Raw genomic sequence first — 72089 nt, forward strand, 5'->3', positions numbered from 1 at the left:
GTATATAGATAATGTAAATGAACTTACATATTTCATTCACTTTTTATCTGGATGGGTACATACAGGGTCACTACCATAATCAGTACCTTTATGAGGGCTGTGTCGAAACCAGAAAGACATTGACAAGCTAATGAATTTGAAGAAGAGGATATCAAAATTCAACATAAAAATGATTATATGAGAAAAGAAAACGTTTCTGTGGGACATTTACCATCACACCTATTTGTAGCCAAATAGACGCGTGTACAAAGTGTAGTATAAATTTGTAATGGTATTAAAAATTGTACGCCCACCGTGGGACTCGAACTCAAGACCCTCAGATTAAAAGTCTGATGCTCTACCGACTGAGCTAGGCGGGCTACTTGTTAATGCATGGTCGAATGTTGGCTCGGGTAGTTATGCGCAACATGGTTAATCGTTATCTCATCAATTTCACATAGCTAGCGTCTAGGATTGATTGGATCTTAGATGTTAGCCCCTTATGGAAACAATAATCCAGTTTATATGGCAATCAACCATTCACGGAGGAATTTAAATTTTGCTGCATAAGGAAATGCACAAATGTGTCATTAGCCGAGCAAGTTGCTAAAGTTAAGACTAGTCATTGTTTCTTTGTGTTAACAGTTATGATTTTACAGTCCGGACAACACAAACACTATCCTTCTGCTCTTCTCTTAAATCTTCGCATTCTTTCCTTAATTTCTCTCAGTTAATTACACATGTGAAAATCACCTATCTTGAAATTTTTTGTTTCCAGAGAAAGCAATGCTTACACACTACATAATCAATTAAATAGTACCTGTAAGTTGATAAACTTGCTTCCAATTAATTGTTCTCTATACATATTTGTGATTTTCTTCTATGGATCGGTACAGGAGAAAATACATAAATACGGAAGGTGTTGTGTTAGATGTGGTGGTTTTATTTCTACGACATGGGAGATTTGTGTGTGTGTGTGTTTGTGTGTGTGTGTGTTTGTGTGTGCATGTGATTTGTATTTTTAAGGTAGCTTTTAAGAATTTTTCAGTCATATCGCTACAATGTCTGCAGTGTGGCAGTTTATAGTGATGGCTAGCACTGGGGCATCATGCCGCAGACATGTGGCATGATGTCCCACCCAGTCACTTTATCCTGAGATCCGGCCGACCAGTCCTAACACTAACCTCTTAATGCTGAGCCCCAAGCAAGGCAGCTGTTAGTACCATATTTGTAAGTCTTTGGTATGACTTGGCCGGGGATCGATCCCACGAACTCCCGCATCCGAGGCGTACGCTGTAATTACTAGGCCACCGTAGCTTTTAGGGATATTTGTTCATTGTCACGTAGTGAGTAGTAGCTAATGAGTTTTCACTCCTTATTGTCTGTATTTAAGTACGTGGAGTTGGACTATTTGGTCAGTCATATTTTGTATGTTCTTCTTGTAACATTATTCTTCAGGTATATTTATTGTTGTGTTTAGATATTATTTGGAAGCAAACATTTGTTTGAATTATTCATTGGAGCCACAAAATGCTATGTGGGTTAAAATATTATTTTTGGCCTATTGTGAATTATTTCTAAGGAATTCTTGAAAATGCCATTGTGATATATCAGAACTGTTGGTAGACCAATGCATTTGAGGATGTAGATTTTATTCGGAACATTCTATTCCTTTGGACTTGAAGATAACATTTTGGGATGATTTTGGATGCAATTCATAATGCTGTAAGTCCCTCTTATATTTTCATTTTACAATTTTGTTAACTGAATTATTTGTTCAGTATTAGAAACCGTTTTGGTTTTGCTTATGTTTGTTTTTTAGTGTATGACCATAGATTCGTAATACTATTGGGTAATTATGACTCATTCATTTCTCAGTTAACGAACTAATATGCAGCATTACTGGAAATGCAAATATGATGGCAGCAGTGGGGGACGCATTTACTGAATTTTGTTTTCATAACAAAAAACTCTTGATTCCAAAGACTTGTGCAATTAAATGATATTAACGTGAAATGTAAAGAAAAGCATTTTCGTTTGAACCGAGCTCTGGGCATCTATCTGCACCATAAGTGCTAAACGTCATGTGATACAAACATGGCCGCGCCCTTTAAATATGTAATGGAAAGGGCTACGCAGCAAAATCCGAGACTGACAAACTGACAGAATTTGGATGAGTAGTGCCCCAATCTCAGTCGCTAGAGCATCCGACATTTAATCTAAGGGTCATGGGTGAAAGTCCGAGGGTAGGTGGTTATGATTTAGCTTCCACTGATTTTCAATTGTTGTCAAAATGAATATAGATATACCTGCAAGTATTTCTCTCCTTTCCTAAAATGTCCCTAAATGAGAGCGTATCCACATGTCCATGCGAACGGGATAGAGTACCCAATTTAATCAACTCTAAGATATGTTGATCATTCTGTCAGCATTTCTTCTTGATTCCAGTAAATCTAACGCATCCACTATATCATATGCAAATTGAATGCATTCATATTATGATACGAATATTATTAAAAATACGGACAGAAGCACAAAAGTCAACGCCAGTCTAAAAGCTCCACCTAACAGACAATATGTTTAAAGTAATGAGACACTACCACTGCAAGCTACTATCAGTTGTTTCGTGTTCTAAAGAGTTTACTCAAACGTTGTAACGGAGACAAAACGAAGAATGCACCGTGAAGACGTATAAAGACTTCTCGGTTCAATCAACAATAACTGCATGAGATATGCATGCAGGATGTGTTCACGGTTTTAATGGAGGTACGATCACCGCCTCTCGGACACCTGAATTCGGTGGTCACAACATCGCGGTATAGAATGCGATGATTGTATTGGTGAAAATACTAAGTCTTAAAATTAAAATACTAAGTCTTAAAATTGCCGTCCAGTTTCGGATGCTCAATCTAAATGAATGAAAATATGGATCTTTTTAAAATGATTTATCAATTGCGAGTTTTGATAATAGTTCTCGATTTAAGTAAGCTAAAGAATGCAATGCATCGTTTGAGAATTAAATGCATTAATCTTACGATTCAAACAATAACATAATATATAATTCGCAATGTAACACAAATCTCAAAGGAATTTTAAAATCTGCGACTAAAAGTTAATATGTCTTAAATTGAAGAGAAGAAAAGAGACTAGCACTGCAAGGTACTGTCAGTTCTTTCCTGTTCTGATGAGTTAGATGAAACTTTGCAACGTGGATAAAATAAAAACTGCACCGTACATATGTGAAAGAAACCTATCTTAGATCAAGTCATGAAGGTTACAATAATGAGTTCACAGTTTTGTGGGAAGTATGATTACGGGCTATCGGACATTCGAAAGCAGTGGCCAAAAGGATCGCGCAATCCGGTGAGGTGATATCAATGGTTAAAACAAAAAAAGAAGAACAAAAAAAAAAAAAAAATGATCAAAAAAAAAAAAAGCAAAGAAAGAAATATGTTAGTCCTAAAAATGAATTTTTGCTGACTTACAATTTTAGTTGCAAAATCAAAATGAAGAAATAATTGGGATGAATTAGTTGTCATTATTTTGGAAATTGCCACAATTGATAATAATAATAATAACAATAATAATAATAATAATAATAATGATAATAATAATTATGTGGACTTAGTACAGCGCCTGAGACGTTAAAGCGCTAAGAGCTCGAAAATATTAGATAACAAACAAAAATATACACCAGTACAAGGATAGGATAGAAAAATCCCAACACTATTGAATTACAAAACAAAAGGCTTCAATAGAAGTATATAGATAATGTAAATGAACTTACATATTTCATTCACTTTTTATCTGGATGGGTACATACAGGGTCACTACCATAATCAGTACCTTTATGAGGGCTGTGTCGAAACCAGAAAGACATTGACAAGCTAATGAATTTGAAGAAGAGGATATCAAAATTCAACATAAAAATGTTTATATGAGAAAAGAAAACGTTTCTGTGGGACATTTACCATCACACCTATTTGTAGCCAAATAGACGCGTGTACAAAGTGTAGTATAAATTTGTAATGGTATTAAAAATTGTACGCCCACCGTGGGACTCGAACTCAAGACCCTCAGATTAAAAGTCTGATGCTCTACCGACTGAGCTAGGCGGGCTACTTGTTAATGCATGGTCGAATGTTGGCTCGGGTAGTTATGCGCAACATGGTTAATCGTTATCTCATCAATTTCACATAGCTAGCGTCTAGGATTGATTGGATCTTAGATGTTAGCCCCTTATGGAAACAATAATCCAGTTTATATGGCAATCAACCATTCACGGAGGAATTTAAATTTTGCTGCATAAGGAAATGCACAAATGTGTCATTAGCCGAGCAAGTTGCTAAAGTTAAGACTAGTCATTGTTTCTTTGTGTTAACAGTTATGATTTTACAGTCCGGACAACACAAACACTATCCTTCTGCTCTTCTCTTAAATCTTCGCATTCTTTCCTTAATTTCTCTCAGTTAATTACACATGTGAAAATCACCTATCTTGAAATTTTTTGTTTCCAGAGAAAGCAATGCTTACACACTACATAATCAATTAAATAGTACCTGTAAGTTGATAAACTTGCTTCCAATTAATTGTTCTCTATACATATTTGTGATTTTCTTCTATGGATCGGTACAGGAGAAAATACATAAATACGGAAGGTGTTGTGTTAGATGTGGTGGTTTTATTTCTACGACATGGGAGATTTGTGTGTGTGTGTGTGTGTGTGTGTGTGTGTGTGTGTGTGTGTGTGTGTTTGTGTGTGCATGTGATTTGTATTTTTAAGGTAGCTTTTAAGAATTTTTCAGTCATATCACTACGATGTCTGCAGTGTGGCAGTTTATAGTGATGGCTAGCACTGGGGCATCATGCCGCAGACATGTGGCATGATGTCCCACCCAGTCACTTTATCCTGAGATCCCTCCGACCAGTCCTAACACTAACCTCTTAATGCTGAGCCCCAAGCGAGGCAGCTGTTAGTACCATATTTGTAAGTCTTTGGTATGACTCGGCCGGGGATCGATCCCACGAACTCCCGCATCCGAGGCGTACGCTGTTATTACTAGGCCACCGTAGCTTTTAGGGATATTTGTTCATTGTCACGTAGTGAGTAGTAGCTAATGAGTTTTCACTCCTTATTGTCTGTATTTAAGTACGTGGAGTTGGACTATTTGGTCAGTTATATTTTGTATGTTCTTCTTGTAACATTATTCTTCAGGTATATTTATTGTTGTGTTTAGATATTATTTGGAAGCAAACATTTGTTTGAATTATTCATTGGAGCCACAAAATGCTATGTGGGTTAAAATATTATTTTTGGCCTATTGTGAATTATTTCTAAAGAATTCTTGAAAATGCCATTGTGATATATCAGAACTGTTGGTAGACCAATGCATTTGAGGATGTAGATTTTATTCGGAACATTCTATTCCTTTGGACTTGAAGATAACATTTTGGGATGATTTTGGATGCAATTCATAATGCTGTAAGTCCCTCTTATATTTTCATTTTACAATTTTGTTAACTGAATTATTTGTTCAGTATTAGAAACCGTTTTGGTTTTGCTTATGTTTGTTTTTTAGTGTATGACCATAGATTCGTAATACTATTGGGTAATTATGACTCATTCATTTCTCAGTTAACGAACTAATATGCAGCATTACTGGAAATGCAAATATGATGGCAGCAGTGGGGGACGCATTTACTGAATTTTGTTTTCATAACAAAAAACTCTTAATTCCAAAGACTTGTGCAATTAAATGATATTAACGTGAAATGTAAAGAAAAGCATTTTCGTTTGAACCGAGCTCTGGGCATCTATCTGCACCATAAGTGCTAAACGTCATGTGATACAAACATGGCCGCGCCCTTTAAATATGTAATGGAAAGGGCTACGCAGCAAAATCCGAGACTGACAAACTGACAGAATTTGGATGAGTAGTGCCCCAATCTCAGTCGCTAGAGCATCCGACATTTAATCTAAGGGTCATGGGTGAAAGTCCGAGGGTAGGTGGTTATGATTTAGCTTCCACTGATTTTCAATTGTTGTCAAAATGAATATAGATATACCTGCAAGTATTTCTCTCCTTTCCTAAAATGTCCCTAAATGAGAGCGTATCCACATGTCCATGCGAACGGGATAGAGTACCCAATTTAATCAACTCTAAGATATGTTGATCATTCTGTCAGCATTTCTTCTTGATTCCAGTAAATCTAACGCATCCACTATATCATATGCAAATTGAATGCATTCATATTATGATACGAATATTATTAAAAATACGGACAGAAGCACAAAAGTCAACGCCAGTCTAAAAGCTCCACCTAACAGACAATATGTTTAAAGTAATGAGACACTACCACTGCAAGCTACTATCAGTTGTTTCGTGTTCTAAAGAGTTTACTCAAACGTTGTAACGGAGACAAAACGAAGAATGCACCGTGAAGACGTATAAAGACTTCTCGGTTCAATCAACAATAACTGCATGAGATATGCATGCAGGATGTGTTCACGGTTTTAATGGAGGTACGATCACCGCCTCTCGGACACCTGAATTCGGTGGTCACAATATCGCGGTATAGAATGCGATGATTGTATTGGTGAAAATACTAAGTCTTAAAATTAAAATACTAAGTCTTAAAATTGCCGTCCAGTTTCGGATGCTCAATCTAAATGAATGAAAATATGGATCTTTTTAAAATGATTTATCAATTGCGAGTTTTGATAATAGTTCTCGATTTAAGTAAGCTAAAGAATGCAATGCATCGTTTGAGAATTAAATGCATTAATCTTACGATTCAAACAATAACATAATATATAATTCGCAATGTAACACAAATCTCAAAGGAATTTTAAAATCTGCGACTAAAAGTTAATATGTCTTAAATTGAAGAGAAGAAAAGAGACTAGCACTGCAAGGTACTGTCAGTTCTTTCCTGTTCTGATGAGTTAGATGAAACTTTGCAACGTGGAGAAAATAAAAACTGCACCGTACATATGTGAAAGAAACCTATCTTAGATCAAGTCATGAAGGTTACAATAATGAGTTCAGTTTTGTGGGAAGTATGATTACGGGGTATCGGACATTCGAAAGCAGTGGCCAAAAGGATCGCGCAATCCGGTGAGGTGATATCAATGGTTAAAACAAAAAAAGAAGAACAAAACAAAAAAAAAAAAATGATCAAAAAAAAAAAAAAAAGCAAAGAAAGAAATATGTTAGTCCGAAAAATGAATTCTTGCTGACTTACAATTTTAGTTGCAAAATCAAAATGAAGAAATAATTGGGATGAATTATTTATCATTATTTTGGAAATTGCCACAATTGATAATAATAATAATAATAATAATAATAATAATAATTATGTGGACTTAGTACAGCGCCTGAGACGTTAAAGCGCTAAGAGCTCGAAAATATTAGATAACAAACAAAAATATACACCAGTACAAGGATAGGATAGAAAAATCCCAACACTATTGAATTACAAGACAAAAGGCTTCAATAGAAGTATATAGATAATGTAAATGAACTTACATATTTCATTCACTTTTTATCTGGATGGGTACATACAGGGTCACTACCATAATCAGTACCTTTATGAGGGCTGTGTCGAAACCAGAAAGACATTGACAAGCTAATGAATTTGAAGAAGAGGATATCAAAATTCAACATAAAAATGATTATATGAGAAAAGAAAACGTTTCTGTGGGACATTTACCATCACACCTATTTGTAGCCAAATAGACGCGTGTACAAAGTGTAGTATAAATTTGTAATGGTATTAAAAATTGTACGCCCACCGTGGGACTCGAACTCAAGACCCTCAGATTAAAAGTCTGATGCTCTACCGACTGAGCTAGGCGGGCTACTTGTTAATGCATGGTCGAATGTTGGCTCGGGTAGTTATGCGCAACATGGTTAATCGTTATCTCATCAATTTCACATAGCTAGCGTCTAGGATTGATTGGATCTTAGATGTTAGCCCCTTATGGAAACAATAATCCAGTTTATATGGCAATCAACCATTCACGGAGGAATTTAAATTTTGCTGCATAAGGAAATGCACAAATGTGTCATTAGCCGAGCAAGTTGCTAAAGTTAAGACTAGTCATTGTTTCTTTGTGTTAACAGTTATGATTTTACAGTCCGGACAACACAAACACTATCCTTCTGCTCTTCTCTTAAATCTTCGCATTCTTTCCTTAATTTCTCTCAGTTAATTACACATGTGAAAATCACCTATCTTGAAATTTTTTGTTTCCAGAGAAAGCAATGCTTACACACTACATAATCAATTAAATAGTACCTGTAAGTTGATAAACTTGCTTCCAATTAATTGTTCTCTATACATATTTGTGATTTTCTTCTATGGATCGGTACAGGAGAAAATACATAAATACGGAAGGTGTTGTGTTAGATGTGGTGGTTTTATTTCTACGACATGGGAGATTTGTGTGTGTGTGTGTTTGTGTGTGTGTGTGTTTGTGTGTGCATGTGATTTGTATTTTTAAGGTAGCTTTTAAGAATTTTTCAGTCATATCGCTACAATGTCTGCAGTGTGGCAGTTTATAGTGATGGCTAGCACTGGGGCATCATGCCGCAGACATGTGGCATGATGTCCCACCCAGTCACTTTATCCTGAGATCCGGCCGACCAGTCCTAACACTAACCTCTTAATGCTGAGCCCCAAGCAAGGCAGCTGTTAGTACCATATTTGTAAGTCTTTGGTATGACTTGGCCGGGGATCGATCCCACGAACTCCCGCATCCGAGGCGTACGCTGTAATTACTAGGCCACCGTAGCTTTTAGGGATATTTGTTCATTGTCACGTAGTGAGTAGTAGCTAATGAGTTTTCACTCCTTATTGTCTGTATTTAAGTACGTGGAGTTGGACTATTTGGTCAGTCATATTTTGTATGTTCTTCTTGTAACATTATTCTTCAGGTATATTTATTGTTGTGTTTAGATATTATTTGGAAGCAAACATTTGTTTGAATTATTCATTGGAGCCACAAAATGCTATGTGGATTAAAATATTATTTTTGGCCTATTGTGAATTATTTCTAAGGAATTCTTGAAAATGCCATTGTGATATATCAGAACTGTTGGTAGACCAATGCATTTGAGGATGTAGATTTTATTCGGAACATTCTATTCCTTTGGACTTGAAGATAACATTTTGGGATGATTTTGGATGCAATTCATAATGCTGTAAGTCCCTCTTATATTTTCATTTTACAATTTTGTTAACTGAATTATTTGTTCAGTATTAGAAACCGTTTTGGTTTTGCTTATGTTTGTTTTTTAGTGTATGACCATAGATTCGTAATACTATTGGGTAATTATGACTCATTCATTTCTCAGTTAACGAACTAATATGCAGCATTACTGGAAATGCAAATATGATGGCAGCAGTGGGGGACGCATTTACTGAATTTTGTTTTCATAACAAAAAACTCTTAATTCCAAAGACTTGTGCAATTAAATGATATTAACGTGAAATGTAAAGAAAAGCATTTTCGTTTGAACCGAGCTCTGGGCATCTATCTGCACCATAAGTGCTAAACGTCATGTGATACAAACATGGCCGCGCCCTTTAAATATGTAATGGAAAGGGCTACGCAGCAAAATCCGAGACTGACAAACTGACAGAATTTGGATGAGTAGTGCCCCAATCTCAGTCGCTAGAGCATCCGACATTTAATCTAAGGGTCATGGGTGAAAGTCCGAGGGTAGGTGGTTATGATTTAGCTTCCACTGATTTTCAATTGTTGTCAAAATGAATATAGATATACCTGCAAGTATTTCTCTCCTTTCCTAAAATGTCCCTAAATGAGAGCGTATCCACATGTCCATGCGAACGGGATAGAGTACCCAATTTAATCAACTCTAAGATATGTTGATCATTCTGTCAGCATTTCTTCTTGATTCCAGTAAATCTAACGCATCCACTATATCATATGCAAATTGAATGCATTCATATTATGATACGAATATTATTAAAAATACGGACAGAAGCACAAAAGTCAACGCCAGTCTAAAAGCTCCACCTAACAGACAATATGTTTAAAGTAATGAGACACTACCACTGCAAGCTACTATCAGTTGTTTCGTGTTCTAAAGAGTTTACTCAAACGTTGTAACGGAGACAAAACGAAGAATGCACCGTGAAGACGTATAAAGACTTCTCGGTTCAATCAACAATAACTGCATGAGATATGCATGCAGGATGTGTTCACGGTTTTAATGGAGGTACGATCACCGCCTCTCGGACACCTGAATTCGGTGGTCACAACATCGCGGTATAGAATGCGATGATTGTATTGGTGAAAATACTAAGTCTTAAAATTAAAATACTAAGTCTTAAAATTGCCGTCCAGTTTCGGATGCTCAATCTAAATGAATGAAAATATGGATCTTTTTAAAATGATTTATCAATTGCGAGTTTTGATAATAGTTCTCGATTTAAGTAAGCTAAAGAATGCAATGCATCGTTTGAGAATTAAATGCATTAATCTTACGATTCAAACAATAACATAATATATAATTCGCAATGTAACACAAATCTCAAAGGAATTTTAAAATCTGCGACTAAAAGTTAATATGTCTTAAATTGAAGAGAAGAAAAGAGACTAGCACTGCAAGGTACTGTCAGTTCTTTCCTGTTCTGATGAGTTAGATGAAACTTTGCAACGTGGATAAAATAAAAACTGCACCGTACATATGTGAAAGAAACCTATCTTAGATCAAGTCATGAAGGTTACAATAATGAGTTCACAGTTTTGTGGGAAGTATGATTACGGGCTATCGGACATTCGAAAGCAGTGGCCAAAAGGATCGCGCAATCCGGTGAGGTGATATCAATGGTTAAAACAAAAAAAGAAGAACAAAAAAAAAAAAAAAATGATCAAAAAAAAAAAAAGCAAAGAAAGAAATATGTTAGTCCTAAAAATGAATTTTTGCTGACTTACAATTTTAGTTGCAAAATCAAAATGAAGAAATAATTGGGATGAATTAGTTGTCATTATTTTGGAAATTGCCACAATTGATAATAATAATAATAACAATAATAATAATAATAATAATAATGATAATAATAATTATGTGGACTTAGTACAGCGCCTGAGACGTTAAAGCGCTAAGAGCTCGAAAATATTAGATAACAAACAAAAATATACACCAGTACAAGGATAGGATAGAAAAATCCCAACACTATTGAATTACAAAACAAAAGGCTTCAATAGAAGTATATAGATAATGTAAATGAACTTACATATTTCATTCACTTTTTATCTGGATGGGTACATACAGGGTCACTACCATAATCAGTACCTTTATGAGGGCTGTGTCGAAACCAGAAAGACATTGACAAGCTAATGAATTTGAAGAAGAGGATATCAAAATTCAACATAAAAATGTTTATATGAGAAAAGAAAACGTTTCTGTGGGACATTTACCATCACACCTATTTGTAGCCAAATAGACGCGTGTACAAAGTGTAGTATAAATTTGTAATGGTATTAAAAATTGTACGCCCACCGTGGGACTCGAACTCAAGACCCTCAGATTAAAAGTCTGATGCTCTACCGACTGAGCTAGGCGGGCTACTTGTTAATGCATGGTCGAATGTTGGCTCGGGTAGTTATGCGCAACATGGTTAATCGTTATCTCATCAATTTCACATAGCTAGCGTCTAGGATTGATTGGATCTTAGATGTTAGCCCCTTATGGAAACAATAATCCAGTTTATATGGCAATCAACCATTCACGGAGGAATTTAAATTTTGCTGCATAAGGAAATGCACAAATGTGTCATTAGCCGAGCAAGTTGCTAAAGTTAAGACTAGTCATTGTTTCTTTGTGTTAACAGTTATGATTTTACAGTCCGGACAACACAAACACTATCCTTCTGCTCTTCTCTTAAATCTTCGCATTCTTTCCTTAATTTCTCTCAGTTAATTACACATGTGAAAATCACCTATCTTGAAATTTTTTGTTTCCAGAGAAAGCAATGCTTACACACTACATAATCAATTAAATAGTACCTGTAAGTTGATAAACTTGCTTCCAATTAATTGTTCTCTATACATATTTGTGATTTTCTTCTATGGATCGGTACAGGAGAAAATACATAAATACGGAAGGTGTTGTGTTAGATGTGGTGGTTTTATTTCTACGACATGGGAGATTTGTGTGTGTGTGTGTGTGTGTGTGTGTGTGTGTGTGTGTGTGTGTGTGTGTTTGTGTGTGCATGTGATTTGTATTTTTAAGGTAGCTTTTAAGAATTTTTCAGTCATATCACTACGATGTCTGCAGTGTGGCAGTTTATAGTGATGGCTAGCACTGGGGCATCATGCCGCAGACATGTGGCATGATGTCCCACCCAGTCACTTTATCCTGAGATCCCTCCGACCAGTCCTAACACTAACCTCTTAATGCTGAGCCCCAAGCGAGGCAGCTGTTAGTACCATATTTGTAAGTCTTTGGTATGACTCGGCCGGGGATCGATCCCACGAACTCCCGCATCCGAGGCGTACGCTGTTATTACTAGGCCACCGGAGCTTTTAGGGATATTTGTTCATTGTCACGTAGTGAGTAGTAGCTAATGAGTTTTCACTCCTTATTGTCTGTATTTAAGTACGTGGAGTTGGACTATTTGGTCAGTCATATTTTGTATGTTCTTCTTGTAACATTATTCTTCAGGTATATTTATTGTTGTGTTTAGATATTATTTGGAAGCAAACATTTGTTTGAATTATTCATTGGAGCCACAAAATGCTATGTGGGTTAAAATATTATTTTTGGCCTATTGTGAATTATTTCTAAAGTATTCTTGAAATTGCCATTGTGATATATCAGAACTGTTGGTAGACCAATGCATTTGAGGATGTAGATTTTATTCGGAACATTCTATTCCTTTGGACTTGAAGATAACATTTTGGGATGATTTTGGATGCAATTCATAATGCTGTAAGTCCCTCTTATATTTTCATTTTACAATTTTGTTAACTGAATTATTTGTTCAGTATTAGAAACCGTTTTGGTTTTGCTTATGTTTGTTTTTTAGTGTATGACCATAGATTCGTAATACTATTGGGTAATTATGACTCATTCATTTCTCAGTTAACGAACTAATATGCAGCATTACTGGAAATGCAAATATGATGGCAGCAGTGGGGGACGCATTTACTGAATTTTGTTTTCATAACAAAAAACTCTTAATTCCAAAGACTTGTGCAATTAAATGATATTAACGTGAAATGTAAAGAAAAGCATTTTCGTTTGAACCGAGCTCTGGGCATCTATCTGCACCATAAGTGCTAAACGTCATGTGATACAAACATGGCCGCGCCCTTTAAATATGTAATGGAAAGGGCTACGCAGCAAAATCCGAGACTGACAAACTGACAGAATTTGGATGAGTAGTGCCCCAATCTCAGTCGCTAGAGCATCCGACATTTAATCTAAGGGTCATGGGTGAAAGTCCGAGGGTAGGTGGTTATGATTTAGCTTCCACTGATTTTCAATTGTTGTCAAAATGAATATAGATATACCTGCAAGTATTTCTCTCCTTTCCTAAAATGTCCCTAAATGAGAGCGTATCCACATGTCCATGCGAACGGGATAGAGTACCCAATTTAATCAACTCTAAGATATGTTGATCATTCTGTCAGCATTTCTTCTTGATTCCAGTAAATCTAACGCATCCACTATATCATATGCAAATTGAATGCATTCATATTATGATACGAATATTATTAAAAATACGGACAGAAGCACAAAAGTCAACGCCAGTCTAAAAGCTCCACCTAACAGACAATATGTTTAAAGTAATGAGACACTACCACTGCAAGCTACTATCAGTTGTTTCGTGTTCTAAAGAGTTTACTCAAACGTTGTAACGGAGACAAAACGAAGAATGCACCGTGAAGACGTATAAAGACTTCTCGGTTCAATCAACAATAACTGCATGAGATATGCATGCAGGATGTGTTCACGGTTTTAATGGAGGTACGATCACCGCCTCTCGGACACCTGAATTCGGTGGTCACAACATCGCGGTATAGAATGCGATGATTGTATTGGTGAAAATACTAAGTCTTAAAATTAAAATACTAAGTCTTAAAATTGCCGTCCAGTTTCGGATGCTCAATCTAAATGAATGAAAATATGGATCTTTTTAAAATGATTTATCAATTGCGAGTTTTGATAATAGTTCTCGATTTAAGTAAGCTAAAGAATGCAATGCATCGTTTGAGAATTAAATGCATTAATCTTACGATTCAAACAATAACATAATATATAATTCGCAATGTAGCACAAATCTCAAAAGAATTTTAAAATCTGCGACTAAAAGTTAATATGTCTTAAATTGAAGAGAAGAAAAGAGACTAGCACTGCAAGGTACTGTCAGTTCTTTCCTGTTCTGATGAGTTAGATGAAACTTTGCAACGTGGAGAAAATAAAAACTGCACCGTACATATGTGAAAGAAACCTATCTTAGATCAAGTCATGAAGGTTACAATAATGAGTTCACAGTTTTGTGGGAAGTATGATTACGGGCTATCGGACATTCGAAAGCAGTGGCCAAAAGGATCGCGGAATCCGGTGAGGTGATATCAATGGTTAAAACAAAAAAAGAAGAACAAAAAAAAAAAAAGAAAAATGACCAAAAAAAAAAAAAAAGCAAAGAAGGAAATATGTTAGTCCTAAAAATGAATTTTTGCTGACTTACAATTTTAGTTGCAAAATCAAAATGAAGACATAATTGGGATGAATTATTTATCATTATTTTGGAAATTGCCACAATTGATAATAATAATAATAATAATAATAATAATAATAATAATAATAATAATTATGTGGACTTAGTACAGCGCCTGAGACGTTAAAGCGCTAAGAGCTCGAAAATATTAGATAACAAACAAAAATATACACCAGTACAAGGATAGGGTAGAAAAATCCCAACACTATTGAATTACAAAACAAAAGGCTTCAATAGAAGTATATAGAATATGTAAATGAACTTACATATTTCATTCACTTTTTATCTGGATGGGTACATACAGGGTCACTACCATAATCAGTACCTTTATGAGGGCTGTGTCGAAACCAGAAAGACATTGACAAGCTAATGAATTTGAAGAAGAGGATATCAAAATTCAACATAAAAATGATTATATGAGAAAAGAAAACGTTTCTGTGGGACATTTACCATCACACCTATTTGTAGCCAAATAGACGCGTGTACAAAGTGTAGTATAAATTTGTAATGGTATTAAAAATTATACGCCCACCGTGGGACTCGAACTCACGACCCTCAGATTAAAAGTCTGATGCTCTACCGACTGAGCTAGGCGGGCTACTTGTTAATGCATGGTCGAATGTTGGCTCGGGTAGTTATGCGCAACATGGTTAATCGTTATCTCATCAATTTCACATAGCTAGCGTCTAAGATTGATTGGATCTTAGATGTTAGCCCCTTATGGAAACAATAATCCAGTTTATATGGCAATCAACCATTCACGGAGGAATTTAAATTTTGCTGCATAAGGAAATGCACAAATGTGTCATTAGCCGAGCAAGTTGCTAAAGTTAAGACTAGTCATTGTTTCTTTGTGTTAACAGTTATGATTTTACAGTCCGGACAACACAAACACTATCCTTCTGCTCTTCTCTTAAATCTTCGCATTCTTTCCTTAATTTCTCTCAGTTAATTACACATGTGAAAATCACCTATCTTGAAATTTTTTGTTTCCAGAGAAAGCAATGCTTACACACTACATAATCAATTAAATAGTACCTGTAAGTTGATAAACTTGCTTCCAATTAATTGTTCTCTATACATATTTGTGATTTTCTTCTATGGATCGGTACAGGAGAAAATACATAAATACGGAAGGTGTTGTGTTAGATGTGGTGGTTTTATTTCTACGACATGGGAGATTTGTGTGTGTGTGTGTGTGTGTGTGTGTGTGTTTGTGTGTGCATGTGATTTGTATTTTTAAGGTAGCTTTTAAGAATTTTTCAGTCATATCGCTACAATGTCTGCAGTGTGGCAGTTTATAGTGATGGCTAGCACTGGGGCATCATGCCGCAGACATGTGGCATGATGTCCCACCCAGTCACTTTATCCTGAGATCCGGCCGACCAGTGCTAACACTAACGTCTTAATGCTGAGCCCCAAGCAAGGCAGCTGTTAGTACCATATTTGTAAGTCTTTGGTATGACTCGGCCGGGGATCGATCCCACGAACTCCCGCATCCGAGGCGTACGCTGTAATTACTAGGCCACCGGAGCTTTTAGGGATATTTGTTCATTGTCACGTAGTGAGTAGTAGCTAATGAGTTTTCACTCCTTATTGTCTGCATTTAAGTACGTGGAGTTGGACTATTTGGTCAGTCATATTTTGTATGTTCTTCTTGTAACATTATTCTTCAGGTATATTTATTGTTGTGTTTAGATATTATTTGGAAGCAAACATTTGTTTGAATTATTCATTGGAGCCACAAAATGCTACGTGGGTTAAAATATTATTTTTGGCCTATTGTGAATTATTTTTTAAAGAATTCTTGAAAATGCCATTGTGATATATCAGAACTGTTGGTAGACCAATGCATTTGAGGTTGTAGATTTTATTCGGAACATTCTATTCCTTTGGACTTGAAGATAACATTTTGGGATGATTTTGGATGCAATTCATAATGCTGTAAGTCCCTCTTATATTTTCATTTTACAATTTTGTTAACTGAATTATTTGTTCAGTATTAGAAACCGTTTTGGTTTTGCTTATGTTTGTTTTTTAGTGTATGACCATAGATTCGTAATACTATTGGGTAATTATGACTCATTCATTTCTCAGTTAACGAACTAATATGCAGCATTACTGGAAATGCAAATATGATGGCAGCAGTGGGGGACGCATTTACTGAATTTTGTTTTCATAACAAAAAACTCTTAATTCCAAAGACTTGTGCAATTAAATGATATTAACGTGAAATGTAAAGAAAAGCATTTTCGTTTGAACCGAGCTCTGGGCATCTATCTGCACCATAAGTGCTAAACGTCATGTGATACAAACATGGCCGCGCCCTTTAAATATGTAATGGAAAGGGCTACGCAGCAAAATCCGAGACTGACAAACTGACAGAATTTGGATGAGTAGTGCCCCAATCTCAGTCGCTAGAGCATCCGACATTTAATCTAAGGGTCATGGGTGAAAGTCCGAGGGTAGGTGGTTATGATTTAGCTTCCACTGATTTTCAATTGTTGTCAAAATGAATATAGATATACCTACAAGTATTTCTCTCCTTTCCTAAAATGTCCCTAAATGAGAGCGTATCCACATGTCCATGCGAACGGGATAGAGTACCCAATTTAATCAACTCTAAGATATGTTGATCATTCTGTCAGCATTTCTTCTTGATTCCAGTAAATCTAACGCATCCACTATATCATATGCAAATTGAATGCATTCATATTATGATACGAATATTATTAAAAATACGGACAGAAGCACAAAAGTCAACGCCAGTCTAAAAGCTCCACCTAACAGACAATATGTTTAAAGTAATGAGACACTACCACTGCAAGCTACTATCAGTTGTTTCGTGTTCTAAAGAGTTTACTCAAACGTTGTAACGGAGACAAAACGAAGAATGCACCGTGAAGACGTATAAAGACTTCTCGGTTCAATCAACAATAACTGCATGAGATATGCATGCAGGATGTGTTCACGGTTTTAATGGAGGTACGATCACCGCCTCTCGGACACCTGAATTCGGTGGTCACAACATCGCGGTATAGAATGCGATGATTGTATTGGTGAAAATACTAAGTCTTAAAATTAAAATACTAAGTCTTAAAATTGCCGTCCAGTTTCGGATGCTCAATCTAAATGAATGAAAATATGGATCTTTTTAAAATGATTTATCAATTGCGAGTTTTGATAATAGTTCTCGATTTAAGTAAGCTAAAGAATGCAATGCATCGTTTGAGAATTAAATGCATTAATCTTACGATTCAAACAATAACATAATATATAATTCGCAATGTAACACAAATCTCAAAGGAATTTTAAAATCTGCGACTAAAAGTTAATATGTCTTAAATTGAAGAGAAGAAAAGAGACTAGCACTGCAAGGTACTGTCAGTTCTTTCCTGTTCTGATGAGTTAGATGAAACTTTGCAACGTGGAGAAAATAAAAACTGCACCGTACATATGTGAAAGAAACCTATCTTAGATCAAGTCATGAAGGTTACAATAATGAGTTCAGTTTTGTGGGAAGTATGATTACGGGCTATCGGACATTCGAAAGCAGTGGCCAAAAGGATCGCGCAATCCGGTGAGGTGATATCAATGGTTAAAACAAAAAAAGAAGAACAAAACAAAAAAAAAAAATGATCAAAAAAAAAAAAAGCAAAGAAAGAAATATGTTAGTCCTAAAAATGAATTTTTGCTGACTTACAATTCTGGTTGCAAAATCAAAATGAAGAAATAATTGGGATGAATTATTTATCATTATTTTGGAAATTGCCACAATTGATAATAATAATAATAATAATAATAATAATAATAATAATAATAATAATAATTATGTGGATTTAGTACAGCGCCTGAGACGTTAAAGCGCTAAGAGCTCGAAAATATTAGATAACAAACAAAAATATACACCAGTACAAGGATAGGATAGAAAAATCCCAACACTATTGAATTACAAAACAAAAGGCTTCAATAGAAGTATATAGAATATGTAAATGAACTTACATATTTCATTCACTTTTTATCTGGATGGGTACATACAGGGTCACTACCATAATCAGTACCTTTATGAGGGCTGTGTCGAAACCAGAAAGACATTGACAAGCTAATGAATTTGAAGAGGAGGATATCAAAATTCAACATAAAAATGATTATATGAGAAAAGAAAACGTTTCTGTGGGACATTTACCATCACACCTATTTGTAGCCAAATAGACGCGTGTACAAAGTGTAGTATAAATTTGTAATGGTATTAAAAATTATACGCCCACCGTGGGACTCGAACTCACGACCCTCAGATTAAAAGTCTGATGCTCTACCGACTGAGCTAGGCGGGCTACTTGTTAATGCATGGTCGAATGTTGGCTCGGGTAGTTATGCGCAACATGGTTAATCGTTATCTCATCAATTTCACATAGCTAGCGTCCAGGATTGATTGGATCTTAGATGTTAGCCCCTTATGGAAACAATAATCCAGTTTATATGGCAATCAACCATTCACGGAGGAATTTAAATTTTGCTGCATAAGGAAATGCACAAATGTGTCATTAGCCGAGCAAGTTGCTAAAGTTAAGACTAGTCATTGTTTCTTTGTGTTAACAGTTATGATTTTACAGTCCGGACAACACAAACACTATCCTTCCACTCTTCTCTTAAATCTTCGCATTCTTTCCTTAATTTCTCTCAGTTAATTAAACATGTGAAAATCACCTATTTTGACATTTTTATGTTTCCAGAGAAAGCAATGCTTACACACTACATAATCAATTAAATAGTACCTGTAAGTTGATAAACTTGCTTCCAATTAATTGTTCTCTATACATATTTGTGATTTTCTTCTATGGATCGGTACAGGAGAAAATACATAAATACGGAAGGTGTTGTGTTAGATGTGGTGGTTTTATTTCTACGACATGGGAGATTTGTGTGTGTGTGTGTGTGTGTGTGTGTGTGTTTGTGTGTGCATGTGATTTGTATTTTTAAGGTAGCTTTTAAGAATTTTTCAGTCATATCGCTACAATGTCTGCAGTGTGGCAGTTTATAGTGATGGCTAGCACTGGGGCATCATGCCGCAGACATGTGGCATGATGTCCCACCCAGTCACTTTATCCTGAGATCCGGCCGACCAGTCCTAACACTAACGTCTTAATGCTGAGCCCCAAGCAAGGCAGCTCTTAGTACCATATTTGTAAGTCTTTGGTATGACTCGGCCGGGGATCGATCCCACGAACTCCCGCATCCGAGGCGTACGCTGTAATTACTAGGCCACCGTAGCTTTTAGGGATATTTGTTCATTGTCACGTAGTGAGTAGTAGCTAATGAGTTTTCACTCCTTATTGTCTGTATTTAAGTACGTGGAGTTGGACTATTTGGTCAGTCATATTTTGTATGTTCTTCTTGTAACATTATTCTTCAGGTATATTTATTGTTGTGTTTAGATATTATTTGGAAGCAAACATTTGTTTGAATTATTCATTGGAGCCACAAAATGCTACGTGGGTTAAAATATTATTTTTGGCCTATTGTGAATTATTTCTAAAGAATTCTTGAAAATGCCATTGTGATATATCAGAACTGTTGGTAGACCAATGCATTTGAGGATGTAGATTTTATTCGGAACATTCTATTCCTTTGGACTTGAAGATAACATTTTGGGATGATTTTGGATGCAATTCATAATGCTGTAAGTCCCTCTTATATTTTCATTTTACAATTTTGTTAACTGAATTATTTGTTCAGTATTAGAAACCGTTTTGGTTTTGTTTATGTTTGTTTTTTAGTGTATGACCATAGATTCGTAATACTATTGGGTAATTATGACTCATTCATTTCTCAGTTAATGAACTAATATGCAGCATTACTGGAAATGCAAATATGATGGCAGCAGTGGGGGACGCATTTACTGAATTTTGTTTTCATAACAAAAAACTCTTAATTCCAAAGACTTGTGCAATTAAATGATATTAACGTGAAATGTAAAGAAAAGCATTTTCGTTTGAACCGAGCTCTGGGCATCTATCTGCACCATAAGTGCTAAACGTCATGTGATACAAACATGGCCGCGCCCTTTAAATATGTAATGGAAAGGGCTACGCAGCAAAATCCGAGACTGACAAACTGACAGAATTTGGATGAGTAGTGCCCCAATCTCAGTCGCTAGAGCATCCGACATTTAATCTAAGGGTCATGGGTGAAAGTCCGAGGGTAGGTGGTTATGATTTAGCTTCCACTGATTTTCAATTGTTGTCAAAATGAATATAGATATACCTGCAAGTATTTCTCTCCTTTCCTAAAATGTCCCTAAATGAGAGCGTATCCACATGTCCATGCGAACGGGATAGAGTACCCAATTTAATCAACTCTAAGATATGTTGATCATTCTGTCAGCATTTCGTCTTGATTCCAGTAAATCTAACGCATCCACTATATCATATGCAAATTGAATGCATTCATATTATGATACGAATATTATTAAAAATACGGACAGAAGCACAAAAGTCAACGCCAGTCTAAAAGCTCCACCTAACAGACAATATGTTTAAAGTAATGAGACACTACCACTGCAAGCTACTATCAGTTGTTTCGTGTTCTAAAGAGTTTACTCAAACGTTGTAACGGAGACAAAACGAAGAATGCACCGTGAAGACGTATAAAGACTTCTCGGTTCAATCAACAATAACTGCATGAGATATGCATGCAGGATGTGTTCACGGTTTTAATGGAGGTACGATCACCGCCTCTCGGACACCTGAATTCGGTGGTCACAACATCGCGGTATAGAATGCGATGATTGTATTGGTGAAAATACTAAGTCTTAAAATTAAAATACTAAGTCTTAAAATTGCCGTCCAGCTTCGGATGCTCAATCTAAATGAATGAAAATATGGATCTTTTTAAAATGATTTATCAATTGCGAGTCTTGATAATAGTTCTCGATTTAAGTAAGCTAAAGAATGCAATGCATCGTTTGAGAATTAAATGCATTAATCTTACGATTCAAACAATAACATAATATATAATTCGCAATGTAACACAAATCTCAAAGGAATTTTAAAATCTGCGACTAAAAGTTAATATGTCTTAAATTGAAGAGAAGAAAAGAGACTAGCACTGCAAGGTACTGTCAGTTCTTTCCTGTTCTGATGAGTTAGATGAAACTTTGCAACGTGGAGAAAATAAAAACTGCACCGTACATATGTGAAAGAAACCTATCTTAGATGAAGTCATGAAGGTTACAATAATGGGTTCACAGTTTTGTGGGAAGTATGATTACGGGCTATCGGACATTCGAAAGCAGTGGCCAAAAGGATCGCGCAATCCGGTGAGGTGATATCAATGATTAAAAGAAAAAAAAAAAAAGAACATAAAAAAAAAATGACCAAAAAAAAAAAAAAAGCAAAGAAAGAAATATGTTAGTCCTAAAAATGAATTTTTGCTGACTTACAATTCTGGTTGCAAAATCAAAATGAAGAAATAATTGGGATGAATTATTTATCATTATTTTGGAAATTGCCACAATTGATAATAATAATAATAATAATAATAATAATAATAATAATAATAATAATAATTATGTGGATTTAGTACAGCGCCTGAGACGTTAAAGCGCTTAGAGCTCGAAAATATTAGATAACAAACAAAAATATACACCAGTACAAGGATAGGATAGAAAAATCCCAACACTATTGAATTACAAAACAAAAGGCTTCAATAGAAGTATATAGAATATGTAAATGAACTTACATATTTCATTCACTTTTTATCGGGATGGGTACATACAGGGTCACTACCATAATCAGTACCTTTATGAGGGCTGTGTCGAAACCAGAAAGACATTGACAAGCTAATGAATTTGAAGAAGAGGATATCAAAATTCAACATAAAAATGATTATATGAGAAAAGAAAACGTTTCTGTGGGACATTTAGCATCACACCTATTTGTAGCCAAATAGACGCGTGTACAAAGTGTAGTATAAATTTGTAATGGTATTAAAAATTGTACGCCCACCGTGGGACTCGAACTCACGACCCTCAGATTAAAAGTCTGATGCTCTACCGACTGAGCTAGGCGGGCTACTTGTTAATGCATGGTCGAATGTTGGCTCGGGTAGTTATGCGCAACATGGTTAATCGTTATCTCATCAATTTCACATAGCTAGCGTCCAGGATTGATTGGATCTTAGATGTTAGCCCCTTATGGAAACAATAATCCAGTTTATATGGCAATCAACCATTCACGGAGGAATTTAAATTTTGCTGCATAAGGAAATGCACAAATGTGTCATTAGCCGAGCAAGTTGCTAAAGTTAAGACTAGTCATTGTTTCTTTGTGTTAACAGTTATGATTTTACAGTCCGGACAACACAAACACTATCCTTCTGCTCTTCTCTAAAATCTTCGCATTCTTTCCTTAATTTCTCTCAGTTAATTACACATGTGAAAATCACCTATCTTGACATTTTTTTGTTTCCAGAGAAAGCAATGCTTACACACTACATAATCAATTAAATAGTACCTGTAAGTTGATAAACTTGCTTCCAATTAATTGTTCTCTATACATATTTGTGATTTTCTTCTATGGATCGGTACAGGAGAAAATACATAAATACGGAAGGTGTTGTGTTAGATGTGGTGGTTTTATTTCTACGACATGGGAGATTTGTGTGTGTGTGTGTGTGTGTGTGTGTGTGTGTGTGTTTGTGTGTGCATGTGATTTGTATTTTTAAGGTAGCTTTTAAGAATTTTTCAGTCATATCGCTACAATGTCTGCAGTGTGGCAGTTTATAGTGATGGCTAGCACTGGGGCATCATGCCGCAGACATGTGGCATGATGTCCCACCCAGTCACTTTATCCTGAGATCCGGCCGACCAGTCCTAACACTAACGTCTTAATGCTGAGCCCCAAGCAAGGCAGCTCTTAGTACCATATTTGTAAGTCTTTGGTATGACTCGGCCGGGGATCGATCCCACGAACTCCCGCATCCGAGGCGTACGCTGTAATTACTAGGCCACCGTAGCTTTTAGGGATATTTGTTCATTGTCACGTAGTGAGTAGTAGCTAATGAGTTTTCACTCCTTATTGTCTGTATTTAAGTACGTGGAGTTGGACTATTTGGTCAGTCATATTTTGTATGTTCTTCTTGTAACATTATTCTTCAGGTATATTTATTGTTGTGTTTAGATATTATTTGGAAGCAAACATTTGTTTGAATTATTCATTGGAGCCACAAAATGCTACGTGGGTTAAAATATTATTTTTGGCCTATTGTGAATTATTTCTAAAGAATTCTTGAAAATGCCATTGTGATATATCAGAACTGTTGGTAGACCAATGCATTTGAGGATGTAGATTTTATTCGGAACATTCTATTCCTTTGGACTTGAAGATAACATTTTGGGATGATTTTGGATGCAATTCATAATGCTGTAAGTCCCTCTTATATTTTCATTTTACAATTTTGTTAACTGAATTATTTGTTCAGTATTAGAAACCGTTTTGGTTTTGCTTATGTTTGTTTTTTAGTGTATGACCATAGATTCGTAATACTATTGGGTAATTATGACTCATTCATTTCTCAGTTAACGAACTAATATGCAGCATTACTGGAAATGCAAATATGATGGCAGCAGTGGGGGACGCATTTACTGAATTTTGTTTTCATAACAAAAAACTCTTAATTCCAAAGACTTGTGCAATTAAATGATATTAACGTGAAATGTAAAGAAAAGCATTTTCGTTTGAACCGAGCTCTGGGCATCTATCTGCACCATAAGTGCTAAACGTCATGTGATACAAACATGGCCGCGCCCTTTAAATATGTAATGGAAAGGGCTACGCAGCAAAATCCGAGACTGACAAACTGACAGAATTTGGATGAGTAGTGCCCCAATCTCAGTCGCTAGAGCATCCGACATTTAATCTAAGGGTCATGGGTGAAAGTCCGAGGGTAGGTGGTTATGATTTAGCTTCCACTGATTTTCAATTGTTGTCAAAATGAATATAGATATACCTGCAAGTATTTCTCTCCTTTCCTAAAATGTCCCTAAATGAGAGCGTATCCACATGTCCATGCGAACGGGATAGAGTACCCAATTTAATCAACTCTAAGATATGTTGATCATTCTGTCAGCATTTCTTCTTGATTCCAGTAAATCTAACGCATCCACTATATCATATGCAAATTGAATGCATTCATATTATGATACGAATATTATTAAAAATACGGACAGAAGCACAAAAGTCAACGCCAGTCTAAAAGCTCCACCTAACAGACAATATGTTTAAAGTAATGAGACACTACCACTGCAAGCTACTATCAGTTGTTTCGTGTTCTAAAGAGTTTACTCAAACGTTGTAACGGAGACAAAACGAAGAATGCACCGTGAAGACGTATAAAGACTTCTCGGTTCAATCAACAATAACTGCATGAGATATGCATGCAGGATGTGTTCACGGTTTTAATGGAGGTACGATCACCGCCTCTCGGACACCTGAATTCGGTGGTCACAACATCGCGGTATAGAATGCGATGATTGTATTGGTGAAAATACTAAGTCTTAAAATTAAAATACTAAGTCTTAAAATTGCCGTCCAGCTTCGCATGCTCAATCTAAATGAATGAAAATATGGATCTTTTTAAAATGATTTATCAATTGCGAGTCTTGATAATAGTTCTCGATTTAAGTAAGCTAAAGAATGCAATGCATCGTTTGAGAATTAAATGCATTAATCTTACGATTCAAACAATAACATAATATATAATTCGCAATGTAACACAAATCTCAAAGGAATTTTAAAATCTGCGACTAAAAGTTAATATGTCTTAAATTGAAGAGAAGAAATGAGACTAGCACTGCAAGGTACTGTCAGTTCTTTCCTGTTCTGATGAGTTAGATGAAACTTTGCAACGTGGAGAAAATAAAAACTGCACCGTACATATGTGAAAGAAACCTATCTTAGATGAAGTCATGAAGGTTACAATAATGGGTTCACAGTTTTGTGGGAAGTATGATAACGGGCTATCGGACATTCGAAAGCAGTGGCCAAAAGGATCGCGCAATCCGGTGAGGTGATATCAATGGTTAAAAGAAAAAAAAAAAAGAACATAAAATAAAAAAAATGACCAAAAAAAAAAAGCAAAGAAAGAAATATGTTAGTCCTAAAAATGAATTTTTGCTGACTTACAATTCTGGTTGCAAAATCAAAATGAAGAAATAATTGGGATGAATTATTTATCATTATTTTGGAAATTGCCACAATTGATAATAATAATAATAATAATAATAATAATAATAATAATAATAATTATGTGGATTTAGTACAGCGCCTGAGACGTTAAAGCGCTTAGAGCTCGAAAATATTAGATAACAAACAAAAATATACACCAGTACAAGGATAGGATAGAAAAATCCCAACACTATTGAATTACAAAACAAAAGGCTTCAATAGAAGTATATAGAATATGTAAATGAACTTACATATTTCATTCACTTTTTATCGGGATGGGTACATACAGGGTCACTACCATAATCAGTACCTTTATGAGGGCTGTGTCGAAACCAGAAAGACATTGACAAGCTAATGAATTTGAAGAAGAGGATATCAAAATTCAACATAAAAATGATTATATGAGAAAAGAAAACGTTTCTGTGGGACATTTACCATCACACCTATTTGTAGCCAAATAGACGCGTGTACAAAGTGTAGTATAAATTTGTAATGGTATTAAAAATTGTACGCCCACCGTGGGACTCGAACTCAAGACCCTCAGATTAAAAGTCTGATGCTCTACCGACTGAGCTAGGCGGGCTACTTGTTAATGCATGGTCGAATGTTGGCTCGGGTAGTTATGCGCAACATGGTTAATCGTTATCTCATCAATTTCACATAGCTAGCGTCTAGGATTGATTGGATCTTAGATGTTAGCCCCTTATGGAAACAATAATCCAGTTTATATGGCAATCAACCATTCACGGAGGAATTTAAATTTTGCTGCATAAGGAAATGCACAAATGTGTCATTAGCCGAGCAAGTTGCTAAAGTTAAGACTAGTCATTGTTTCTTTGTGTTAACAGTTATGATTTTACAGTCCGGACAACACAAACACTATCCTTCTGCTCTTCTCTTAAATCTTCGCATTCTTTCCTTAATTTCTCTCAGTTAATTACACATGTGAAAATCACCTATCTTGAAATTTTTTGTTTCCAGAGAAAGCAATGCTTACACACTACATAATCAATTAAATAGTACCTGTAAGTTGATAAACTTGCTTCCAATTAATTGTTCTCTATACATATTTGTGATTTTCTTCTATGGATCGGTACAGGAGAAAATACATAAATACGGAAGGTGTTGTGTTAGATGTGGTGGTTTTATTTCTACGACATGGGAGATTTGTGTGTGTGTGTGTGTGTGTGTGTGTGTGTGTGTTTGTGTGTGCATGTGATTTGTATTTTTAAGGTAGCTTTTAAGAATTTTTCAGTCATATCGCTACAATGTCTGCAGTGTGGCAGTTTATAGTGATGGCTAGCACTGGGGCATCATGCCGCAGACATGTGGCATGATGTCCCACCCAGTCACTTTATCCTGAGATCCGGCCGACCAGTGCTAACACTAACGTCTTAATGCTGAGCCCCAAGCAAGGCAGCTGTTAGTACCATATTTGTAAGTCTTTGGTATGACTCGGCCGGGGATCGATCCCACGAACTCCCGCATCCGAGGCGTACGCTGTAATTACTAGGCCACCGTAGCTTTTAGGGATATTTGTTCATTGTCACGTAGTGAGTAGTAGCTAATGAGTTTTCACTCCTTATTGTCTGTATTTAAGTACGTGGAGTTGGACTATTTGGTCAGTCATATTTTGTATGTTCTTCTTGTAACATTATTCTTCAGGTATATTTATTGTTGTGTTTAGATATTATTTGGAAGCAAACATTTGTTTGAATTATTCATTGGAGCCACAAAATGCTACGTGGGTTAAAATATTATTTTTGGCCTATTGTGAATTATTTCTAAAGAATTCTTGAAAATGCCATTGTGATATATCAGAACTGTTGGTAGACCAATGCATTTGAGGATGTAGATTTTATTCGGAACATTCTATTCCTTTGGACTTGAAGATAACATTTTGGGATGATTTTGGATGCAATTCATAATGCTGTAAGTCCCTCTTATATTTTCATTTTACAATTTTGTTAACTGAATTATTTGTTCAGTATTAGAAACCGTTTTGGTTTTGCTTATGTTTGTTTTTTAGTGTATGACCATAGATTCGTAATACTATTGGGTAATTATGACTCATTCATTTCTCAGTTAACGAACTAATATGCAGCATTACTGGAAATGCAACTATGATGGCAGCAGTGGGGGACGCATTTACTGAATTTTGTTTTCATAACAAAAAACTCTTAATTCCAAAGACTTGTGCAATTAAATGATATTAACGTGAGATGTAAAGAAAAGCATTTTCGTTTGAACCGAGCTCTGGGCATCTATCTGCACCATAAGTGCTAAACGTCATGTGATACAAACATGGCCGCGCCCTTTAAATATGTAATGGAAAGGGCTACGCAGCAAAATCCGAGACTGACAAACTGACAGAATTTGGATGAGTAGTGCCCCAATCTCAGTCGCTAGAGCATCCGACATTTAATCTAAGGGTCATGGGTGAAAGTCCGAGGGTAGGTGGTTATGATTTAGCTTCCACTGATTTTCAATTGTTGTCAAAATGAATATAGATATACCTGCAAGTATTTCTCTCCTTTCCTAAAATGTCCCTAAATGAGAGCGTATCCACATGTCCATGCGAACGGGATAGAGTACCCAATTTAATCAACTCTAAGATATGTTGATCATTCTGTCAGCATTTCTTCTTGATTCCAGTAAATCTAACGCATCCACTATATCATATGCAAATTGAATGCATTCATATTATGATACGAATATTATTAAAAATACGGACAGAAGCACAAAAGTCAACGCCAGTCTAAAAGCTCCACCTAACAGACAATATGTTTAAAGTAATGAGACACTACCACTGCAAGCTACTATCAGTTGTTTCGTGTTCTAAAGAGTTTACTCAAACGTTGTAACGGAGACAAAACGAAGAATGCACCGTGAAGACGTATAAAGACTTCTCGGTTCAATCAACAATAACTGCATGAGATATGCATGCAGGATGTGTTCACGGTTTTAATGGAGGTACGATCACCGCCTCTCGGACACCTGAATTCGGTGGTCACAACATCGCGGTATAGAATGCGATGATTGTATTGGTGAAAATACTAAGTCTTAAAATTAAAATACTAAGTCTTAAAATTGCCGTCCAGCTTCGCATGCTCAATCTAAATGAATGAAAATATGGATCTTTTTAAAATGATTTATCAATTGCGAGTCTTGATAATAGTTCTCGATTTAAGTAAGCTAAAGAATGCAATGCATCGTTTGAGAATTAAATGCATTAATCTTACGATTCAAACAATAACATAATATATAATTCGCAATGTAACACAAATCTCAAAGGAATTTTAAAATCTGCGACTAAAAGTTAATATGTCTTAAATTGAAGAGAAGAAATGAGACTAGCACTGCAAGGTACTGTCAGTTCTTTCCTGTTCTGATGAGTTAGATGAAACTTTGCAACGTGGAGAAAATAAAAACTGCACCGTACATATGTGAAAGAAACCTATCTTAGATGAAGTCATGAAGGTTACAATAATGGGTTCACAGTTTTGTGGGAAGTATGATAACGGGCTATCGGACATTCGAAAGCAGTGGCCAAAAGGATCGCGCAATCCGGTGAGGTGATATCAATGGTTAAAAGAAAAAAAAAAAAGAACATAAAATAAAAAAAATGACCAAAAAAAAAAAGCAAAGAAAGAAATATGTTAGTCCTAAAAATGAATTTTTGCTGACTTACAATTCTGGTTGCAAAATCAAAATGAAGAAATAATTGGGATGAATTATTTATCATTATTTTGGAAATTGCCACAATTGATAATAATAATAATAATAATAATAATAATAATAATAATAATTATGTGGATTTAGTACAGCGCCTGAGACGTTAAAGCGCTTAGAGCTCGAAAATATTAGATAACAAACAAAAATATACACCAGTACAAGGATAGGATAGAAAAATCCCAACACTATTGAATTACAAAACAAAAGGCTTCAATAGAAGTATATAGAATATGTAAATGAACTTACATATTTCATTCACTTTTTATCGGGATGGGTACATACAGGGTCACTACCATAATCAGTACCTTTATGAGGGCTGTGTCGAAACCAGAAAGACATTGACAAGCTAATGAATTTGAAGAAGAGGATATCAAAATTCAACATAAAAATGATTATATGAGAAAAGAAAACGTTTCTGTGGGACATTTAGCATCACACCTATTTGTAGCCAAATAGACGCGTGTACAAAGTGTAGTATAAATTTGTAATGGTATTAAAAATTGTACGCCCACCGTGGGACTCGAACTCAAGACCCTCAGATTAAAAGTCTGATGCTCTACCGACTGAGCTAGGCGGGCTACTTGTTAATGCATGGTCGAATGTTGGCTCGGGTAGTTATGCGCAACATGGTTAATCGTTATCTCATCAATTTCACATAGCTAGCGTCTAGGATTGATTGGATCTTAGATGTTAGCCCCTTATGGAAACAATAATCCAGTTTATATGGCAATCAACCATTCACGGAGGAATTTAAATTTTGCTGCATAAGGAAATGCACAAATGTGTCATTAGCCGAGCAAGTTGCTAAAGTTAAGACTAGTCATTGTTTCTTTGTGTTAACAGTTATGATTTTACAGTCCGGACAACACAAACACTATCCTTCTGCTCTTCTCTTAAATCTTCGCATTCTTTCCTTAATTTCTCTCAGTTAATTACACATGTGAAAATCACCTATCTTGAAATTTTTTGTTTCCAGAGAAAGCAATGCTTACACACTACATAATCAATTAAATAGTACCTGTAAGTTGATAAACTTGCTTCCAATTAATTGTTCTCTATACATATTTGTGATTTTCTTCTATGGATCGGTACAGGAGAAAATACATAAATACGGAAGGTGTTGTGTTAGATGTGGTGGTTTTATTTCTACGACATGGGAGATTTGTGTGTGTGTGTGTGTGTGTGTGTGTGTGTGTGTTTGTGTGTGCATGTGATTTGTATTTTTAAGGTAGCTTTTAAGAATTTTTCAGTCATATCGCTACAATGTCTGCAGTGTGGCAGTTTATAGTGATGGCTAGCACTGGGGCATCATGCCGCAGACATGTGGCATGATGTCCCACCCAGTCACTTTATCCTGAGATCCGGCCGACCAGTGCTAACACTAACGTCTTAATGCTGAGCCCCAAGCAAGGCAGCTGTTAGTACCATATTTGTAAGTCTTTGGTATGACTCGGCCGGGGATCGATCCCACGAACTCCCGCATCCGAGGCGTACGCTGTAATTACTAGGCCACCGTAGCTTTTAGGGATATTTGTTCATTGTCACGTAGTGAGTAGTAGCTAATGAGTTTTCACTCCTTATTGTCTGTATTTAAGTACGTGGAGTTGGACTATTTGGTCAGTCATATTTTGTATGTTCTTCTTGTAACATTATTCTTCAGGTATATTTATTGTTGTGTTTAGATATTATTTGGAAGCAAACATTTGTTTGAATTATTCATTGGAGCCACAAAATGCTACGTGGGTTAAAATATTATTTTTGGCCTATTGTGAATTATTTCTAAAGAATTCTTGAAAATGCCATTGTGATATATCAGAACTGTTGGTAGACCAATGCATTTGAGGATGTAGATTTTATTCGGAACATTCTATTCCTTTGGACTTGAAGATAACATTTTGGGATGATTTTGGATGCAATTCATAATGCTGTAAGTCCCTCTTATATTTTCATTTTACAATTTTGTTAACTGAATTATTTGTTCAGTATTAGAAACCGTTTTGGTTTTGCTTATGTTTGTTTTTTAGTGTATGACCATAGATTCGTAATACTATTGGGTAATTATGACTCATTCATTTCTCAGTTAACGAACTAATATGCAGCATTACTGGAAATGCAACTATGATGGCAGCAGTGGGGGACGCATTTACTGAATTTTGTTTTCATAACAAAAAACTCTTAATTCCAAAGACTTGTGCAATTAAATGATATTAACGTGAGATGTAAAGAAAAGCATTTTCGTTTGAACCGAGCTCTGGGCATCTATCTGCACCATAAGTGCTAAACGTCATGTGATACAAACATGGCCGCGCCCTTTAAATATGTAATGGAAAGGGCTACGCAGCAAAATCCGAGACTGACAAACTGACAGAATTTGGATGAGTAGTGCCCCAATCTCAGTCGCTAGAGCATCCGACATTTAATCTAAGGGTCATGGGTGAAAGTCCGAGGGTAGGTGGTTATGATTTAGCTTCCACTGATTTTCAATTGTTGTCAAAATGAATATAGATATACCTGCAAGTATTTCTCTCCTTTCCTAAAATGTCCCTAAATGAGAGCGTATCCACATGTCCATGCGAACGGGATAGAGTACCCAATTTAATCAACTCTAAGATATGTTGATCATTCTGTCAGCATTTCTTCTTGATTCCAGTAAATCTAACGCATCCACTATATCATATGCAAATTGAATGCATTCATATTATGATACGAATATTATTAAAAATACGGACAGAAGCACAAAAGTCAACGCCAGTCTAAAAGCTCCACCTAACAGACAATATGTTTAAAGTAATGAGACACTACCACTGCAAGCTACTATCAGTTGTTTCGTGTTCTAAAGAGTTTACTCAAACGTTGTAACGGAGACAAAACGAAGAATGCACCGTGAAGACGTATAAAGACTTCTCGGTTCAATCAACAATAACTGCATGAGATATGCATGCAGGATGTGTTCACGGTTTTAATGGAGGTACGATCACCGCCTCTCGGACACCTGAATTCGGTGGTCACAACATCGCGGTATAGAATGCGATGATTGTATTGGTGAAAATACTAAGTCTTAAAATTAAAATACTAAGTCTTAAAATTGCCGTCCAGCTTCGGATGCTCAATCTAAATGAATGAAAATATGGATCTTTTTAAAATGATTTATCAATTGCGAGTCTTGATAATAGTTCTCGATTTAAGTAAGCTAAAGAATGCAATGCATCGTTTGAGAATTAAATGCATTAATCTTACGATTCAAACAATAACATAATATATAATTCGCAATGTAACACAAATCTCAAAGGAATTTTAAAATCTGCGACTAAAAGTTAATATGTCTTAAATTGAAGAGAAGAAAAGAGACTAGCACTGCAAGGTACTGTCAGTTCTTTCCTGTTCTGATGAGTTAGATGAAACTTTGCAACGTGGAGAAAATAAAAACTGCACCGTACATATGTGAAAGAAACCTATCTTAGATCAAGTCATGAAGGTTACAATAATGGGTTCACAGTTTTGTGGGAAGTATGATTACGGGCTATCGGACATTCGAAAGCAGTGGCCAAAAGGATCGCGCAATCCGGTGAGGTGATATCAATGGTTAAAAGAAAAAAAAAAAAGAACATAAAAAAAAAAAAATGACCAAAAAAAAAAAAGCAAAGAAAGAAATATGTTAGTCCTAAAAATGAATTTTTGCTGACTTACAATTCTGGTTGCAAAATCAAAATGAAGAAATAATTGGGATGAATTATTTATCATTATTTTGGAAATTGCCACAATTGATAATAATAATAATAATAATAATAATAATAATAATAATAATAATAATAATTATGTGGATTTAGTACAGCGCCTGAGACGTTAAAGCGCTTAGAGCTCGAAAATATTAGATAACAAACAAAAATATACACCAGTACAAGGATAGGATAGAAAAATCCCAACACTATTGAATTACAAAACAAAAGGCTTCAATAGAAGTATATAGAATATGTAAATGAACTTACATATTACATTCACTTTTTATCGGGATGGGTACATACAGGGTCACTACCATAATCAGTACCTTTATGAGGGCTGTGTCGAAACCAGAAAGACATTGACAAGCTAATGAATTTGAAGAAGAGGATATCAAAATTCAACATAAAAATGATTATATGAGAAAAGAAAACGTTTCTGTGGGACATTTACCATCACACCTATTTGTAGCCAAATAGACGCGTGTACAAAGTGTAGTATAAATTTGTAATGGTATTAAAAATTGTACGCCCACCGTGGGACTCGAACTCACGACCCTCAGATTAAAAGTCTGATGCTCTACCGACTGAGCTAGGCGGGCTACTTGTTAATGCATGGTCGAATGTTGGCTCGGGTAGTTATGCGCAACATGGTTAATCGTTATCTCATCAATTTCACATAGCTAGCGTCCAGGATTGATTGGATCTTAGATGTTAGCCCCTTATGGAAACAATAATCCAGTTTATATGGCAATCAACCATTCACGGAGGAATTTAAATTTTGCTGCATAAGGAAATGCACAAATGTGTCATTAGCCGAGCAAGTTGCTAAAGTTAAGACTAGTCATTGTTTCTTTGTGTTAACAGTTATGATTTTACAGTCCGGACAACACAAACACTATCCTTCTGCTCTTCTCTTAAATCTTCGCATTCTTTCCTTAATTTCTCTCAGTTAATTACACATGTGAAAATCACCTATCTTGACATTTTTTTGTTTCCAGAGAAAGCAATGCTTACACACTACATAATCAATTAAATAGTACCTGTAAGTTGATAAACTTGCTTCCAATTAATTGTTCTCTATACATATTTGTGATTTTCTTCTATGGATCGGTACAGGAGAAAATACATAAATACGGAAGGTGTTGTGTTAGATGTGGTGGTTTTATTTCTACGACATGGGAGATTTGTGTGTGTGTGTGTGTGTGTGTGTGTGTGTGTGTGTGTGTGTTTGTGTGTGCATGTGATTTGTATTTTTAAGGTAGCTTTTAAGAATTTTTCAGTCATATCGCTACAATGTCTGCAGTGTGGCAGTTTATAGTGATGGCTAGCACTGGGGCATCATGCCGCAGACATGTGGCATGATGTCCCACCCAGTCACTTTATCCTGAGATCCGGCCGACCAGTGCTAACACTAACGTCTTAATGCTGAGCCCCAAGCAAGGCAGCTGTTAGTACCATATTTGTAAGTCTTTGGTATGACTCGGCCGGGGATCGATCCCACGAACTCCCGCATCCGAGGCGTACGCTGTAATTACTAGGCCACCGTAGCTTTTAGGGATATTTGTTCATTGTCACGTAGTGAGTAGTAGCTAATGAGTTTTCACTCCTTATTGTCTGTATTTAAGTACGTGGAGTTGGACTATTTGGTCAGTCATATTTTGTATGTTCTTCTTGTAACATTATTCTTCAGGTATATTTATTGTTGTGTTTAGATATTATTTGGAAGCAAACATTTGTTTGAATTATTCATTGGAGCCACAAAATGCTACGTGGGTTAAAATATTATTTTTGGCCTATTGTGAATTATTTCTAAAGAATTCTTGAAAATGCCATTGTGATATATCAGAACTGTTGGTAGACCAATGCATTTGAGGATGTAGATTTTATTCGGAACATTCTATTCCTTTGGACTTGAAGATAACATTTTGGGATGATTTTGGATGCAATTCATAATGCTGTAAGTCCCTCTTATATTTTCATTTTACAATTTTGTTAACTGAATTATTTGTTCAGTATTAGAAACCGTTTTGGTTTTGCTTATGTTTGTTTTTTAGTGTATGACCATAGATTCGTAATACTATTGGGTAATTATGACTCATTCATTTCTCAGTTAACGAACTAATATGCAGCATTACTGGAAATGCAACTATGATGGCAGCAGTGGGGGACGCATTTACTGAATTTTGTTTTCATAACAAAAAACTCTTAATTCCAAAGACTTGTGCAATTAAATGATATTAACGTGAGATGTAAAGAAAAGCATTTTCGTTTGAACCGAGCTCTGGGCATCTATCTGCACCATAAGTGCTAAACGTCATGTGATACAAACATGGCCGCGCCCTTTAAATATGTAATGGAAAGGGCTACGCAGCAAAATCCGAGACTGACAAACTGACAGAATTTGGATGAGTAGTGCCCCAATCTCAGTCGCTAGAGCATCCGACATTTAATCTAAGGGTCATGGGTGAAAGTCCGAGGGTAGGTGGTTATGATTTAGCTTCCACTGATTTTCAATTGTTGTCAAAATGAATATAGATATACCTGCAAGTATTTCTCTCCTTTCCTAAAATGTCCCTAAATGAGAGCGTATCCACATGTCCATGCGAACGGGATAGAGTACCCAATTTAATCAACTCTAAGATATGTTGATCATTCTGTCAGCATTTCTTCTTGATTCCAGTAAATCTAACGCATCCACTATATCATATGCAAATTGAATGCATTCATATTATGATACGAATATTATTAAAAATACGGACAGAAGCACAAAAGTCAACGCCAGTCTAAAAGCTCCACCTAACAGACAATATGTTTAAAGTAATGAGACACTACCACTGCAAGCTACTATCAGTTGTTTCGTGTTCTAAAGAGTTTACTCAAACGTTGTAACGGAGACAAAACGAAGAATGCACCGTGAAGACGTATAAAGACTTCTCGGTTCAATCAACAATAACTGCATGAGATATGCATGCAGGATGTGTTCACGGTTTTAATGGAGGTACGATCACCGCCTCTCGGACACCTGAATTCGGTGGTCACAACATCGCGGTATAGAATGCGATGATTGTATTGGTGAAAATACTAAGTCTTAAAATTAAAATACTAAGTCTTAAAATTGCCGTCCAGCTTCGGATGCTCAATCTAAATGAATGAAAATATGGATCTTTTTAAAATGATTTATCAATTGCGAGTTTTGATAATAGTTCTCGATTTAAGTAAGCTAAAGAATGCAATGCATCGTTTGAGAATTAAATGCATTAATCTTACGATTCAAACAATAACATAATATATAATTCGCAATGTAACACAAATCTCAAAGGAATTTTAAAATCTGCGACTAAAAGTTAATATGTCTTAAATTGAAGAGAAGAAAAGAGACTAGCACTGCAAGGTACTGTCAGTTCTTTCCTGTTCTGATGAGTTAGATGAAACTTTGCAACGTGGAGAAAATAAAAACTGCACCGTACATATGTGAAAGAAACCTATCTTAGATCAAGTCATGAAGGTTACAATAATGGGTTCACAGTTTTGTGGGAAGTATGATTACGGGCTATCGGACATTCGAAAGCAGTGGCCAAAAGGATCGCGCAATCCGGTGAGGTGATATCAATGGTTAAAAGAAAAAAAAAAAAGAACATAAAAAAAAAAAAAATGACCAAAAAAAAAAAAGCAAAGAAAGAAATATGTTAGTCCTAAAAATGAATTTTTGCTGACTTACAATTCTGGTTGCAAAATCAAAATGAAGAAATAATTGGGATGAATTATTTATCATTATTTTGGAAATTGCCACAATTGATAATAATAATAATAATAATAATAATAATAATAATAATAATAATAATAATAATTATGTGGATTTAGTACAGCGCCTGAGACGTTAAAGCGCTTAGAGCTCGAAAATATTAGATAACAAACAAAAATATACACCAGTACAAGGATAGGATAGAAAAATCCCAACACTATTGAATTACAAAACAAAAGGCTTCAATAGAAGTATATAGAATATGTAAATGAACTTACATATTTCATTCACTTTTTATCGGGATGGGTACATACAGGGTCACTACCATAATCAGTACCTTTATGAGGGCTGTGTCGAAACCAGAAAGACATTGACAAGCTAATGAATTTGAAGAAGAGGATATCAAAATTCAACATAAAAATGATTATATGAGAAAAGAAAACGTTTCTGTGGGACATTTACCATCACACCTATTTGTAGCCAAATAGACGCGTGTACAAAGTGTAGTATAAATTTGTAATGGTATTAAAAATTGTACGCCCACCGTGGGACTCGAACTCACGACCCTCAGATTAAAAGTCTGATGCTCTACCGACTGAGCTAGGCGGGCTACTTGTTAATGCATGGTCGAATGTTGGCTCGGGTAGTTATGCGCAACATGGTTAATCGTTATCTCATCAATTTCACATAGCTAGCGTCCAGGATTGATTGGATCTTAGATGTTAGCCCCTTATGGAAACAATAATCCAGTTTATATGGCAATCAACCATTCACGGAGGAATTTAAATTTTGCTGCATAAGGAAATGCACAAATGTGTCATTAGCCGAGCAAGTTGCTAAAGTTAAGACTAGTCATTGTTTCTTTGTGTTAACAGTTATGATTTTACAGTCCGGACAACACAAACACTATCCTTCTGCTCTTCTCTTAAATCTTCGCATTCTTTCCTTAATTTCTCTCAGTTAATTACACATGTGAAAATCACCTATCTTGACATTTTTTTGTTTCCAGAGAAAGCAATGCTTACACACTACATAATCAATTAAATAGTACCTGTAAGTTGATAAACTTGCTTCCAATTAATTGTTCTCTATACATATTTGTGATTTTCTTCTATGGATCGGTACAGGAGAAAATACATAAATACGGAAGGTGTTGTGTTAGATGTGGTGGTTTTATTTCTACGACATGGGAGATTTGTGTGTGTGTGTGTGTGTGTGTGTGTGTGTGTGTGTGTGTGTGTTTGTGTGTGCATGTGATTTGTATTTTTAAGGTAGCTTTTAAGAATTTTTCAGTCATATCACTACGATGTCTGCAGTGTGGCAGTTTATAATGATGGCTAGCACTGGGGCATCATGCCGCAGACATGTGGCATGATGTCCCACCCAGTCACTTTATCCTGAGATCCGGCCGACCAGTCCTAACACTAACCTCTTAATGCTGAGCCCCAAGCAAGGCAGCTGTTAGTACCATATTTGTAAGTCTTTGGTATGACTCGGCCGGGGATCGATCCCATGAACTCCCGCATCCGAGGCGTACGCTGTAATTACTAGGCCACCGGAGCTTTTAGGGATATTTGTTCATTGTCACGTAGTGAGTAGTAGCTAATGAGTTTTCACTCCTTATTGTCTGTATTTAAGTACGTGGAGTTGGACTATTTGGTCAGTCATATTTTGTATGTTCTTCTTGTAACATTATTCTTCAGGTATATTTATTGTTGTGTTTAGATATTATTTGGAAGCAAACATTTGTTTGAATTATTCATTGGAGCCACAAAATGCTACGTGGGTTAAAATATTATTTTTGGCCTATTGTGAATTATTTCTAAAGAATTCTTGAAAATGCCATTGTGATATATCAGAACTGTTGGTAGACCAATGCATTTGAGGATGTAGATTTTATTCGGAACATTCTATTCCTTTGGACTTGAAGATAACATTTTGGGATGATTTTGGATGCAATTCATAATGCTGTAAGTCCCTCTTATATTTTCATTTTACAATTTTGTTAACTGAATTATTTGTTCAGTATTAGAAACCGTTTTGGTTTTGCTTATGTTTGTTTTTTAGTGTATGACCATAGATTCGTAATACTATTCATTTCTCAGTTAACGAACTAATATGCAGCATTACTGGAAATGCAAATATGATGGCAGCAGTGGGGGACGCATTTACTGAATTATGTTTTCATAACAAAAAACTCTTAATTCCAAAGACTTGTGCAATTAAATGATATTAACGTGAAATGTAAAGAAAAGCATTTTCGTTTGAACCGAGCTCTGGGCATCTATTTGCACCATAAGTGCTAAACGTCATGTGATACAAACATGGCCGCGCCCTTTAAATATGTAATGGAAAGGGCTACGCAGCAAAATCCGAGACTGACAAACTGACAGAATTTGGATGAGTAGTGCCCCAATCTCAGTCGCTAGAGCATCCGACATTTAATCTAAGGGTCATGGGTGAAAGTCCGAGGGTAGGTGGTTATGATTTAGCTTCCACTGATTTTCAATTGTTGTCAAAATGAATATAGATATACCTGCAAGTATTTCTCTCCTTTCCTAAAATGTCCCTAAATGAGAGCGTATCCACATGTCCATGCGAACGGGATAGAGTACCCAATTTAATCAACTCTAAGATATGTTGATCATTCTGTCAGCATTTCTTCTTGATTCCAGTAAATCTAACGCATCCACTATATCATATGCAAATTGAATGCATTCATATTATGATACGAATATTATTAAAAATACGGACAGAAGCACAAAAGTCAACGCCAGTCTAAAAGCTCCACCTAACAGACAATATGTTTAAAGTAATGAGACACTACCACTGCAAGCTACTATCAGTTGTTTCGTGTTCTAAAGAGTTTACTCAAACGTTGTAACGGAGACAAAACGAAGAATGCACCGTGAAGACGTATAAAGACTTCTCGGTTCAATCAACAATAACTGCATGAGATATGCATGCAGGATGTGTTCACGGTTTTAATGGAGGTACGATCACCGCCTCTCGGACACCTGAATTCGGTGGTCACAACATCGCGGTATAGAATGCGATGATTGTATTGGTGAAAATACTAAGTCTTAAAATTAAAATACTAAGTCTTAAAATTGCCGTCCAGCTTCGCATGCTCAATCTAAATGAATGAAAATATGGATCTTTTTAAAATGATTTATCAATTGCGAGTCTTGATAATAGTTCTCGATTTAAGTAAGCTAAAGAATGCAATGCATCGTTTGAGAATTAAATGCATTAATCTTACGATTCAAACAATAACATAATATATAATTCGCAATGTAACACAAATCTCAAAGGAATTTTAAAATCTGCGACTAAAAGTTAATATGTCTTAAATTGAAGAGAAGAAATGAGACTAGCACTGCAAGGTACTGTCAGTTCTTTCCTGTTCTGATGAGTTAGATGAAACTTTGCAACGTGGAGAAAATAAAAACTGCACCGTACATATGTGAAAGAAACCTATCTTAGATGAAGTCATGAAGGTTACAATAATGGGTTCACAGTTTTGTGGGAAGTATGATAACGGGCTATCGGACATTCGAAAGCAGTGGCCAAAAGGATCGCGCAATCCGGTGAGGTGATATCAATGGTTAAAAGAAAAAAAAAAAAGAACATAAAATAAAAAAAATGACCAAAAAAAAAAAGCAAAGAAAGAAATATGTTAGTCCTAAAAATGAATTTTTGCTGACTTACAATTCTGGTTGCAAAATCAAAATGAAGAAATAATTGGGATGAATTATTTATCATTATTTTGGAAATTGCCACAATTGATAATAATAATAATAATAATAATAATAATAATAATAATAATTATGTGGATTTAGTACAGCGCCTGAGACGTTAAAGCGCTTAGAGCTCGAAAATATTAGATAACAAACAAAAATATACACCAGTACAAGGATAGGATAGAAAAATCCCAACACTATTGAATTACAAAACAAAAGGCTTCAATAGAAGTATATAGAATATGTAAATGAACTTACATATTTCATTCACTTTTTATCGGGATGGGTACATACAGGGTCACTACCATAATCAGTACCTTTATGAGGGCTGTGTCGAAACCAGAAAGACATTGACAAGCTAATGAATTTGAAGAAGAGGATATCAAAATTCAACATAAAAATGATTATATGAGAAAAGAAAACGTTTCTGTGGGACATTTAGCATCACACCTATTTGTAGCCAAATAGACGCGTGTACAAAGTGTAGTATAAATTTGTAATGGTATTAAAAATTGTACGCCCACCGTGGGACTCGAACTCACGACCCTCAGATTAAAAGTCTGATGCTCTACCGACTGAGCTAGGCGGGCTACTTGTTAATGCATGGTCGAATGTTGGCTCGGGTAGTTATGCGCAACATGGTTAATCGTTATCTCATCAATTTCACATAGCTAGCGTCCAGGATTGATTGGATCTTAGATGTTAGCCCCTTATGGAAACAATAATCCAGTTTATATGGCAATCAACCATTCACGGAGGAATTTAAATTTTGCTGCATAAGGAAATGCACAAATGTGTCATTAGCCGAGCAAGTTGCTAAAGTTAAGACTAGTCATTGTTTCTTTGTGTTAACAGTTATGATTTTACAGTCCGGACAACACAAACACTATCCTTCTGATCTTCTCTTAAATCTTCGCATTCTTTCCTTAATTTCTCTCAGTTAATTACACATGTGAAAATCACCTATCTTGACATTTTTTTGTTTCCAGAGAAAGCAATGCTTACACACTACATAATCAATTAAATAGTACCTGTAAGTTGATAAACTTGCTTCCAATTAATTGTTCTCTATACATATTTGTGATTTTCTTCTATGGATCGGTACAGGAGAAAATACATAAATACGGAAGGTGTTGTGTTAGATGTGGTGGTTTTATTTCTACGACATGGGAGATTTGTGTGTGTGTGTGTGTGTGTGTGTGTGTGTGTGTGTTTGTGTGTGCATGTGATTTGTATTTTTAAGGTAGCTTTTAAGAATTTTTCAGTCATATCGCTACAATGTCTGCAGTGTGGCAGTTTATAGTGATGGCTAGCACTGGGGCATCATGCCGCAGACATGTGGCATGATGTCCCACCCAGTCACTTTATCCTGAGATCCGGCCGACCAGTCCTAACACTAACGTCTTAATGCTGAGCCCCAAGCAAGGCAGCTCTTAGTACCATATTTGTAAGTCTTTGGTATGTCTCGGCCGGGGATCGATCCCACGAACTCCCGCATCCGAGGCGTACGCTGTAATTACTAGGCCACCGTAGCTTTTAGGGATATTTGTTCATTGTCACGTAGTGAGTAGTAGCTAATGAGTTTTCACTCCTTATTGTCTGTATTTAAGTACGTGGAGTTGGACTATTTGGTCAGTCATATTTTGTATGTTCTTCTTGTAACATTATTCTTCAGGTATATTTATTGTTGTGTTTAGATATTATTTGGAAGCAAACATTTGTTTGAATTATTCATTGGAGCCACAAAATGCTACGTGGGTTAAAATATTATTTTTGGCCTATTGTGAATTATTTCTAAAGAATTCTTGAAAATGCCATTGTGATATATCAGAACTGTTGGTAGACCAATGCATTTGAGGATGTAGATTTTATTCGGAACATTCTATTCCTTTGGACTTGAAGATAACATTTTGGGATGATTTTGGATGCAATTCATAATGCTGTAAGTCCCTCTTATATTTTCATTTTACAATTTTGTTAACTGAATTATTTGTTCAGTATTAGAAACCGTTTTGGTTTTGCTTATGTTTGTTTTTTAGTGTATGACCATAGATTCGTAATACTATTGGGTAATTATGACTCATTCATTTCTCAGTTAACGAACTAATATGCAGCATTACTGGAAATGCAAATATGATGGCAGCAGTGGGGGACGCATTTACTGAATTTTGTTTTCATAACAAAAAACTCTTAATTCCAAAGACTTGTGCAATTAAATGATATTAACGTGAAATGTAAAGAAAAGCATTTTCGTTTGAACCGAGCTCTGGGCATCTATCTGCACCATAAGTGCTAAACGTCATGTGATACAAACATGGCCGCGCCCTTTAAATATGTAATGGAAAGGGCTACGTAGCAAAATCCGAGACTGACAAACTGACAGAATTTGGATGAGTAGTGCCCCAATCTCAGTCGCTAGAGCATCCGACATTTAATCTAAGGGTCATGGGTGAAAGTCCGAGGGTAGGTGGTTATGATTTAGCTTCCACTGATTTTCAATTGTTGTCAAAATGAATATAGATATACCTGCAAGTATTTCTCTCCTTTCCTAAAATGTCCCTAAATGAGAGCGTATCCACATGTCCATGCGAACGGGATAGAGTACCCAATTTAATCAACTCTAAGATATGTTGATCATTCTGTCAGCATTTCTTCTTGATTCCAGTAAATCTAACGCATCCACTATATCATATGCAAATTGAATGCATTCATATTATGATACGAATATTATTAAAAATACGGACAGAAGCACAAAAGTCAACGCCAGTCTAAAAGCTCCACCTAACAGACAATATGTTTAAAGTAATGAGACACTACCACTGCAAGCTACTATCAGTTGTTTCGTGTTCTAAAGAGTTTACTCAAACGTTGTAACGGAGACAAAACGAAGAATGCACCGTGAAGACGTATAAAGACTTCTCGGTTCAATCAACAATAACTGCATGAGATATGCATGCAGGATGTGTTCACGGTTTTAATGGAGGTACGATCACCGCCTCTCGGACACCTGAATTCGGTGGTCACAACATCGCGGTATAGAATGCGATGATTGTATTGGTGAAAATACTAAGTCTTAAAATTAAAATACTAAGTCTTAAAATTGCCGTCCAGCTTCGGATGCTCAATCTAAATGAATGAAAATATGGATCTTTTTAAAATGATTTATCAATTGCGAGTCTTGATAATAGTTCTCGATTTAAGTAAGCTAAAGAATGCAATGCATCGTTTGAGAATTAAATGCATTAATCTTACGATTCAAACAATAACATAATATATAATTCGCAATGTAACACAAATCTCAAAGGAATTTTAAAATCTGCGACTAAAAGTTAATATGTCTTAAATTGAAGAGAAGAAAAGAGACTAGCACTGCAAGGTACTGTCAGTTCTTTCCTGTTCTGATGAGTTAGATGAAACTTTGCAACGTGGAGAAAATAAAAACTGCACCGTACATATGTGAAAGAAACCTATCTTAGATCAAGTCATGAAGGTTACAATAATGGGTTCACAGTTTTGTGGGAAGTATGATTACGGGCTATCGGACATTCGAAAGCAGTGGCCAAAAGGATCGCGCAATCCGGTGAGGTGATATCAATGGTTAAAAGAAAAAAAAAAAAGAACATAAAAAAAAAAAAATGACCAAAAAAAAAAAAGCAAAGAAAGAAATATGTTAGTCCTAAAAATGAATTTTTGCTGACTTACAATTCTGGTTGCAAAATCAAAATGAAGAAATAATTGGGATGAATTATTTATCATTATTTTGGAAATTGCCACAATTGATAATAATAATAATAATAATAATAATAATAATAATAATAATAATAATAATAATAATTATGTGGATTTAGTACAGCGCCTGAGACGTTAAAGCGCTTAGAGCTCGAAAATATTAGATAACAAACAAAAATATACACCAGTACAAGGATAGGATAGAAAAATCCCAACACTATTGAATTACAAAACAAAAGGCTTCAATAGAAGTATATAGAATATGTAAATGAACTTACATATTTCATTCACTTTTTATCGGGATGGGTACATACAGGGTCACTACCATAATCAGTACCTTTATGAGGGCTGTGTCGAAACCAGAAAGACATTGACAAGCTAATGAATTTGAAGAAGAGGATATCAAAATTCAACATAAAAATGATTATATGAGAAAAGAAAACGTTTCTGTGGGACATTTACCATCACACCTATTTGTAGCCAAATAGACGCGTGTACAAAGTGTAGTATAAATTTGTAATGGTATTAAAAATTGTACGCCCACCGTGGGACTCGAACTCACGACCCTCAGATTAAAAGTCTGATGCTCTACCGACTGAGCTAGGCGGGCTACTTGTTAATGCATGGTCGAATGTTGGCTCGGGTAGTTATGCGCAACATGGTTAATCGTTATCTCATCAATTTCACATAGCTAGCGTCCAGGATTGATTGGATCTTAGATGTTAGCCCCTTATGGAAACAATAATCCAGTTTATATGGCAATCAACCATTCACGGAGGAATTTAAATTTTGCTGCATAAGGAAATGCACAAATGTGTCATTAGCCGAGCAAGTTGCTAAAGTTAAGACTAGTCATTGTTTCTTTGTGTTAACAGTTATGATTTTACAGTCCGGACAACACAAACACTATCCTTCTGCTCTTCTCTTAAATCTTCGCATTCTTTCCTTAATTTCTCTCAGTTAATTACACATGTGAAAATCACCTATCTTGACATTTTTTTGTTTCCAGAGAAAGCAATGCTTACACACTACATAATCAATTAAATAGTACCTGTAAGTTGATAAACTTGCTTCCAATTAATTGTTCTCTATACATATTTGTGATTTTCTTCTATGGATCGGTACAGGAGAAAATACATAAATACGGAAGGTGTTGTGTTAGATGTGGTGGTTTTATTTCTACGACATGGGAGATTTGTGTGTGTGTGTGTGTGTGTGTGTGTGTGTGTTTGTGTGTGCATGTGATTTGTATTTTTAAGGTAGCTTTTAAGAATTTTTCAGTCATATCGCTACAATGTCTGCAGTGTGGCAGTTTATAGTGATGGCTAGCACTGGGGCATCATGCCGCAGACATGTGGCATGATGTCCCACCCAGTCACTTTATCCTGAGATCCGGCCGACCAGTGCTAACACTAACGTCTTAATGCTGAGCCCCAAGCAAGGCAGCTGTTAGTACCATATTTGTAAGTCTTTGGTATGACTCGGCCGGGGATCGATCCCACGAACTCCCGCATCCGAGGCGTACGCTGTAATTACTAGGCCACCGTAGCTTTTAGGGATATTTGTTCATTGTCACGTAGTGAGTAGTAGCTAATGAGTTTTCACTCCTTATTGTCTGTATTTAAGTACGTGGAGTTGGACTATTTGGTCAGTCATATTTTGTATGTTCTTCTTGTAACATTATTCTTCAGGTATATTTATTGTTGTGTTTAGATATTATTTGGAAGCAAACATTTGTTTGAATTATTCATTGGAGCCACAAAATGCTACGTGGGTTAAAATATTATTTTTGGCCTATTGTGAATTATTTCTAAAGAATTCTTGAAAATGCCATTGTGATATATCAGAACTGTTGGTAGACCAATGCATTTGAGGATGTAGATTTTATTCGGAACATTCTATTCCTTTGGACTTGAAGATAACATTTTGGGATGATTTTGGATGCAATTCATAATGCTGTAAGTCCCTCTTATATTTTCATTTTACAATTTTGTTAACTGAATTATTTGTTCAGTATTAGAAACCGTTTTGGTTTTGCTTATGTTTGTTTTTTAGTGTATGACCATAGATTCGTAATACTATTGGGTAATTATGACTCATTCATTTCTCAGTTAACGAACTAATATGCAGCATTACTGGAAATGCAACTATGATGGCAGCAGTGGGGGACGCATTTACTGAATTTTGTTTTCATAACAAAAAACTCTTAATTCCAAAGACTTGTGCAATTAAATGATATTAACGTGAGATGTAAAGAAAAGCATTTTCGTTTGAACCGAGCTCTGGGCATCTATCTGCACCATAAGTGCTAAACGTCATGTGATACAAACATGGCCGCGCCCTTTAAATATGTAATGGAAAGGGCTACGCAGCAAAATCCGAGACTGACAAACTGACAGAATTTGGATGAGTAGTGCCCCAATCTCAGTCGCTAGAGCATCCGACATTTAATCTAAGGGTCATGGGTGAAAGTCCGAGGGTAGGTGGTTATGATTTAGCTTCCACTGATTTTCAATTGTTGTCAAAATGAATATAGATATACCTGCAAGTATTTCTCTCCTTTCCTAAAATGTCCCTAAATGAGAGCGTATCCACATGTCCATGCGAACGGGATAGAGTACCCAATTTAATCAACTCTAAGATATGTTGATCATTCTGTCAGCATTTCTTCTTGATTCCAGTAAATCTAACGCATCCACTATATCATATGCAAATTGAATGCATTCATATTATGATACGAATATTATTAAAAATACGGACAGAAGCACAAAAGTCAACGCCAGTCTAAAAGCTCCACCTAACAGACAATATGTTTAAAGTAATGAGACACTACCACTGCAAGCTACTATCAGTTGTTTCGTGTTCTAAAGAGTTTACTCAAACGTTGTAACGGAGACAAAACGAAGAATGCACCGTGAAGACGTATAAAGACTTCTCGGTTCAATCAACAATAACTGCATGAGATATGCATGCAGGATGTGTTCACGGTTTTAATGGAGGTACGATCACCGCCTCTCGGACACCTGAATTCGGTGGTCACAACATCGCGGTATAGAATGCGATGATTGTATTGGTGAAAATACTAAGTCTTAAAATTAAAATACTAAGTCTTAAAATTGCCGTCCAGCTTCGGATGCTCAATCTAAATGAATGAAAATATGGATCTTTTTAAAATGATTTATCAATTGCGAGTCTTGATAATAGTTCTCGATTTAAGTAAGCTAAAGAATGCAATGCATCGTTTGAGAATTAAATGCATTAATCTTACGATTCAAACAATAACATAATATATAATTCGCAATGTAACACAAATCTCAAAGGAATTTTAAAATCTGCGACTAAAAGTTAATATGTCTTAAATTGAAGAGAAGAAAAGAGACTAGCACTGCAAGGTACTGTCAGTTCTTTCCTGTTCTGATGAGTTAGATGAAACTTTGCAACGTGGAGAAAATAAAAACTGCACCGTACATATGTGAAAGAAACCTATCTTAGATCAAGTCATGAAGGTTACAATAATGGGTTCACAGTTTTGTGGGAAGTATGATTACGGGCTATCGGACATTCGAAAGCAGTGGCCAAAAGGATCGCGCAATCCGGTGAGGTGATATCAATGGTTAAAAGAAAAAAAAAAAAGAACATAAAAAAAAAAAAATGACCAAAAAAAAAAAAGCAAAGAAAGAAATATGTTAGTCCTAAAAATGAATTTTTGCTGACTTACAATTCTGGTTGCAAAATCAAAATGAAGAAATAATTGGGATGAATTATTTATCATTATTTTGGAAATTGCCACAATTGATAATAATAATAATAATAATAATAATAATAATAATAATAATAATAATAATTATGTGGATTTAGTACAGCGCCTGAGACGTTAAAGCGCTTAGAGCTCGAAAATATTAGATAACAAACAAAAATATACACCAGTACAAGGATAGGATAGAAAAATCCCAACACTATTGAATTACAAAACAAAAGGCTTCAATAGAAGTATATAGAATATGTAAATGAACTTACATATTACATTCACTTTTTATCGGGATGGGTACATACAGGGTCACTACCATAATCAGTACCTTTATGAGGGCTGTGTCGAAACCAGAAAGACATTGACAAGCTAATGAATTTGAAGAAGAGGATATCAAAATTCAACATAAAAATGATTATATGAGAAAAGAAAACGTTTCTGTGGGACATTTACCATCACACCTATTTGTAGCCAAATAGACGCGTGTACAAAGTGTAGTATAAATTTGTAATGGTATTAAAAATTGTACGCCCACCGTGGGACTCGAACTCACGACCCTCAGATAAAAAGTCTGATGCTCTACCGACTGAGCTAGGCGGGCTACTTGTTAATGCATGGTCGAATGTTGGCTCGGGTAGTTATGCGCAACATGGTTAATCGTTATCTCATCAATTTCACATAGCTAGCGTCCAGGATTGATTGGATCTTAGATGTTAGCCCCTTATGGAAACAATAATCCAGTTTATATGGCAATCAACCATTCACGGAGGAATTTAAATTTTGCTGCATAAGGAAATGCACAAATGTGTCATTAGCCGAGCAAGTTGCTAAAGTTAAGACTAGTCATTGTTTCTTTGTGTTAACAGTTATGATTTTACAGTCCGGACAACACAAACACTATCCTTCTGCTCTTCTCTTAAATCTTCGCATTCTTTCCTTAATTTCTCTCAGTTAATTACACATGTGAAAATCACCTATCTTGACATTTTTTTGTTTCCAGAGAAAGCAATGCTTACACACTACATAATCAATTAAATAGTACCTGTAAGTTGATAAACTTGCTTCCAATTAATTGTTCTCTATACATATTTGTGATTTTCTTCTATGGATCGGTACAGGAGAAAATACATAAATACGGAAGGTGTTGTGTTAGATGTGGTGGTTTTATTTCTACGACATGGGAGATTTGTGTGTGTGTGTGTGTGTGTGTGTGTGTGTGTGTGTGTGTGTTTGTGTGTGCATGTGATTTGTATTTTTAAGGTAGCTTTTAAGAATTTTTCAGTCATATCGCTACAATGTCTGCAGTGTGGCAGTTTATAGTGATGGCTAGCACTGGGGCATCATGCCGCAGACATGTGGCATGATGTCCCACCCAGTCACTTTATCCTGAGATCCGGCCGACCAGTGCTAACACTAACGTCTTAATGCTGAGCCCCAAGCAAGGCAGCTGTTAGTACCATATTTGTAAGTCTTTGGTATGACTCGGCCGGGGATCGATCCCACGAACTCCCGCATCCGAGGCGTACGCTGTAATTACTAGGCCACCGTAGCTTTTAGGGATATTTGTTCATTGTCACGTAGTGAGTAGTAGCTAATGAGTTTTCACTCCTTATTGTCTGTATTTAAGTACGTGGAGTTGGACTATTTGGTCAGTCATATTTTGTATGTTCTTCTTGTAACATTATTCTTCAGGTATATTTATTGTTGTGTTTAGATATTATTTGGAAGCAAACATTTGTTTGAATTATTCATTGGAGCCACAAAATGCTACGTGGGTTAAAATATTATTTTTGGCCTATTGTGAATTATTTCTAAAGAATTCTTGAAAATGCCATTGTGATATATCAGAACTGTTGGTAGACCAATGCATTTGAGGATGTAGATTTTATTCGGAACATTCTATTCCTTTGGACTTGAAGATAACATTTTGGGATGATTTTGGATGCAATTCATAATGCTGTAAGTCCCTCTTATATTTTCATTTTACAATTTTGTTAACTGAATTATTTGTTCAGTATTAGAAACCGTTTTGGTTTTGCTTATGTTTGTTTTTTAGTGTATGACCATAGATTCGTAATACTATTGGGTAATTATGACTCATTCATTTCTCAGTTAACGAACTAATATGCAGCATTACTGGAAATGCAACTATGATGGCAGCAGTGGGGGACGCATTTACTGAATTTTGTTTTCATAACAAAAAACTCTTAATTCCAAAGACTTGTGCAATTAAATGATATTAACGTGAGATGTAAAGAAAAGCATTTTCGTTTGAACCGAGCTCTGGGCATCTATCTGCACCATAAGTGCTAAACGTCATGTGATACAAACATGGCCGCGCCCTTTAAATATGTAATGGAAAGGGCTACGCAGCAAAATCCGAGACTGACAAACTGACAGAATTTGGATGAGTAGTGCCCCAATCTCAGTCGCTAGAGCATCCGACATTTAATCTAAGGGTCATGGGTGAAAGTCCGAGGGTAGGTGGTTATGATTTAGCTTCCACTGATTTTCAATTGTTGTCAAAATGAATATAGATATACCTGCAAGTATTTCTCTCCTTTCCTAAAATGTCCCTAAATGAGAGCGTATCCACATGTCCATGCGAACGGGATAGAGTACCCAATTTAATCAACTCTAAGATATGTTGATCATTCTGTCAGCATTTCTTCTTGATTCCAGTAAATCTAACGCATCCACTATATCATATGCAAATTGAATGCATTCATATTATGATACGAATATTATTAAAAATACGGACAGAAGCACAAAAGTCAACGCCAGTCTAAAAGCTCCACCTAACAGACAATATGTTTAAAGTAATGAGACACTACCACTGCAAGCTACTATCAGTTGTTTCGTGTTCTAAAGAGTTTACTCAAACGTTGTAACGGAGACAAAACGAAGAATGCACCGTGAAGACGTATAAAGACTTCTCGGTTCAATCAACAATAACTGCATGAGATATGCATGCAGGATGTGTTCACGGTTTTAATGGAGGTACGATCACCGCCTCTCGGACACCTGAATTCGGTGGTCACAACATCGCGGTATAGAATGCGATGATTGTATTGGTGAAAATACTAAGTCTTAAAATTAAAATACTAAGTCTTAAAATTGCCGTCCAGCTTCGGATGCTCAATCTAAATGAATGAAAATATGGATCTTTTTAAAATGATTTATCAATTGCGAGTTTTGATAATAGTTCTCGATTTAAGTAAGCTAAAGAATGCAATGCATCGTTTGAGAATTAAATGCATTAATCTTACGATTCAAACAATAACATAATATATAATTCGCAATGTAACACAAATCTCAAAGGAATTTTAAAATCTGCGACTAAAAGTTAATATGTCTTAAATTGAAGAGAAGAAAAGAGACTAGCACTGCAAGGTACTGTCAGTTCTTTCCTGTTCTGATGAGTTAGATGAAACTTTGCAACGTGGAGAAAATAAAAACTGCACCGTACATATGTGAAAGAAACCTATCTTAGATCAAGTCATGAAGGTTACAATAATGGGTTCACAGTTTTGTGGGAAGTATGATTACGGGCTATCGGACATTCGAAAGCAGTGGCCAAAAGGATCGCGCAATCCGGTGAGGTGATATCAATGGTTAAAAGAAAAAAAAAAAAGAACATAAAAAAAAAAAAAATGACCAAAAAAAAAAAAGCAAAGAAAGAAATATGTTAGTCCTAAAAATGAATTTTTGCTGACTTACAATTCTGGTTGCAAAATCAAAATGAAGAAATAATTGGGATGAATTATTTATCATTATTTTGGAAATTGCCACAATTGATAATAATAATAATAATAATAATAATAATAATAATAATAATAATAATAATAATTATGTGGATTTAGTACAGCGCCTGAGACGTTAAAGCGCTTAGAGCTCGAAAATATTAGATAACAAACAAAAATATACACCAGTACAAGGATAGGATAGAAAAATCCCAACACTATTGAATTACAAAACAAAAGGCTTCAATAGAAGTATATAGAATATGTAAATGAACTTACATATTTCATTCACTTTTTATCGGGATGGGTACATACAGGGTCACTACCATAATCAGTACCTTTATGAGGGCTGTGTCGAAACCAGAAAGACATTGACAAGCTAATGAATTTGAAGAAGAGGATATCAAAATTCAACATAAAAATGATTATATGAGAAAAGAAAACGTTTCTGTGGGACATTTACCATCACACCTATTTGTAGCCAAATAGACGCGTGTACAAAGTGTAGTATAAATTTGTAATGGTATTAAAAATTGTACGCCCACCGTGGGACTCGAACTCACGACCCTCAGATTAAAAGTCTGATGCTCTACCGACTGAGCTAGGCGGGCTACTTGTTAATGCATGGTCGAATGTTGGCTCGGGTAGTTATGCGCAACATGGTTAATCGTTATCTCATCAATTTCACATAGCTAGCGTCCAGGATTGATTGGATCTTAGATGTTAGCCCCTTATGGAAACAATAATCCAGTTTATATGGCAATCAACCATTCACGGAGGAATTTAAATTTTGCTGCATAAGGAAATGCACAAATGTGTCATTAGCCGAGCAAGTTGCTAAAGTTAAGACTAGTCATTGTTTCTTTGTGTTAACAGTTATGATTTTACAGTCCGGACAACACAAACACTATCCTTCTGCTCTTCTCTTAAATCTTCGCATTCTTTCCTTAATTTCTCTCAGTTAATTACACATGTGAAAATCACCTATCTTGACATTTTTTTGTTTCCAGAGAAAGCAATGCTTACACACTACATAATCAATTAAATAGTACCTGTAAGTTGATAAACTTGCTTCCAATTAATTGTTCTCTATACATATTTGTGATTTTCTTCTATGGATCGGTACAGGAGAAAATACATAAATACGGAAGGTGTTGTGTTAGATGTGGTGGTTTTATTTCTACGACATGGGAGATTTGTGTGTGTGTGTGTGTGTGTGTGTGTGTGTGTGTGTGTGTGTGTTTGTGTGTGCATGTGATTTGTATTTTTAAGGTAGCTTTTAAGAATTTTTCAGTCATATCACTACGATGTCTGCAGTGTGGCAGTTTATAATGATGGCTAGCACTGGGGCATCATGCCGCAGACATGTGGCATGATGTCCCACCCAGTCACTTTATCCTGAGATCCGGCCGACCAGTCCTAACACTAACCTCTTAATGCTGAGCCCCAAGCAAGGCAGCTGTTAGTACCATATTTGTAAGTCTTTGGTATGACTCGGCCGGGGATCGATCCCATGAACTCCCGCATCCGAGGCGTACGCTGTAATTACTAGGCCACCGGAGCTTTTAGGGATATTTGTTCATTGTCACGTAGTGAGTAGTAGCTAATGAGTTTTCACTCCTTATTGTCTGTATTTAAGTACGTGGAGTTGGACTATTTGGTCAGTCATATTTTGTATGTTCTTCTTGTAACATTATTCTTCAGGTATATTTATTGTTGTGTTTAGATATTATTTGGAAGCAAACATTTGTTTGAATTATTCATTGGAGCCACAAAATGCTACGTGGGTTAAAATATTATTTTTGGCCTATTGTGAATTATTTCTAAAGAATTCTTGAAAATGCCATTGTGATATATCAGAACTGTTGGTAGACCAATGCATTTGAGGATGTAGATTTTATTCGGAACATTCTATTCCTTTGGACTTGAAGATAACATTTTGGGATGATTTTGGATGCAATTCATAATGCTGTAAGTCCCTCTTATATTTTCATTTTACAATTTTGTTAACTGAATTATTTGTTCAGTATTAGAAACCGTTTTGGTTTTGCTTATGTTTGTTTTTTAGTGTATGACCATAGATTCGTAATACTATTGGGTAATTATGACTCATTCATTTCTCAGTTAACGAACTAATATGCAGCATTACTGGAAATGCAAATATGATGGCAGCAGTGGGGGACGCATTTACTGAATTTTGTTTTCATAACAAAAAACTCTTAATTCCAAAGACTTGTGCAATTAAATGATATTAACGTGAAATGTAAAGAAAAGCATTTTCGTTTGAACCGAGCTCTGGGCATCTATCTGCACCATAAGTGCTAAACGTCATGTGATACAAACATGGCCGCGCCCTTTAAATATGTAATGGAAAGGGCTACGCAGCAAAATCCGAGACTGACAAACTGACAGAATTTGGATGAGTAGTGCCCCAATCTCAGTCGCTAGAGCATCCGACATTTAATCTAAGGGTCATGGGTGAAAGTCCGAGGGTAGGTGGTTATGATTTAGCTTCCACTGATTTTCAATTGTTGTCAAAATGAATATAGATATACCTGCAAGTATTTCTCTCCTTTCCTAAAATGTCCCTAAATGAGAGCGTATCCACATGTCCATGCGAACGGGATAGAGTACCCAATTTAATCAACTCTAAGATATGTTGATCATTCTGTCAGCATTTCTTCTTGATTCCAGTAAATCTAACGCATCCACTATATCATATGCAAATTGAATGCATTCATATTATGATACGAATATTATTAAAAATACGGACAGAAGCACAAAAGTCAACGCCAGTCTAAAAGCTCCACCTAACAGACAAGATGTTTAAAGTAATGAGACACTACCACTGCAAGCTACTATCAGTTGTTTCGTGTTCTAAAGAGTTTACTCAAACGTTGTAACGGAGACAAAACGAAGAATGCACCGTGAAGACGTATAAAGACTTCTCGGTTCAATCAACAATAACTGCATGAGATATGCATGCAGGATGTGTTCACGGTTTTAATGGAGGTACGATCACCGCCTCTCGGACACCTGAATTCGGTGGTCACAACATCGCGGTATAGAATGCGATGATTGTATTGGTGAAAATACTAAGTCTTAAAATTAAAATACTAAGTCTTAAAATTGCCGTCCAGTTTCGGATGCTCAATCTAAATGAATGAAAATATGGATCTTTTTAAAATGATTTATCAATTGCGAGTTTTGATAATAGTTCTCGATTTAAGTAAGCTAAAGAATGCAATGCATCGTTTGAGAATTAAATGCATTAATCTTACGATTCAAACAATAACATAATATATAATTCGCAATGTAACACAAATCTCAAAGGAATTTTAAAATCTGCGACTAAAAGTTAATATGTCTTAAATTGAAGAGAAGAAAAGAGACTAGCACTGCAAGGTACTGTCAGTTCTTTCCTGTTCTGATGAGTTAGATGAAACTTTGCAACGTGGAGAAAATAAAAACTGCACCGTACATATGTGAAAGAAACCTATCTTAGATCAAGTCATGAAGGTTACAATAATGAGTTCAGTTTTGTGGGAAGTATGATTACGGGCTATCGGACATTCGAAAGCAGTGGCCAAAAGGATCGCGCAATCCGGTGAGGTGATATCAATGGTTAAAACAAAAAAAGAAGAACAAAACAAAAAAAAAAAAATGATCAAAAAAAAAAAAAAAGCAAAGAAAGAAATATGTTAGTCCTAAAAATGAATTCTTGCTGACTTACAATTTTAGTTGCAAAATCAAAATGAAGAAATAATTGGGATGAATTATTTATCATTATTTTGGAAATTGCCACAATTGATAATAATAATAATAATAATAATAATAATAATAATAATAATAATAATAATAATTATGTGGACTTAGTACAGCGCCTGAGACGTTAAAGCGCTAAGAGCTCGAAAATATTAGATAACAAACAAAAATATACACCAGTACAAGGATAGGATAGAAAAATCCCAACACTATTGAATTACAAGACAAAAGGCTTCAATAGAAGTATATAGATAATGTAAATGAACTTACATATTTCATTCACTTTTTATCTGGATGGGTACATACAGGGTCACTACCATAATCAGTACCTTTATGAGGGCTGTGTCGAAACCAGAAAGACATTGACAAGCTAATGAATTTGAAGAAGAGGATATCAAAATTCAACATAAAAATGATTATATGAGAAAAGAAAACGTTTCTGTGGGACATTTACCATCACACCTATTTGTAGCCAAATAGACGCGTGTACAAAGTGTAGTATAAATTTGTAATGGTATTAAAAATTGTACGCCCACCGTGGGACTCGAACTCACGACCCTCAGATTAAAAGTCTGATGCTCTACCGACTGAGCTAGGCGGGCTACTTGTTAATGCATGGTCGAATGTTGGCTCGGGTAGTTATGCGCAACATGGTTAATCGTTATCTCATCAATTTCACATAGCTAGCGTCTAGGATTGATTGGATCTTAGATGTTAGCCCCTTATGGAAACAATAATCCAGTTTATATGGCAATCAACCATTCACGGAGGAATTTAAATTTTGCTGCATAAGGAAATGCACAAATGTGTCATTAGCCGAGCAAGTTGCTAAAGTTAAGACTAGTCATTGTTTCTTTGTGTTAACAGTTATGATTTTACAGTCCGGACAACACAAACACTATCCTTCTGCTCTTCTCTTAAATCTTCGCATTCTTTCCTTAATTTCTCTCAGTTAATTACACATGTGAAAATCACCTATCTTGAAATTTTTTGTTTCCAGAGAAAGCAATGCTTACACACTACATAATCAATTAAATAGTACCTGTAAGTTGATAAACTTGCTTCCAATTAATTGTTCTCTATACATATTTGTGATTTTCTTCTATGGATCGGTACAGGAGAAAATACATAAATACGGAAGGTGTTGTGTTAGATGTGGTGGTTTTATTTCTACGACATGGGAGATTTGTGTGTGTGTGTGTGTGTGTGTGTGTGTGTGTGTGTTTGTGTGTGCATGTGATTTGTATTTTTAAGGTAGCTTTTAAGAATTTTTCAGTCATATCACTATTATGTCTGCAGTGTGGCAGTTTATAATGATGGCTAGCACTGGGGCATCATGCCGCAGACATGTGGCATGATGTCCCACCCAGTCACTTTATCCTGAGATCCCTCCGACCAGTCCTAACACTAACCTCTTAATGCTGAGCCCCAAGCGAGGCAGCTGTTAGTACCATATTTGTAAGTCTTTGGTATGACTCGGCCGGGGATCGATCCCACGAACTCCCGCATCCGAGGCGTACGCTGTTATTACTAGGCCACCGGAGCTTTTAGGGATATTTGTTCATTGTCACGTAGTGAGTAGTAGCTAATGAGTTTTCACTCCTTATTGTCTGTATTTAAGTACGTGGAGTTGGACTATTTGGTCAGTCATATTTTGTATGTTCTTCTTGTAACATTATTCTTCAGGTATATTTATTGTTGTGTTTAGATATTATTTGGAAGCAAACATTTGTTTGAATTATTCATTGGAGCCACAAAATGCTATGTGGGTTAAAATATTATTTTTGGCCTATTGTGAATTATTTCTAAAGAATTCTTGAAATTGCCATTGTGATATATCAGAACTGTTGGTAGACCAATGCATTTGAGGATGTAGATTTTATTCGGAACATTCTATTCCTTTGGACTTGAAGATAACATTTTGGGATGATTTTGGATGCAATTCATAATGCTGTAAGTCCCTCTTATATTTTCATTTTACAATTTTGTTAACTGAATTATTTGTTCAGTATTAGAAACCGTTTTGGTTTTGCTTATGTTTGTTTTTTAGTGTATGACCATAGATTCGTAATACTATTGGGTAATTATGACTCATTCATTTCTCAGTTAACGAACTAATATGCAGCATTACTGGAAATGCAAATATGATGGCAGCAGTGGGGGACGCATTTACTGAATTTTGTTTTCATAACAAAAAACTCTTAATTCCAAAGACTTGTGCAATTAAATGATATTAACGTGAAATGTAAAGAAAAGCATTTTCGTTTGAACCGAGCTCTGGGCATCTATCTGCACCATAAGTGCTAAACGTCATGTGATACAAACATGGCCGCGCCCTTTAAATATGTAATGGAAAGGGCTACGCAGCAAAATCCGAGACTGACAAACTGACAGAATTTGGATGAGTAGTGCCCCAATCTCAGTCGCTAGAGCATCCGACATTTAATCTAAGGGTCATGGGTGAAAGTCCGAGGGTAGGTGGTTATGATTTAGCTTCCACTGATTTTCAATTGTTGTCAAAATGAATATAGATATACCTGCAAGTATTTCTCTCCTTTCCTAAAATGTCCCTAAATGAGAGCGTATCCACATGTCCATGCGAACGGGATAGAGTACCCAATTTAATCAACTCTAAGATATGTTGATCATTCTGTCAGCATTTCTTCTTGATTCCAGTAAATCTAACGCATCCACTATATCATATGCAAATTGAATGCATTCATATTATGATACGAATATTATTAAAAATACGGACAGAAGCACAAAAGTCAACGCCAGTCTAAAAGCTCCACCTAACAGACAATATGTTTAAAGTAATGAGACACTACCACTGCAAGCTACTATCAGTTGTTTCGTGTTCTAAAGAGTTTACTCAAACGTTGTAACGGAGACAAAACGAAGAATGCACCGTGAAGACGTATAAAGACTTCTCGGTTCAATCAACAATAACTGCATGAGATATGCATGCAGGATGTGTTCACGGTTTTAATGGAGGTACGATCACCGCCTCTCGGACACCTGAATTCGGTGGTCACAACATCGCGGTATAGAATGCGATGATTGTATTGGTGAAAATACTAAGTCTTAAAATTAAAATACTAAGTCTTAAAATTGCCGTCCAGTTTCGGATGCTCAATCTAAATGAATGAAAATATGGATCTTTTTAAAATGATTTATCAATTGCGAGTTTTGATAATAGTTCTCGATTTAAGTAAGCTAAAGAATGCAATGCATCGTTTGAGAATTAAATGCATTAATCTTACGATTCAAACAATAACATAATATATAATTCGCAATGTAGCACAAATCTCAAAAGAATTTTAAAATCTGCGACTAAAAGTTAATATGTCTTAAATTGAAGAGAAGAAAAGAGACTAGCACTGCAAGGTACTGTCAGTTCTTTCCTGTTCTGATGAGTTAGATGAAACTTTGCAACGTGGAGAAAATAAAAACTGCACCGTACATATGTGAAAGAAACCTATCTTAGATCAAGTCATGAAGGTTACAATAATGAGTTCACAGTTTTGTGGGAAGTATGATTACGGGCTATCGGACATTCGAAAGCAGTGGCCAAAAGGATCGCGCAATCCGGTGAGGTGATATCAATGGTTAAAACAAAAAAAGAAGAACAAAAAAAAAAGAAAAATGACCAAAAAAAAAAAAAAAAGCAAAGAAAGAAATATGTTAGTCCTAAAAATGAATTTTTGCTGACTTACAATTTTAGTTGCAAAATCAAAATGAAGACATAATTGGGATGAATTATTTATCATTATTTTGGAAATTGCCACAATTGATAATAATAATAATAATAATAATAATAATAATAATAATAATAATAATAATAATAATTATGTGGACTTAGTACAGCGCCTGAGACGTTAAAGCGCTAAGAGCTCGAAAATATTAGATAACAAACAAAAATATACACCAGTACAAGGATAGGATAGAAAAATCCCAACACTATTGAATTACAAAACAAAAGGCTTCAATAGAAGTATATAGAATATGTAAATGAACTTACATATTTCATTCACTTTTTATCTGGATGGGTACATACAGGGTCACTACCATAATCAGTACCTTTATGAGGGCTGTGTCGAAACCAGAAAGACATTGACAAGCTAATGAATTTGAAGAAGAGGATATCAAAATTCAACATAAAAATGATTATATGAGAAAAGAAAACGTTTATGTGGGACATTTACCATCACACCTATTTGTAGCCAAATAGACGCGTGTACAAAGTGTAGTATAAATTTGTAATGGTATTAAAAATTATACGCCCACCGTGGGACTCGAACTCACGACCCTCAGATTAAAAGTCTGATGCTCTACCGACTGAGCTAGGCGGGCTACTTGTTAATGCATGGTCGAATGTTGGCTCGGGTAGTTATGCGCAACATGGTTAATCGTTATCTCATCAATTTCACATAGCTAGCGTCTAAGATTGATTGGATCTTAGATGTTAGCCCCTTATGGAAACAATAATCCAGTTTATATGGCAATCAACCATTCACGGAGGAATTTAAATTTTGCTGCATAAGGAAATGCACAAATGTGTCATTAGCCGAGCAAGTTGCTAAAGTTAAGACTAGTCATTGTTTCTTTGTGTTAACAGTTATGATTTTACAGTCCGGACAACACAAACACTATCCTTCTGCTCTTCTCTTAAATCTTCGCATTCTTTCCTTAATTTCTCTCAGTTAATTACACATGTGAAAATCACCTATCTTGAAATTTTTTGTTTCCAGAGAAAGCAATGCTTACACACTACATAATCAATTAAATAGTACCTGTAAGTTGATAAACTTGCTTCCAATTAATTGTTCTCTATACATATTTGTGATTTTCTTCTATGGATCGGTACAGGAGAAAATACATAAATACGGAAGGTGTTGTGTTAGATGTGGTGGTTTTATTTCTACGACATGGGAGATTTGTGTGTGTGTGTGTGTGTGTTTGTGTGTGCATGTGATTTGTATTTTTAAGGTAGCTTTTAAGAATTTTTCAGTCATATCGCTACGATGTCTGCAGTGTGGCAGTTTATAGTGATGGCTAGCACTGGGGCATCATGCCGCAGACATGTGGCATGATGTCCCACCCAGTCACTTTATCCTGAGATCCGGCCGACCAGTCCTAACACTAACCTCTTAATGCTGAGCCCCAAGCAAGGCAGCTGTTAGTACCATATTTGTAAGTCTTTGGTATGACTCGGCCGGGGATCGATCCCATGAACTCCCGCATCCGAGGCGTACGCTGTAATTACTAGGCCACCGTAGCTTTTAGGGATATTTGTTCATTGTCACGTAGTGAGTAGTAGCTAATGAGTTTTCACTCCTTATTGTCTGTATTTAAGTACGTGGAGTTGGACTATTTGGTCAGTCATATTTTGTATGTTCTTCTTGTAACATTATTCTTCAGGTATATTTATTGTTGTGTTTAGATATTATTTGGAAGCAAACATTTGTTTGAATTATTCATTGGAGCCACAAAATGCTACGTGGGTTAAAATATTATTTTTGGCCTATTGTGAATTATTTCTAAAGAATTCTTGAAAATGCCATTGTGATATATCAGAACTGTTGGTAGACCAATGCATTTGAGGATGTAGATTTTATTCGGAACATTCTATTCCTTTGGACTTGAAGATAACATTTTGGGATGATTTTGGATGCAATTCATAATGCTGTAAGTCCCTCTTATATTTTCATTTTACAATTTTGTTAACTGAATTATTTGTTCAGTATTAGAAACCGTTTTGGTTTTGCTTATGTTTGTTTTTTAGTGTATGACCATAGATTCGTAATACTATTGGGTAATTATGACTCATTCATTTCTCAGTTAACGAACTAATATGCAGCATTACTGGAAATGCAAATATGATGGCAGCAGTGGGGGACGCATTTACTGAATTTTGTTTTCATAACAAAAAACTCTTAATTCCAAAGACTTGTGCAATTAAATGATATTAACGTGAAATGTAAAGAAAAGCATTTTCGTTTGAACCGAGCTCTGGGCATCTATCTGCACCATAAGTGCTAAACGTCATGTGATACAAACATGGCCGCGCCCTTTAAATATGTAATGGAAAGGGCTACGCAGCAAAATCCGAGACTGACAAACTGACAGAATTTGGATGAGTAGTGCCCCAATCTCAGTCGCTAGAGCATCCGACATTTAATCTAAGGGTCATGGGTGAAAGTCCGAGGGTAGGTGGTTATGATTTAGCTTCCACTGATTTTCAATTGTTGTCAAAATGAATATAGATATACCTGCAAGTATTTCTCTCCTTTCCTAAAATGTCCCTAAATGAGAGCGTATCCACATGTCCATGCGAACGGGATAGAGTACCCAATTTAATCAACTCTAAGATATGTTGATCATTCTGTCAGCATTTCTTCTTGATTCCAGTAAATCTAACGCATCCACTATATCATATGCAAATTGAATGCATTCATATTATGATACGAATATTATTAAAAATACGGACAGAAGCACAAAAGTCAACGCCAGTCTAAAAGCTCCACCTAACAGACAAGATGTTTAAAGTAATGAGACACTACCACTGCAAGCTACTATCAGTTGTTTCGTGTTCTAAAGAGTTTACTCAAACGTTGTAACGGAGACAAAACGAAGAATGCACCGTGAAGACGTATAAAGACTTCTCGGTTCAATCAACAATAACTGCATGAGATATGCATGCAGGATGTGTTCACGGTTTTAATGGAGGTACGATCACCGCCTCTCGGACACCTGAATTCGGTGGTCACAACATCGCGGTATAGAATGCGATGATTGTATTGGTGAAAATACTAAGTCTTAAAATTAAAATACTAAGTCTTAAAATTGCCGTCCAGTTTCGGATGCTCAATCTAAATGAATGAAAATATGGATCTTTTTAAAATGATTTATCAATTGCGAGTTTTGATAATAGTTCTCGATTTAAGTAAGCTAAAGAATGCAATGCATCGTTTGAGAATTAAATGCATTAATCTTACGATTCAAACAATAACATAATATATAATTCGCAATGTAGCACAAATCTCAAAAGAATTTTAAAATCTGCGACTAAAAGTTAATATGTCTTAAATTGAAGAGAAGAAAAGAGACTAGCACTGCAAGGTACTGTCAGTTCTTTCCTGTTCTGATGAGTTAGATGAAACTTTGCAACGTGGAGAAAATAAAAACTGCACCGTACATATGTGAAAGAAACCTATCTTAGATCAAGTCATGAAGGTTACAATAATGAGTTCACAGTTTTGTGGGAAGTATGATTACGGGCTATCGGACATTCGAAAGCAGTGGCCAAAAGGATCGCGCAATCCGGTGAGGTGATATCAATGGTTAAAACAAAAAAAGAAGAACAAAAAAAAAAAGAAAAATGACCAAAAAAAAAAAAAAAAGCAAAGAAAGAAATATGTTAGTCCTAAAAATGAATTTTTGCTGACTTACAATTTTAGTTGCAAAATCAAAATGAAGACATAATTGGGATGAATTATTTATCATTATTTTGGAAATTGCCACAATTGATAATAATAATAATAATAATAATAATAATAATAATAATAATAATAATAATAATTATGTGGACTTAGTACAGCGCCTGAGACGTTAAAGCGCTAAGAGCTCGAAAATATTAGATAACAAACAAAAATATACACCAGTACAAGGATAGGATAGAAAAATCCCAACACTATTGAATTACAAAACAAAAGGCTTCAATAGAAGTATATAGAATATGTAAATGAACTTACATATTTCATTCACTTTTTATCTGGATGGGTACATACAGGGTCACTACCATAATCAGTACCTTTATGAGGGCTGTGTCGAAACCAGAAAGACATTGACAAGCTAATGAATTTGAAGAAGAGGATATCAAAATTCAACATAAAAATGATTATATGAGAAAAGAAAACGTTTCTGTGGGACATTTACCATCACACCTATTTGTAGCCAAATAGACGCGTGTACAAAGTGTAGTATAAATTTGTAATGGTATTAAAAATTATACGCCCACCGTGGGACTCGAACTCACGACCCTCAGATTAAAAGTCTGATGCTCTACCGACTGAGCTAGGCGGGCTACTTGTTAATGCATGGTCGAATGTTGGCTCGGGTAGTTATGCGCAACATGGTTAATCGTTATCTCATCAATTTCACATAGCTAGCGTCTAAGATTGATTGGATCTTAGATGTTAGCCCCTTATGGAAACAATAATCCAGTTTATATGGCAATCAACCATTCACGGAGGAATTTAAATTTTGCTGCATAAGGAAATGCACAAATGTGTCATTAGCCGAGCAAGTTGCTAAAGTTAAGACTAGTCATTGTTTCTTTGTGTTAACAGTTATGATTTTACAGTCCGGACAACACAAACACTATCCTTCTGCTCTTCTCTTAAATCTTCGCATTCTTTCCTTAATTTCTCTCAGTTAATTACACATGTGAAAATCACCTATCTTGAAATTTTTTGTTTCCAGAGAAAGCAATGCTTACACACTACATAATCAATTAAATAGTACCTGTAAGTTGATAAACTTGCTTCCAATTAATTGTTCTCTATACATATTTGTGATTTTCTTCTATGGATCGGTACAGGAGAAAATACATAAATACGGAAGGTGTTGTGTTAGATGTGGTGGTTTTATTTCTACGACATGGGAGATTTGTGTGTGTGTGTGTGTGTGTGTGTGTGTTTGTGTGTGCATGTGATTTGTATTTTTAAGGTAGCTTTTAAGAATTTTTCAGTCATATAGCTACAATGTCTGCAGTGTGGCAGTTTATAGTGATGGCTAGCACTGGGGCATCATGCCGCAGACATGTGGCATGATGTCCCACCCAGTCACTTTATCCTGAGATCCGGCCGACCAGTCCTAACACTAACCTCTTAATGCTGAGCCCCAAGCAAGGCAGCTGTTAGTACCATATTTGTAAGTCTTTGGTATGACTCGGCCGGGGATCGATCCCACGAACTCCCGCATCCGAGGCGTACGCTGTAATTACTAGGCCACCGGAGCTTTTAGGGATATTTGTTCATTGTCACGTAGTGAGTAGTAGCTAATGAGTTTTCACTCCTTATTGTCTGCATTTAAGTACGTGGAGTTGGACTATTTGGTCAGTCATATTTTGTATGTTCTTCTTGTAACATTATTCTTCAGGTATATTTATTGTTGTGTTTAGATATTATTTGGAAGCAAACATTTGTTTGAATTATTCATTGGAGCCACAAAATGCTACGTGGGTTAAAATATTATTTTTGGCCTATTGTGAATTATTTTTTAAAGAATTCTTGAAAATGCCATTGTGATATATCAGAACTGTTGGTAGACCAATGCATTTGAGGATGTAGATTTTATTCGGAACATTCTATTCCTTTGGACTTGAAGATAACATTTTGGGATGATTTTGGATGCAATTCATAATGCTGTAAGTCCCTCTTATATTTTCATTTTACAATTTTGTTAACTGAATTATTTGTTCAGTATTAGAAACCGTTTTGGTTTTGCTTATGTTTGTTTTTTAGTGTATGACCATAGATTCGTAATACTATTGGGTAATTATGACTCATTCATTTCTCAGTTAACGAACTAATATGCAGCATTACTGGAAATGCAAATATGATGGCAGCAGTGGGGGACGCATTTACTGAATTTTGTTTTCATAACAAAAAACTCTTAATTCCAAAGACTTGTGCAATTAAATGATATTAACGTGAAATGTAAAGAAAAGCATTTTCGTTTGAACCGAGCTCTGGGCATCTATCTGCACCATAAGTGCTAAACGTCATGTGATACAAACATGGCCGCGCCCTTTAAATATGTAATGGAAAGGGCTACGCAGCAAAATCCGAGACTGACAAACTGACAGAATTTGGATGAGTAGTGCCCCAATCTCAGTCGCTAGAGCATCCGACATTTAATCTAAGGGTCATGGGTGAAAGTCCGAGGGTAGGTGGTTATGATTTAGCTTCCACTGATTTTCAATTGTTGTCAAAATGAATATAGATATACCTGCAAGTATTTCTCTCCTTTCCTAAAATGTCCCTAAATGAGAGCGTATCCACATGTCCATGCGAACGGGATAGAGTACCCAATTTAATCAACTCTAAGATATGTTGATCATTCTGTCAGCATTTCTTCTTGATTCCAGTAAATCTAACGCATCCACTATATCATATGCAAATTGAATGCATTCATATTATGATACGAATATTATTAAAAATACGGACAGAAGCACAAAAGTCAACGCCAGTCTAAAAGCTCCACCTAACAGACAATATGTTTAAAGTAATGAGACACTACCACTGCAAGCTACTATCAGTTGTTTCGTGTTCTAAAGAGTTTACTCAAACGTTGTAACGGAGACAAAACGAAGAATGCACCGTGAAGACGTATAAAGACTTCTCGGTTCAATCAACAATAACTGCATGAGATATGCATGCAGGATGTGTTCACGGTTTTAATGGAGGTACGATCACCGCCTCTCGGACACCTGAATTCGGTGGTCACAACATCGCGGTATAGAATGCGATGATTGTATTGGTGAAAATACTAAGTCTTAAAATTAAAATACTAAGTCTTAAAATTGCCGTCCAGTTTCGGATGCTCAATCTAAATGAATGAAAATATGGATCTTTTTAAAATGATTTATCAATTGCGAGTTTTGATAATAGTTCTCGATTTAAGTAAGCTAAAGAATGCAATGCATCGTTTGAGAATTAAATGCATTAATCTTACGATTCAAACAATAACATAATATATAATTCGCAATGTAACACAAATCTCAAAGGAATTTTAAAATCTGCGACTAAAAGTTAATATGTCTTAAATTGAAGAGAAGAAAAGAGACTAGCACTGCAAGGTACTGTCAGTTCTTTCCTGTTCTGATGAGTTAGATGAAACTTTGCAACGTGGAGAAAATAAAAACTGCACCGTACATATGTGAAAGAAACCTATCTTAGATCAAGTCATGAAGGTTACAATAATGAGTTCAGTTTTGTGGGAAGTATGATTACGGGCTATCGGACATTCGAAAGCAGTGGCCAAAAGGATCGCGCAATCCGGTGAGGTGATATCAATGGTTAAAACAAAAAAAGAAGAACAAAACAAAAAAAAAAAAAATGATCAAAAAAAAAAAAAGCAAAGAAAGAAATATGTTAGTCCTAAAAATGAATTTTTGCTGACTTACAATTTTAGTTGCAAAATCAAAATGAAGAAATAATTGGGATGAATTATTTATCATTATTTTGGAAATTGCCACAATTGATAATAATAATAATAATAATAATAATAATAATAATAATAATAATAATTATGTGGACTTAGTACAGCGCCTGAGACGTTAAAGCGCTAAGAGCTCGAAAATATTAGATAACAAACAAAAATATACACCAGTACAAGGATAGGATAGAAAAATCCCAACACTATTGAATTACAAGACAAAAGGCTTCAATAGAAGTATATAGATAATGTAAATGAACTTACATATTTCATTCACTTTTTATCTGGATGGGTACATACAGGGTCACTAGCATAATCAGTACCTTTATGAGGGCTGTGTCGAAACCAGAAAGACATTGACAAGCTAATGAATTTGAAGAAGAGGATATCAAAATTCAACATAAAAATGATTATATGAGAAAAGAAAACGTTTCTGTGGGACATTTACCATCACACCTATTTGTAGCCAAATAGACGCGTGTACAAAGTGTAGTATAAATTTGTAATGGTTTTAAAAATTGTACGCCCACCGTGGGACTCGAACTCACGACCCTCAGATTAAAAGTCTGATGCTCTACCGACTGAGCTAGGCGGGCTACTTGTTAATGCATGGTCGAATGTTGGCTCGGGTAGTTATGCGCAACATGGTTAATCGTTATCTCATCAATTTCACATAGCTAGCGTCTAGGATTGATTGGATCTTAGATGTTAGCCCCTTATGGAAACAATAATCCAGTTTATATGGCAATCAACCATTCACGGAGGAATTTAAATTTTGCTGCATAAGGAAATGCACAAATGTGTCATTAGCCGAGCAAGTTGCTAAAGTTAAGACTAGTCATTGTTTCTTTGTGTTAACAGTTATGATTTTACAGTCCGGACAACACAAACACTATCCTTCTGCTCTTCTCTTAAATCTTCGCATTCTTTCCTTAATTTCTCTCAGTTAATTACACATGTGAAAATCACCTATCTTGAAATTTTTTGTTTCCAGAGAAAGCAATGCTTACACACTACATAATCAATTAAATAGTACCTGTAAGTTGATAAACTTGCTTCCAATTAATTGTTCTCTATACATATTTGTGATTTTCTTCTATGGATCGGTACAGGAGAAAATACATAAATACGGAAGGTGTTGTGTTAGATGTGGTGGTTTTATTTCTACGACATGGGAGATTTGTGTGTGTGTGTGTGTGTGTTTGTGTGTGCATGTGATTTGTATTTTTAAGGTAGCTTTTAAGAATTTTTCAGTCATATAGCTACAATGTCTGCAGTGTGGCAGTTTATAGTGATGGCTAGCACTGGGGCATCATGCCGCAGACATGTGGCATGATGTCCCACCCAGTCACTTTATCCTGAGATCCGGCCGACCAGTCCTAACACTAACCTCTTAATGCTGAGCCCCAAGCAAGGCAGCTGTTAGTACCATATTTGTAAGTCTTTGGTATGACTCGGCCGGGGATCGATCCCACGAACTCCCGCATCCGAGGCGTACGCTGTAATTACTAGGCCACCGGAGCTTTTAGGGATATTTGTTCATTGTCACGTAGTGAGTAGTAGCTAATGAGTTTTCACTCCTTATTGTCTGCATTTAAGTACGTGGAGTTGGACTATTTGGTCAGTCATATTTTGTATGTTCTTCTTGTAACATTATTCTTCAGGTATATTTATTGTTGTGTTTAGATATTATTTGGAAGCAAACATTTGTTTGAATTATTCATTGGAGCCACAAAATGCTACGTGGGTTAAAATATTATTTTTGGCCTATTGTGAATTATTTTTTAAAGAATTCTTGAAAATGCCATTGTGATATATCAGAACTGTTGGTAGACCAATGCATTTGAGGATGTAGATTTTATTCGGAACATTCTATTCCTTTGGACTTGAAGATAACATTTTGGGATGATTTTGGATGCAATTCATAATGCTGTAAGTCCCTCTTATATTTTCATTTTACAATTTTGTTAACTGAATTATTTGTTCAGTATTAGAAACCGTTTTGGTTTTGCTTATGTTTGTTTTTTAGTGTATGACCATAGATTCGTAATACTATTGGGTAATTATGACTCATTCATTTCTCAGTTAACGAACTAATATGCAGCATTACTGGAAATGCAAATATGATGGCAGCAGTGGGGGACGCATTTACTGAATTTTGTTTTCATAACAAAAAACTCTTAATTCCAAAGACTTGTGCAATTAAATGATATTAACGTGAAATGTAAAGAAAAGCATTTTCGTTTGAACCGAGCTCTGGGCATCTATCTGCACCATAAGTGCTAAACGTCATGTGATACAAACATGGCCGCGCCCTTTAAATATGTAATGGAAAGGGCTACGCAGCAAAATCCGAGACTGACAAACTGACAGAATTTGGATGAGTAGTGCCCCAATCTCAGTCGCTAGAGCATCCGACATTTAATCTAAGGGTCATGGGTGAAAGTCCGAGGGTAGGTGGTTATGATTTAGCTTCCACTGATTTTCAATTGTTGTCAAAATGAATATAGATATACCTGCAAGTATTTCTCTCCTTTCCTAAAATGTCCCTAAATGAGAGCGTATCCACATGTCCATGCGAACGGGATAGAGTACCCAATTTAATCAACTCTAAGATATGTTGATCATTCTGTCAGCATTTCTTCTTGATTCCAGTAAATCTAACGCATCCACTATATCATATGCAAATTGAATGCATTCATATTATGATACGAATATTATTAAAAATACGGACAGAAGCACAAAAGTCAACGCCAGTCTAAAAGCTCCACCTAACAGACAATATGTTTAAAGTAATGAGACACTACCACTGCAAGCTACTATCAGTTGTTTCGTGTTCTAAAGAGTTTACTCAAACGTTGTAACGGAGACAAAACGAAGAATGCACCGTGAAGACGTATAAAGACTTCTCGGTTCAATCAACAATAACTGCATGAGATATGCATGCAGGATGTGTTCACGGTTTTAATGGAGGTACGATCACCGCCTCTCGGACACCTGAATTCGGTGGTCACAACATCGCGGTATAGAATGCGATGATTGTATTGGTGAAAATACTAAGTCTTAAAATTAAAATACTAAGTCTTAAAATTGCCGTCCAGTTTCGGATGCTCAATCTAAATGAATGAAAATATGGATCTTTTTAAAATGATTTATCAATTGCGAGTTTTGATAATAGTTCTCGATTTAAGTAAGCTAAAGAATGCAATGCATCGTTTGAGAATTAAATGCATTAATCTTACGATTCAAACAATAACATAATATATAATTCGCAATGTAACACAAATCTCAAAGGAATTTTAAAATCTGCGACTAAAAGTTAATATGTCTTAAATTGAAGAGAAGAAAAGAGACTAGCACTGCAAGGTACTGTCAGTTCTTTCCTGTTCTGATGAGTTAGATGAAACTTTGCAACGTGGAGAAAATAAAAACTGCACCGTACATATGTGAAAGAAACCTATCTTAGATCAAGTCATGAAGGTTACAATAATGAGTTCAGTTTTGTGGGAAGTATGATTACGGGCTATCGGACATTCGAAAGCAGTGGCCAAAAGGATCGCGCAATCCGGTGAGGTGATATCAATGGTTAAAACAAAAAAAGAAGAACAAAACAAAAAAAAAAAAAATGATCAAAAAAAAAAAAAGCAAAGAAAGAAATATGTTAGTCCTAAAAATGAATTTTTGCTGACTTACAATTTTAGTTGCAAAATCAAAATGAAGAAATAATTGGGATGAATTATTTATCATTATTTTGGAAATTGCCACAATTGATAATAATAATAATAATAATAATAATAATAATAATAATAATAATAATAATAATTATGTGGACTTAGTACAGCGCCTGAGACGTTAAAGCGCTAAGAGCTCGAAAATATTAGATAACAAACAAAAATATACACCAGTACAAGGATAGGATAGAAAAATCCCAACACTATTGAATTACAAGACAAAAGGCTTCAATAGAAGTATATAGATAATGTAAATGAACTTACATATTTCATTCACTTTTTATCTGGATGGGTACATACAGGGTCACTAGCATAATCAGTACCTTTATGAGGGCTGTGTCGAAACCAGAAAGACATTGACAAGCTAATGAATTTGAAGAAGAGGATATCAAAATTCAACATAAAAATGATTATATGAGAAAAGAAAACGTTTCTGTGGGACATTTACCATCACACCTATTTGTAGCCAAATAGACGCGTGTACAAAGTGTAGTATAAATTTGTAATGGTTTTAAAAATTGTACGCCCACCGTGGGACTCGAATTCACGACCCTCAGATTAAAAGTCTGATGCTCTACCGACTGAGCTAGGCGGGCTACTTGTTAATGCATGGTCGAATGTTGGCTCGGGTAGTTATGCGCAACATGGTTAATCGTTATCTCATCAATTTCACATAGCTAGCGTCTAGGATTGATTGGATCTTAGATGTTAGCCCCTTATGGAAACAATAATCCAGTTTATATGGCAATCAACCATTCACGGAGGAATTTAAATTTTGCTGCATTAGGAAATGCACAAATGTGACATTAGCCGAGCAAGTTGCTAAAGTTAAGACTAGTCATTGTTTCTTTGTGTTAACAGTTATGATTTTACAGTCCGGACAACACAAACACTATCCTTCTGCTCTTCTCTTAAATCTTCGCATTCTTTCCTTAATTTCTCTCAGTTAATTACACATGTGAAAATCACCTATCTTGAAATTTTTTGTTTCCAGAGAAAGCAATGCTTACACACTACATAATCAATTAAATAGTACCTGTAAGTTGATAAACTTGCTTCCAATTAATTGTTCTCTATACATATTTGTGATTTTCTTCTATGGATCGGTACAGGAGAAAATACATAAATACGGAAGGTGTTGTGTTAGATGTGGTGGTTTTATTTCTACGACATGGGAGATTTGTGTGTGTGTGTGTGTGTGTGTGTGTGTGTGTGTGTTTGTGTGTGCATGTGATTTGTATTTTTAA

The sequence above is a fragment of the Sinohyriopsis cumingii genome, chromosome 11 (assembly GCF_028554795.1).
Source record: "Sinohyriopsis cumingii isolate HCF-2022 chromosome 11, ASM2855479v2, whole genome shotgun sequence".
NCBI lineage: Eukaryota > Metazoa > Mollusca > Bivalvia > Unionida > Unionidae > Sinohyriopsis > Sinohyriopsis cumingii.